The 71,845-nt window shown below is 37.4% G+C and overlaps 1 long non-coding RNA gene across 2 annotated transcripts; it reads right to left on the minus strand.

Annotated features, from left to right (window-relative positions):
- Window positions 1–30,462: 30,462 nt before the first annotated feature.
- On the minus strand, window positions 30,463–53,235 carry LOC144234497 (uncharacterized). 2 transcript variants are annotated; one of them, XR_013335978.1, is made up of 5 exons: window positions 53,177–53,235; window positions 45,945–46,115; window positions 44,456–44,557; window positions 41,452–41,576; window positions 30,463–30,581 (listed from the first exon to the last, which is right to left on the minus strand). It is a non-coding gene; the product is annotated as an uncharacterized LOC144234497 (long non-coding RNA). The 2 variants fall into 2 exon arrangements; XR_013335979.1 differs by lacking the exon at window positions 30,463–30,581 and adding an exon at window positions 32,615–32,816.
- Window positions 53,236–71,845: the final 18,610 nt, after the last annotated feature.

The raw sequence follows: 71,845 nt of genomic DNA on the forward strand, positions 1-71,845 counted from the left end.
GAATTTTAATAGTATAATATTAATAATATTAATAAAATGGTTTCCATTTAGTTTTCTTTTTCCTAGTAATAAATATGCCAAGTATATTTTATTTAGTTAAATCTGGACTCTTATATCCATTCACTTATTTTGCGTTGCTGCGCCCTAATCTCATTATTTCCCAATAAGACTATACTAATCTATACACATGGACAGGAAATGGTAAAAAAATAAAAAGTAAAAAAAAGTAAAAATAAAAAAGAGGGGGGTGCAAATCAGAACGAGAAATTTTTTTCACCACTTTTAGTTAATCTTCATGCATTTCTTACAGTTCACATCATTAAAATTCTTCACAGTGTTTTTGGAACCAACAGTTGTAAGCATACTGTCAGCATTGCAAACAAACTTCCAATGTGAGTTTCTATTTTAATAAAAATCTTAATATGTTCTTTATCGTATACATGCCACACAAAATAAATAGGCTTTGCTGGGGTTATTTTTTTCTTTGTGTTTATAAGGAGCGGGATTACCAATAAATGATGGAGTTCAATATAGTGCTATTTCTCATGGGAGTTTGCAGAAAACATAGAAAGAACATCAAAAATAACTCATGTTTATAGTACTTGGAAAGTTTCTGATGAAATTACAGATTATAAAATTAGTTCATTGACAAAGTTGTTATAACACTGAGTTTGCATTTTATTTTTTAAGGACATACACAAAAGAAACTACATATATGAGGTGGTCATTAGATTCATATTTGCACCTGCTATTTAATATACCTGATTGTGAGATTTTCCTCCACATGTATTATTGTTAATGCTCTATACATCTATGTATCCAAAAGGTATACAGAACCATATAATTAATATTTTAGTTAACTGACAAATATTACACAGGTACTTTATTAATCATTATAATCAATTTGAGGATAGGGCACGTGGCACTGTTGTATGCACACTATTCCTTCACACACATTTGTCGAATGAATAACTGGTTTTCAAATAATTAAACTTAGTACTAAAAATACTCATTACACTAGAAATAAGTAAATTAAGGTTGTTTTATTTTATGATTCAGAAGATTATACTAAATATCAACTTTAAGCAATTGCATGCAATCTGAATAGATTCCTTGATACCATGGAAAAAGCACACCAAAACATTTCTATTGTCAAAACTTGTTTATATGGTACTTGCGTCTTTCCTGAGAATCAAGTCAAAGACGATTCCAGTTTTAATTTTGTTTTGGAATCAAGAGGGAAATGGAAACCATTTTTATTTTGAATTTTGATTTCTAGAAACTCTGCCTTCAACACAAGGTAAAAAATACTCATCGGGGTGTCACCTGGGTTATTTATTAGTGAGGCTCTTAAAGCACAGAGGCCCATCACCCCCACAGCCTTCAGAAAGACAGCAGGCACAGTAGAAAGACCTGGTGCCTTTAAACATAAGTGCGAATGGTTGCCCTGCCACTTAATAGGCATGTGAATTTGTGCATTTGTCCACCACAGAATTACAAAATCAGCCTCATCCCTGACCCATTTAGTTCCAGATGGTTCTACATAATGATAGACGGTGTGCAAATCATGTTTCCATTTAGTGCTAACCCACTGTTGTCAAGCCCAAATCTTATTTATGTTTTCATAAGCCATATTTCTTTCTCAAGGGATGTGTCAATATTAAAAAAAAAAAACCACATGATATGGAATTCACCAATTGTAAAAGGAGATCAATGTAGGAAAATGACAATAAAGCAAGGAGTGTAGATAATATCTAGACAACTTCATGAAGAGCAAACAACCCAGAAAATGGGCTAGTGGTGCCAGTGGTATAGTCCCCCTGGGACAAGTGAATCGCACCCTCATGAGATAGATTTCTCTCTGGAAACATTTTCTGTGGCACACTGAGCTCCATGTTAAGTTTATTCTGCTAAAAAAAAATCCCATATCTAACACACCTAGTTTAATTTTTGAGCCCTGTGGTGAATATTTTGAACAGAAAGACACAAAGTCCTTACACAATTTTTATTATTAAAAAAGACATCTGGAAAGTTACAATAATGGTAGCAGTAGACTTATTTGTTCTTTGCCAGGTAAACACCAATAATATGCTAAAAAACAATCTCCTAAAAGATAGTTCTAATCCATGATGACTTACACGGCAAATATTTCTTTGGATAAAATTGCAGTTCTTGGTACAGAGGCAGAACTAGGAAAAAACAACAACAACACTATAATATGAAGCTATATAGACCTGACATCTCAGAAAGAGTGGCTGACCGTGGCGTGAGTTTGACTCAAGGGTATCGTGTGCATTCTTTTTTCCACAGGCTTCAAACAAGGCAAACAGTTTTTATCAGTAAAATACAACAGAAAACCAGAAGTTTATACTAGGTTTTTCATCTCAGTAGTTGGAAAGTGGAAGGAATAGTCAAACATGATAATTAACCAAAAACGTTCTAGGGTTTGTTCATCATTTTTACATGTGATCTTCATGCAGAGTTAGGTCTAACTAATCACACTTACGTCGGCATAGACTTTCTATCTTGGAAATTAGCTAGCAAACTGAAACCAGTAAAAGTGCACATTGGGTTTGTAGTTGGATTCTGCCTAAGATGGATTTCTAAGAGTTATACACTTAAGCCATTCATAACATGGACTATCAATGAAGAGATTGCTATGTTGAAAGATTGTCATATTTGGCAGAAATCTTTTCTTCAATCTTGAATGTGTTATTTTTCAGATCATTTGGTTCCTTTTGGAAAACTATGATTTATCACCAGCGTGTTTAACAATCAAGTGAATTGTCACATTTCTAAATAATGTATATATTTTAGGAATATTTGAGAAAGTCCTTTCACTTGGGAAGAGAGTTATTATGTTTTATTCTTCACAGTTTGCTTCTGAGGGTCATTTCAATTTCTTTTAATTGTACTTCAGTGTTTCTCCCCCACCCCCCTTCACCCCCTTGGTATTTGTTACTTGTTTTTAATATGATTTCAAAATTATAAATGGCTCAGCATATTGAGAAGTGAGTTTTTGAGGTTTTTCCATATAGATAAGTGAAGTAAACAAGGTGAAGTGGAGAGCGGCATTTCTTCCTAACAGGTTTCATTAAAGGGCGTACTGAGCTAATGCAAATTTTTCCTGAGAGCCTAGTTTACAGAATGTGCATTTCATCAATACTATTAACTTATTTGGGCTTTAACTAATATTTTCCTAAGATTCACGAAGCTTTATCAGCATGATGCTTTTACTACTATTATTTGCACTGCTATTAGGAGCAGGGAATGCTGGCTGAAGATTTTCATAACCATTTTATGGGAGGCGAACTCAAATGTTAACAGGGGCTAGGCAGATAATGTAAGGGGCAAAATGGCTCATCGTCAAAGAATAAGAAATAATGGGAACCGAGAGAGGAATTCTCTTCCAGGGGGATCAGCTGTCACTCAGTCTTGACCCATAATAGTCACCCATCAGGTTGAACAAAATATGTCTCCAGGCCAACTTTAGCCTGCAGGCTATCAGCCTGCAATCTTTGTTTTAGAGATCAATTTGTCGAGGGTTGATTAAGTAACATAAACCAAACTAGACTAGTGTTTGTGGTAGGGTTGAAGGGTAGGAAGATAAACTATCCCATCAAGGGCTGGCTTCATGGATGTAAAGCTGAGTTGCTCCAAGAGTACCCATGCTTAGAAGGGTCCCACGCTTGGCTTAATGGTCTGCTCTTGTTGTCTTGAAATTCTTAATTATTTTTGAACAAGAGGCACCACAGATTCATTGAACACAGTGTGCAGTAAATTACATAGCTGGTCTTGATCCCATTCAAAGTAACATTTGAAGTATTTTTCTCCTGAGTGAGTTAATATACCTCCTTGCAAACTTAATTAGCTACCGGGAAGTGTTAAAAATGGAGGGATTCCTATGTTATCTATTTGTTCAACTTGTTTCTTTTGCAGATTTGAAAATACCCCTTTCCTCTCCCTTCCTCTCTCTGTATTACCTGCCCCCAAAAGAGAAGGCAAATGGCCTGATTCATCACACAAAGAGGCTAAGGGGAAAAGTCAGCAGTTCTGGCTTCAAAATTACCTGCTTGGTTTGCTGAAAGATTTACGAGTTGCCCAAAGACAGACCGGAGACTTCCACTCTTTCTCTGAATTAAATATAGAAATTAAAAAGGACTTACAAAAATAGTTCAATGATCAATGATATTGACAAACATGCATGTTCCCCCTCTCGATGTTACTTATTTGTAGGAGAAATAAATTATCATTTAAATTTGTCATTAGACTTGGCCCTAACAAGTGATTTACACTCCATATCTGGTTTTGGAGTCATCTTTCTGCAATGTTGGAATGAAGTACAGCACAGACTTCTGTGGTGTTCACTAAAAAGCCATCTAACCTTTCTGTAGATCCCTAGACACCTGTAATCCACCAATTTCCAGCTCATAAGAAAAAAAGTATGAGCATTTAACTTCGAATCTTGGGAGCAGAACTCTTAGCTGGATTAATTTATTTTTCTTACCTATCAGCATCCTAGATTTATATCCACTTTCTTGTTATAGTTGATGCCAGTCTGCATTCCTTCGCTGTTGTGCAGGTATGACTAAGTACTGTCTCATTCCATTGAATAGGGCATCATTTGTCTTGAGTTCTACAGGCTGGCTACATACATGACAGCACACAGTGACAGTAATTTGCACTGATCTGCCCCCACTGCTAGTCCTGCTGCTACAAATAGCAATTGATTATTATGCCGTAGTGTTATTGACTGTCACTATGAACACAAGCTTTATTTCATTTTTAAAGTAACACGCTGCAGATTTGTTTAGTATAAGAGCAAAACAGGGAAATATTCATTTCTAAGAATTATTTGCAGTCACAAATGCAACTTTAAATCCTGGTCATAAAACATTTACTTTACTTTAAATCATAGTAAACAAAAACTTTATTGTGGTATTTATTTTAGTGTAACGTAAATAAATAATTTCCAAAAGCCATAAGAAAATCAGTATAAAACTGAAATATTTGTCCTACTCCCAATTTCAGGAGAGATATGCACGGAAAATGACTAGATACCTTTTCATCTTTGTTTCTCCCATTTGTAAATGCTTTCTTTGTTCAAAACAAAGTTGGAATTCTATTTCACACATATGTGTTTATTGGCTTGTCTGGTATACTAAAAATCTCAGTTCTTCTGGGATCCTATAGTGTCTCATACTTTTTACTTTTTTATCCCTACAAACTGACCAGAAAGGGTCCCTGCATTTAAAACTCTAGTTATGCAGGTTTGTAGTGTTAATATTTATTAATATGATGTCACTGGCAGATAGATCTTAATTTATAAATTTGTGATTCCATAAACTACACATTTAAATTTCTAAGTCCTTTAAAGCACAACATTACTAAGTAGCTAAGCTGATTTATTTTATTATGCTATGCCACCATGAATTTTAATACGCTGACCACTCAGTGAGTGTATGCTTTCTGACTCAAACTAAAAATTTCTGTTTAAAGGACAAAAATAAAAACAAAACTACACAAAAGCTTAGAGACCTTAACTACCTGGTGCTTTTTTTTTTTTTCAAAAAATGTTTTAAGTTTATTTTATTTTATCTTTCTGAGAGAGACAGAGAGAGCAAGTGGGGGCGGGCCAAAAAGAGAGGGAGAGAGAGAATCCAAAACAGGCTGTCAGCACAGAGCTGGACGCGGGGCTTGAACCTACAAACTGTGAGATCGTAATTGGAGCCAAAACCAAGAATTGCACACTTAACTGACTGAGCAACCCAGGAACCCCCCACCTACCAGATACTTTTGAACAACTCTCTGCCTTCTGAAGGCGATGTTGGAGCCAGCAGAATCCATGATGGAATAGTGAAAAGGGCCACTGGATTCCTCAACATCACTCCTGAATGGCATAACCAATGGGTAGGTTCCCGTGGTTTAGGAGCATAGAAGAGTCTTAATGATCCCATCTTGCCATTTATTTTGTGTGTCATTGGTACTTTTTTATTCAAGTATTTTGGTTTATTAAGAAATAAGTAGAAATCTGTTATGTAATCAGAGGTAACTAAAACAAAATAATAAACTCAATATATTTTTAGAAGAAAATCTATTCCATTGTCTGAAGTACACTGTTGAAAGGACAGCTCAACTATTTGTGGTTAGAAGGTGAATATCATCTTCTTTCCCTTCAACTTTGAGACCACCTAACATTTAAATAGCTACTAAATGCCATTTATAAAGCATACTTGTATTAAAATTGTTGTTATCTACAGATGATTTAACTTTTCTCAGAGGGAAAGCATGTAGATGAATTACTGAAGCGATGTAGGTGATAGTTAGTCTTATGTTTTGTTTTCAATTTTAGCATATGTCCCTGTTAGATAACACACAAACCTGTTAAGAAGTAGACAAGTGTTTAATATAAATGCGTAATACAAATAGTCATGTATTCTGGGTAAACTGAGGTTGTCAGATGTTAGTAAAAGGGATTCCCACCAATATTTTAAGAACTGGAACTATCAGTGGTCTAAAGAAAGTGGGCAGCATTTCTAAGACAGCCACTGAGACAATACAAAGTCCAGAAAGTTATCGTTCAAAAGGTGTGTGTGTGTGTGTGTGTGTGTGTGTGTGTGTGTGTGTGTGTGTATACATACATATATATATATATATATTTACATGTGAAAAGAAAATAACAGGTATTATTCATTTCACAGCCATGACATAATTCAAGTTAATGCTAAACAGCTATGTATTTATCAGTTAACATTACTTTTCCATCTCTCTCTGACTCCTTGTATTGTTGTAATTCCATCAAATAGTCATTTGCTTTTTTTATGCTAATAATCCCTTCACATTCCTTCCTTTCATCTGTATCCTTGTGTGCTATTTGTTGTTCTGCTAAATCCCTATTATAGAGGCCCATGAGTTCCAAGAGCTTGATGAATAATTGGAAATGTTTTATCCCTGGGCTTCAAAAAAGTGCTAGAAATAATTATAAGCAAACATCTTCTGTAGTGTCCCATATCAATCCAATCCCTGCTTTATGCTGTTTGTACCTTAGATAGAGAAGGAGACAGTGAGATCTTGGCTACCAGCTCTTGCAGCATAAAGGGGACAGATGTTTCGGTTTCTATTGCTTTTTCTTCTGTCTTCTCTGTTCTTTCTGGCAGCTTGGGCTGCTCACTACAATACGTTCCACAGTTAGTCAAGCCTGTAATTTCACAAGGTACAGTTAATTATTGATCAATCAAAATGAACTTCATAATCCTTTTGACAACTTGTGCCGTACTTGAACTTCTCTCTTGCCCATAAAATAGCTTAATGGTCTCCAGTATAATGAACATGAAGGATATGAACTAATGTTCAAAGAAGCAGACAAATCCTACCTTTCTTGCTTGTGCCAATTCAGGATTATTCTTCACATCATACTACACACTCCTTAGTTTTCTTCAGCAAATCAGCTGGAGATTCAAGCTTTCCCCCATCCCATCCTGACCCCAGATGAGCTTTCGTGTCTTCTCCAAGAATTTGATTCAATTTAAGATACTTATTTAACAATTTACTATAAAAAGTTTTATTCTTTAGTTTCTTCTCCATAAATCAATTTAGTCAAATCTTAAAGTAGCTCTCCTGGGTCAGCGGGTTATGTTTTTAGTTAGTACAGCTATGTGCTGTTTTTTCTTTACTTTCCTTTTATTTATTTATTTTTTGAACAGGCAATTATATAAAAAATAGAAGAGTGTCATGGATCAAAGAATACTGACTCCCCTTCTTCTCTTAGTGAAAAACAAACCAAAGGGGAAATAAATCCCCAAACTGGTTTGCTTACAACGTGTATGCATAAGGATCTTATAACTAGCCTCTACACTTACTCAACACTTGTTGAGAGCCTACTATGTGCCAAAGGTCTTACTTGGAGGGAAAGACAGAGATTGGGGAATGGAGACTGGGATATGAAAGTCTGGACAACTAAGCCTTGTCATAGTACATAATGATGAAGCTTTTGATGGAAAGGTTGCAGTTCTGGAGAGTAGAAGAGCTGAGGGGAAAGGTATAATTATAATATGTGGATAACCAAGTTCATTCAGTCTGCTCTCAGAATGGTATCTTCCTCTAAGAAACACATTGACTCTACAACCCTGCTGACTTTTAATCCATCTGTGCACCATGTGGTGACTTCTCCCTGCCCACTCTGGTTGCAGTCTTAGCTTGCTACTATACAAAGACGAGTGAGTCCTGCTTCCTTTCTGTAGAGTTTATATATTAGACTCAACCAGTTAATGGAAACAACTGTCATACCCACAGCTGTATAGGTTCTTACAGCTTGCCAACTTGGCTTCCATCTGAGATGCTCAGTTCTAGGGCCACCCCTGCTTCCCCTGAGATTTCAGGGTGCACTTTTGCTTTTTACAAATACTAATAAGCAAACAGAAACCTACAAGATGTGGCATAACCTGAGGGACTTCCTAGTCCTTTAAGACTAAAGAGGTTAGTCTAGATGTGCACAGAGTGACCACCACCCTGCTATGAGACAATATACAGAGCCATAAAGAGAAGTAAAGACAAAATGCTCCAGAAAAGAAAGACCATTTGTGACTAGGGGAATCAATGAAGGTTTTTAGCTTTTATGGCCAGTTGAGCTGGATCTCATTTTCATCAAATGCAGACAGATTAGGGAACAACAGATGGTGAGCAAAAAGAAAGGAACTCAGAGCAAAGGCTCAGTGACTGGAAATGTAGTGATGTGTATTTAGTGTTTATTTACTTTGACTGTATGTATACCAGGTACCAACAATCTGTTCCTAAAACTTTGATGCATTTGATAAGTACACAGGTTAGAGTGAATGAAAGAGCCAATATGTCCCAACAAAAACCCATTTCCCCTGAAATCTTCCACAGTTATCTTCTTCGAGATCCTCTCTACTCCTCTCTACTCAGGATTAGGTTCCTCATGTACTTTGACTCTGGCCATAGTGTCTTATTCCTGCCCCTATTGCCCATGCGCTTCTGAGGGCACTGCTGCCCCAGAGACCGCCCCTCAGACCCAGGGGGTGGGTGAGCAATGGCTCTCTTTACCTCACATCCCAAGTACAAAGCAGGCTCTCCTTTGGATTCTTCAGAGAAGAGTGGAAGTTAATCTACCACTCATCCCAACATTCCTCAAGGTTGAAGATAATGACAAAGAAGGTCAGCACAGTCACCACTGTATCCTTTGAGCAGCTCTCAAAGCTACGGGCTTAGATTCACCCTTGGGGTTTGTAGGTAGCACTAGCCAGTTTAGATCCCAGTCTTTGTCCAGGTGACAAAACTCAGCCCAGCTCCATGACGAGGAGAGTACTAGCATGTCTGAATCTTGACCTCTGGACCAGCCTCCAGATATCTGAGAGAGAAGGCAGATATCGTCTCTCAAACAGTCTAGGATACAACTTCAGTTTTACTTCTTTCCAGGATGTCTGATATTCAAGCTCCTGGAGATACTGTGCATTTACCTGCTGGGGACTTTGGTCTCAACAGGAAAATTAGGTTACAAAGTAAATGTGCAGCTAGAAGCAAATTTAATATGAAACTAAAGAAACCTAAGATTGAAGGCTTCTTCAAAGACTTGTACCTAATTTTATGTTTTTGGTTGTGTGTGTCTGTGTGTGTGTTCTTATAGGAAGCCTGAAGTATGTGAGTTTCAGGCACCATTAAACCTGGATCTGACTCTCCTTCCAATACCAGGACATGTTAGATTGTTTTCTCTGAAATCAGACCATCACAGTCCCAGGCTAGAGTGAGCTCCCAACTGTAGCCAGCCCCCTTTCTATGTCCCTCCTCCATCCTGTGGTGTGTATCTTTTTTTCATAACCTTTCTGCTATACTCTGTCCTCAGGTTCTCATCACCCATAGGGTCTGATAGACAAAAACTTAGACAAACACACTCACATCCCCCACACATATGCATGATCTTTTTGATATATAGCAAAGACTGTTTAAATGCACAGAGAAAATATTCTCCAGAAAGAAAATAAAAGCTTCAGAGAAGTAATTCTGTCTACCCACCTCCATCATTAATCATACAGGTATTTGTGAAGAGTGAGATAATTTTGATTCAGCCTGAAGAAATGGTCCTTCTAGGAAGATTTAAAACCAACCAAACAATAGAAAACAAAAAACACAACCCACAACCTCTGGTAGTCTTTAGGTGACAACTTCTGTCACCAGACTTCAGAACTCTTGACTTTCAGGCAACATCTCTCCCCTCTTTTAGAAGGAAGACAAGTTGTGAAAGAGGTAACCAAGGAGATGCTTAACCTGAGAGCACCAGGCATCTTACTTTCTTCCTTGTTTTTGGACAATTGATAAGGAGGGAAGTGACCTGGTCAGAACCAAGTTTTAGCAAAATTAGGCACAAGCATAACTTGTGTCAGGAGGACAGATCAAGAATGGATGCCCTGGTTTTTTCAGCCCAAGTCCGTCTGGGCCCTAAAAGAACAAGCTTCCATGACTTGGAGTCACTGAAACTCTACATAATAACAGCAGAAGCAACTTCACTGGTAACTTCAGCCCAGGGCCATAGAAGGGTGAGTGCTCTGAATCTGTGCTCAGATTCTGGAAAACAAAAGCTTCACTTGGAGTCCCTCTTGTCTCTCATGAATTGCAGTGGACACTTAGACCCCAAGCTTCAAAATCCTGATAAACCAGGGCAAAGCAAAATGATATTCCCCCCTCCCCTCAGTTTGTACTAATTAGGTTTTCAACGGAATAATAAAAATGATCAGGGCTCTTCTAAAAGAGTGTTGGTCTCTGTTCTCAAATACCTAGTGAAATTGGCCTCCAAGAGGCATTTACAATCTGCACGCCATGGAGTTCGGCCCTCAGTTAGAAGTACCTGGTTGTGTGGAAGCATTTGGGGCTACAGATTCAACAGACCTGCCTACAATTCTCTGGAAACATAATTTCTAAGACTCTGCCTCCACACATCCAAACTTCCTCACAGAGTTGGCAAGGAAAGTAACTGAAATGCTGTACCTAAAACACCTGACACTTAGTAAGTACTCAATAAATGGTGGTTACTTCTATTAAATTCTTTTGTTTAATTTCTGAGAGAGAGAGAGAGCAGGGGAGGGTCAGAGAGAGAGGGAGACACAGAATCTGAAGCAGGCTCCAGGCTCTGAGTTAGCTGTCAGCACAGAGCCTTACATGGGGCTCGAACCACGAACCATGAGATCATGACCTGAGCTGAAGTAAGACGCTTAAGCGACTGAGCCACCCAGGGGCCCCAATTACTTCCATTAAATTCTAAAACAGCTTGGGGAAGGTCATGCCTGGGAATCATTGCTTTAGTTAAACCAAATTATAACTTTCTTGCCTGGAGTTCCTTGATTCTAAATGTGGAAAGCTTAAATAAATATTTATGTAAAAAATCACTGTGTTACAAACTGATTTTTACATGATATCATATTTTCTTAATGCAGAAAAGTCTATACTTGGGGCGCCTGGGTGGCTTAGTCGGTTAAGCGTCCGACTTTCGCTTAGGTCATGATCTCGCAGTTCGTGGGTTCGAGCCCCGCGTCGGGCTCTGTGCTGACTGCCAGCTCAGAGCCTGGAGCCTGTTTCAGAGTCTGTGACTCCCTCTCTCTCTGCCCCTCCCCTGCTCATACTCTCTCTCTCCTAGAAATAAATAAAACATTAAAAAAAAAAAAGAAGAAAAGAAAAGTCTATACTTATGTATAATATATTGACCAGTACCCGGAATAAAAGCTTTGGAAAAGATTAATTACAAAACAAAATAAAAAACAAAATTCAGAACATTAAAAATAAAGATCTATAAAATATATACCTTCTCTCTTCAGAGGCAACCTCATTTAACAATTAACATTTTATGGGGGCAGGAGAGTCAGGAGGAAATATTATAAACATTAATTCATGATGTTATCAGGGAACATGCGATAAGAAAATGTACAGACCTATATTTTCAGCAATTTGATATTTCCTGACACTGAGAACATTATATGAAAATGTAAGTAGAAATGACAGTCCAATACTTAGAACTCTAGAAATGGGATACAGAAAATACAATTCTTACCAGAGAACAGGATGATATTTTGGGGTAGAACTGAATTTCCCTCCAACTTGTGCCACGTCAAATTGTCCTTTCACAATGGAAACTTATTGATCTAACACAGGAGTTTACAAACTTTTTTGCAAGAGGTCAGATAGCAAATGTTTTAGACTTGGCAGGCCAGACAGTCTCTGTGCATTCTCTATTCTCCTCTGCCATTGCTGTGGGAAGGCAGACACAGACAAGAATTAAATAAATAGGTGTGTCTGTGTTTCAATAAAACTTTATTTACACAACAAGCAGCCGGACTTAGCTCATGGTCCTTAGTTTGCCAAGCACCATTCTAAATTAGCATAAGACAGGGTTAAAAGAACCTACAGGAGGAGATGATAAAGTTACAGAAAGAGAGGGAGACTGCAAGAAAAAAAGAAAGTGGTAATAAAGAATGGGGTTCACATTCTGTACCCACTTCTCTCTTACCACTCTATGGCAGAAAAATTCCATCTCAAGGTGTGACACTGGGTGTACTGATGATGCCAGGTAACTTGTTTCATTGGGGATTTACACTTTACATGACAGACTGTATTATTTCCAAACCCCAGGGTTGGACACTTAAAAATACTATGAAATCATTGAAATTGCCTCATGTAGTTCCAGGAGTTTCAGTTCAGCCCTGACCACCGCAATCCCAGCAACTGACCTCTGAGGAAATTTCATGTTTCTAAGAAGAGATGAATAAGCGTTTTATTGCACCCCCTTCCACAGCCAGCATTAAGGCACCACCACAAACTCCATGAACCTAGTGTAAAGAGACACATTTGCTGCTTAATGCTACTTAGTTTGTGTTCTTTAAATCTGGAGCCTGAGCTCTGTGAATTCGTGCTGGAACAACTTTGGCAAATAGAAAAATAAACTTTGCCTCAGTGGAAGATTAGTCCAGGAGGCCCAGTGGACATTTCACAGCAGTAAAATCCATGCAAAATGAATTTGGACAAGAATAGTCTGTCTAAGATATCAATTTGCCCAAATAATATATTTATAGACTATTATTACATCTAGGGAAAAAAAGCACTAGATTGAAACTGTAAAATTTCACTGATAAAAATGATCCATTCTCAAATGTCAACCAACATTAAAAGGGAGAATTTGACACTTTTAAATAAAAAATGATGCGCAAATTACACAAGAAATCTACGGAGACTCCTTCAGTCCTTTCTTCTCCTCTATCCCTCTCTGAAACATGCTTTAAACCTTTTTCAATTGGAGAGGTTTAATCTACGTGTATAAGGAGAGTTAAAGGCAGTGACTTCTCTTCCTGGAGGCCTGTGTGAGGGCTTTTTTCAGATATTGATTGTGAAAGTGATATCACACCAGAAGGTACATTGATATGGTGTCGGGTAAAAGAAAACGGCAAAGAATCCTTATAGTCTAATCAAAGCTCTGCCCAAGCCCCACACTCTGATGAAATCCAATCAATAGAGACGATTAAATGACACATACAGAGTCATCAATATTAAATAAACTCCATTTCCTGTACAAGAGCTGGGGAACACAAAGTGGACAAGATAAAACTTGACTCTGCAGGTTTATTTACAGGATCTGTGCTATATTTAAATATCAGTACTATAGTTTGACTCGGTTGCTATTTGGCCAAAAAAGTCAGGTGCCATTTGCAAAAGACCTTATGTGGAGCAGACTAGGCAGATGAGCATATGGCAGAGGGTATGGCTTGACAATAATCACTTGGAGGGGGCCAGCATTTACTGTAACATCTGGCATTTGGTTTTATGATGGAAGAAGCACAGGAGACATGGAAATGATAAGAGTAACAATAAAAATAGGTACAGTTTATTGAGAGTTTGCTACAAGCCAGCCAAGGTGCTAATTGCTTTACAATGATCAATCTCATCTACAAATATTATCTCATCATCTTTTTCAAGGTAGAGGACACTAAGATTAAAATGTCTTCCGTAGTGTGGAAATTTGTCTGTTGGAAACTGAACTCAGCACTACCTGATGCCAAAAGTCATGCTCTCCACAAGGAGGGCCCAGATCCATTGCTAATTGACTATGATCTTGGAAAGCCTATCTACGTCTGTTTCAGGGAAGTCTCTTTCTTCTCCTGTAAAGTGAGAGGCTTGAAATAAGTAACCTACACTGCTCTCTTGATCTAAATTTCTAAGAATTTGTGGTAGCACCATGCCTGACTGCTAGGTATTTATAAAGTGTGAATAATATCACTTCATCAAAATTGCTCATTTATTACTAAGACAGGGTATGCTTTCAAAGGTTGGGATTTTTTTTCTCTTTATTTTAATAGGGATGACAGACTAAGAAAATAAGCAAAGGTATTTGGAGGCAAGTCTTAGTTCACTAGATTCGGTAAGGATGTCTGGACTTTCAGCGAGGACTTTTCTTGCTGTTGTGGTTCCCTGTAGTACAGATTACAAAAGAAACTGGCTGGTTTCAGCTACCAACTGCTTCTCCTTGGATTCGGGCAGTGGGTTTCAAAATGGTTCCTCATCACATTTTCTCACTTTTTTAAGATAAAATCATTGTGTTATCAATTTAATCAAACTCTAAAAAGGAGAGTAAATATACACACTCATCTTTTTTCTTCAAAGTTTATTTATTTTGAGAGAGAGAGAAAGAGAAAGAGAGAGAGACAAAATGAGCAGGGGAGGGGCAAAGAGAAAAAGAAGGAGAGAGAGAGAATCCCAAAGCAGGCTCTGCACCATGAGTGTAGAGCCCAACGCAGGTCTCAAACTCATGAAGAACCATGCAGTCATGAACTTAGCCTAAACCAAGAATCCGTCGCTTAACCAACTGAGCCACCTAGGCACCCCCACATTTCAACTTTTAAAATTATTTCACAAAACACACATAATGCTTACTCTGTGTCAGGTACTATTTGAAATACATTGTAACTATTAATAACTAATACAGCAACCCATTGAGGTAGGTACAATTACGTTCTCCCACTTCATGCATGCAGAAACTAAGACAGAGAGAAGTAACCCAACCAAAGTCATCCAGCTGAAGGCATGGATGGAGCCAGTATTTGAACTGAATCATCTGGCTCTAGAGAACTTGTCATAACCATTAATCTCTGCTGCCCCTTTCTGTATAATCTACCAGGTTTAAGAAGTTTTATAAATAAGATAGACATTGTTAAAGATGTTTGGATGGCTCAGTTTAGCATCAAACTTCAGCTCAGGTCATGATTTCATAGTTCATGGGTTCAAGCCCCATGTTGGGCTCTGTCCTGACAGCTCAGAGCCTGGGGCCTGCTTAAATTCTGTGTTTCTCTGCCTCTCCCCCACTGGTGTATGCGTTTCTCTCTTTCTTTCTCTCTCTCTCTCTCTCTCTCGAAAATAAAATGCTTTATAAAAATTAAAGATGTTTACAAATAGCAAAATAAAAAGGCTTTGATGCTATTGAAAGGTGTGACCAGAAGTCAGTTAGATACAGAAAATATTTCCCTTGAAGAAAATCAGGCTGCAGTCACTGCTGAAGTGAGGACAGGAACAGGTACATCCACAGATTCAGTTCACACAAGTCCCCATCCAGCTGACAGGCAATCCTGAATTTTGACTCCTGTTCTCCACTGCTAACATTTCAGACAAACAAACAAGCATCAGGAAAGTATTTGGCAGAATTGAAACTAGCAGACAGAACTTCTGGACTGTGGCTTCCTTTAAGAAAAATCCTATTTGCTGATCATTCTCAAGAGTAATGCATTTTTTTAATGCTTTTTAGAGCTAGACTAAGGATAAAAAGTATCCGCTTGTGTAAGTTAGTATCCTAATTCTATCAATAATCAATTTAAGTATGTCCCTCCCATTTGCTCATAAGGCCACATAGAGACCAGCCTCACCTATTTTTTGGTCTCCCTTTTTTTTCCCTGTCTCTTTTCTTCCTGGTAGGTAATCTCACTGATTTCCTTTGTCTAGTTATGCAAAATAACAAATGTCAAAGCTTGGAAACTAGTAATTTGGCAATTTTAGACAATCGCCTCATAACCACATTTTAGTACACCTTTGAAGCAGCAGAAGTTCAAAGGCTTTGAAAAGACGCCTATTGCCTTGCCTGTTACTATGAGTCATTTGAAGTAATTGGTCTTGTCTGATGTATGTTTTGAACTGAGGAAGTAGAGCTTTATTACCACAATCAGATACAGGTTTTTAGCCGAGGAAGTGGGGTTTTCCTCACAGATGTAGATGCATGCCTGATAAGGCAGAAAACAGACAGATGTGCCTCTATGCACCAGGGAAGAGGTGTGGAGAAGGAACAAATAAAACAGTTGAGAAAATTCCATGAAGCTACAGTGAAGGGCTTTTGGAAGCAGTCCCAGTTAGGAAATTTCTCACAAGCAAGCAACTCAGAATTTTGATGTAGACACCAGCTTTAATTTTGACACCAACCCAAACCTCCCTATTATCCTTCTCATGTTCAAAGTGGGCCAGTGATTTGCACACAAGTAAACTGGATAAAAGAAAATCATCTTCTTAAGAGAATAATAGCTAGTTACTTTTATAAAATATGGTTCCTGAGGTAAAGCTAGTTTTGACTTCAATGAGGATGGCTCATTTTTTCACACTCTCTCTCATGAAAAAAAAAAAAAGCCAAAATGTTCAATTTTAGAGAAATGCCCATATACTTTACTTCTTTTGACATTTTCCCTCAAAAACATGTGTTAATAGTTTTCCATGTGTGTATATGTTTGTAAATAAAGGAATAAGACCAAAAATAAAACAAAATGAAGCAAACACACAGCCACACATATACACACAGCACATTTCAGACAAGGTTTGGTTACTTTGTAAGTATTCCTCATGAAACAATCAGAAAACAAATATTTATTGAAGGCTTAAAATGGGCCAGGTGCTGGGCTAGCGATTAGAGTACAGAGATCATTGTAATCACTTTCTTAAGGAGTTTAAAATCTAGAAGGTAAAAGGACAAAATGACATGTGTGATAATAAGGAAAACCCATTGAAGGGAAGCATGCACAGAACAGAGTAAATTGAGTTTTCCCAAAAGATGTTAGTTAACTATTTGGATTTTGATGGAGTCAGTGCATATGATGGGACTTCCAGAAAAAGGAAATAGTCTATCCTAAGGTACAGAGATATGAAAGGATATAATTCATTTTCAAACCACCCACAGTGAATGTGGCTAGAGCCTACAAGAGAATCAATGATAGGTTAATTTTATTCCATGTGTTTTATGTTACTAATATAAATCTTGTTTTACTTAGCAAATACTCATTACAATTGTTTCATTTATATTTATTGTAAAATATAACCGATTTATTTCAGTGACCTTGTATTCTTGGCTGCTAAAATTACTTATTATTTTAAGTAGTATTCTATATACTATTTAGGATTTTCTACAACACAATCATATAATCTGAAAAGAATTTTACTCTTTCCTTGCATTCATTAAACTTTCTATTTTTTCTTGCCATACTATACTTAGCATCTCTAATAAAACACTAAGTAGAAATAAAGTAAATTGTTCTCTCATTTCTAATCTTGGCAGTAAAGCATTCAATATTCTATCAATAAAAAGATGTTGAGTTTTATGTAGATGATTTTTATTAGATCACAGTTTTTTTTTCTTTCTATTACTAATTTGCTATATTTTTTCCTTGATGAATGAATATTCAATTTGGTGACATGCTTTGTCTGCATCTACTGAGAGGGTCATGCATTTTTATTTTTGTTTTTTCTGTCTGTTAATATGGTAGAATGACTTGATTGATTCTTAGCTATTAAACCAACCTTGCATTTTTGAGAGATAAAGTTCACTTGGTCTTAATGGATATAGGTATATATCCATGTATAATATATACATCCACATAATATATATGGATATATTATATATGCATCCAATAATATATACATGGATATATATATATATATATATATATATATATATATATATCCTGATGAGAATACAAAATGGTGAAAGCCCTGTGGAAAACATTATAACAGATCTTCAAAACATTAAAAATAGAACTACCATATGATCCAACAATTCCATTTCTAGGTATAAATCCAAAATAATTGAATGCAGGACCTAGAACCTACATTTGTATACCAAAATTCATAGCAACATTATTTACAATAACTGAAAGTTGGAAACAACTTATATGTCTATTGACAGAGGTGAAAACAAACAAACAACATGCGAGACATACATACAATGAAAAATTGTTCAGCATCCAAAAAGAATAACATTCTGGCATATGGTAAAACATGGATAAATCTTTAATACATTCTAAGTTAAATAAGACAGATATAAAAGGGGGAAAAAAAAACATGTCTGAATCCATTTATATGAGGTACCTAGAAGAATCAAATTAATAAAGACAGGAAAGGGAATAGTGGCTACCAGGGGCTGGGAACAGGGGGTAATATACATATCTTATAAATTAAGAATATATTGAGATGAATGTGTTTCCTAAAGAAAGATGTAATAGATTCTGAGTAATAGGAAGGTAGTTATGAGCATCCTGCCTGGGTCTTTTCTATTTTCTATTACATTATATTCACACATGACAGCTGTGTTCTCATTCTCACAATTCCACCTCCTTCCAAAGCTATCACTTCCCTTCTCTCCTTCCTTTTTTCCATCAGAAGAGTTGTCCATAATTCTTCACCTTATATTTAGGTTTTACCTTCCGGCTACGAATCAGCTTCTTGTTACAAGTTTATCCAAGGCCAGTTGATCAAAGGTCAATATTGTCCTAATGGTACAATCAGTGGAGATCTATTTTCAACCTTCATCATACTGATCTCTTTACCAATGTTGGCTTGTGATCCTTTGTTTCTCTATCACCACTTTCACCTATCCCTTTATCTGTTTAGAACATTCTTTTTGGTGGTCTATTTTATTACCCCTTCTTCCTTTTTCTTGAACATTGATGTTTCTCAAAGTCTTGTTTTATTTTTCTTCTCTTTCTTCCACGTTGCTGTCCCAATATTCTCAAACTCACTGACCTATAAATGTTTCACTGATGCATACATCTTGGAAGAGGATGATTTAACTTCTTGCTCACTTGCAAAGGGATAAATAATACAAGTCTTGGTAAACTACCTCTAAGAGTGAGCCTTATACCTGCTCTATTTTGATAATATTAGATCCAGTGAGCCCTTATTAATTCATTACTATGTTCCAGACACTGTTCTAAGTGCTATGCTACTCATAATAATCACATGAGGTAGATACTATTATTTTTAAATTTATTATTCACGTATAGCAGACATATAATATTATATGATGTTTAGCTGTATGGCATAGTGAGTCCAAAATTCTGTACATTATGCTATGCTCACCACACTAAATATAGTCACTGTCTGTCACCATACAGCGTTATTATTGACTATAGCCATTATGGTGTACTTTTTATCTGTATAACATTTATTTTAAAACTTTAAGCTTGTACCTCTTAATCCCCTCTACATTTTGCTCACTCCTACCCTACCTCCTCTCTAGCAACCATCAGTTTGTTCTCTGTATTTAATAGTGTGTTTCTTCATTTTTTTAGATTCCATATATAAACGAAATCATATACTATTTGTCTTTCTCTGTCAGACTTATTTTGCTTAGCATGATACCCTCTAGGTCCACTTATGCTTTTGCAAATGGCAAGATCTTAGTCTTTGTTAAGCTGTGTAATATTCCTTTGTATGTATATGTGTGTATATACATTTTCACTTTCATTTCCCATATATAAATGTGTATATATATACACACACACACACACATATATATATGTGGCTCTGTGTTTGTACCTTGGCTCTGTGAATTAATGCTGCAATAACCATAGGAGTGCATATAACTTTTTCAATTAGTGTTTTTGTTTTTTCCAGGTAAATACCCAAGTGTGGAATTACTGAATCATGGTATTTCTATTTTTTGTGTTTTAAAGAATCTCAATGCTGTTTTCCATAGTGGTTGCACCAATATACATTACCACCAACAGTGCTGAAAGTTTTCCTTTTCTCCATATCCTCGCCAACACTTATTATTTCTTGCCTTTTTGAACTACCTGTTCTGAATGAGGATATCACATTGTGGTTTTGATTTGCATTTTTCTCATGATCTGTGATGTTGAGCATATTTTCCTATGTCTATTGGCCTGTATATCTTCTTTGGAAAAAAAATGTCTACTTAAGTTCTCTGTTCACATTTTTTTGTTGTTGTTCTCTGTTCTAATTTTTTTTTTTGTTTTTTTTTTTTTTTTTTTTTTTTTTTTTTTGTTTTTTTGGTGTTGAGTAGTATAAGTTCTTTATATGTTTTGGACATTAGCCCCTTATCAGATATATCATTTGCAAATATCTTCTCCCATTCATTACATTATTCTCTTCATTTTGTTAATGGTCTCCTTTCTTGTGCAAAAGATTTTAATTTTGGTGTAGTCCTAACAGTTCATTTTTGCTTTTGTTTCCATTGCCTGAGGAGTCTTGTCCATAAGTATATTGCTAAGGGCAATGCCCAATAAATTAATACCCACACTTTCTTCTAGAAGTTTTATGGCTTCAAGTCTTACATTTAGGTTTCAATTAGTTTTGAGTTTATTTTTGTGTAAGAAAGTGTCCCAGTTTCATTCTTTTGCATGTAGGTGTCCAGTTTTCCCTCACCAATTGTTGAAAAGACTGTCTTCCCCAATGTATATTCTTGCCTCCTTTGTTGTCAACTATTTGATCACATGTGTGTGGGTTTATATCTGGGCTCTCTATTCTAATCCATTAATCTGTATGTTTATATTTGTGTCAATACCATACTGTTTTTATTATTATGGCTTTGAAGTACATCTTGAAATCTGGGATTGTGATACTTCTAGCGTTGTTCTTCTTTCTCAAGATTGCTCTGGCTGTTCAAGGTCTTTTGTGGTTCTATATCGATTTTAGGGGTATTTGTTCTAGTATTGTGAAAAATATTTTTGGTGTTTTGATAGAAATTTCATTGAATCTGTAGATTTATTTGGGTGGGATAGGCATTTTAACGACATTAATCCTTCTAATTTGTGAGCATGATATGTTTTTTCCATTTGTTATGTCATCTTTTGTTACTTCTGCCAGTTTTTTATGGTTTCCAAGTACAAGTCTTTCACTGCATTGGTTAAATTTGTTCCTGAGTATTTTATTCTTTTTGGTACAGTTGTAAATGGAATTGTTTTCTTCATTTCTCTTTCTGTTTTCATTATTAGTATATAAAAATGCAACAGATTTCTGTATGTAAATTTTGTATCCTACAGCTTTATGGAACTTATCAATGCTAGTAATTTTGGGGTGGAATCTTTAGTGTTTTCTATATAGAGTATTATGTCATCTGCAAATAGGGACAGTTTTACTTCTTCCTTACTAATTTGGATGTCTTTTATTTCTTTTTCTTTTCTTATTACTGGAGTTAGGGCTTCCAGTACTATATTGAATAAAAATGACAAGAATCCGTATCTTTGTCTTCTTTCTTTCTTTTTTGTTTTTTAATTTGAGAGAGAAAGAGAGAGAGAGAATCTTTTTTTAAAATTTTTTTTAATGTTTTATTTATTTTTGAGAGAGACAGCGTGAGCAGGGGAGTGTCAGTGAGAGAGGGAGTCACAGCATCTGAAACAGGATCCAGGTTTTGAGCTTGCTGTTAGCGCAGAGCCCGACGTGGGGCTCGAACCCACGAGCTGTGAGATCATGACCTGAGCTGAAGTCGGATGCTTAACCGACTGAGCCACCCAGGCGCCCCAGAGAGAGAGAGAGAATCTTAAGCAGTGTCCACATTCAGCAGGGAGACTGACATGGACCTCTATCTATCCCATGATCCTGGGATCATGACCTGAGCCAAAATCAAGAGTCGGACAACCAACTGAGCCAAACAGGAGCCCATATCCTTGTTTAATTTCTGATATTAGAGAAAAGTTTTCAATTTTTCACCATTGAATATGATGTTATCTGTAGGTTTTAAATACATGGCCTTTATTATGTTGAGGTATGTTTTCTATAAGTCCATTTTGTTGAGAGTTTTTATCACTAATGGATGTTGTATTTTGTCAAATGCTTTCTTTGCATCTATTGATATGATCATTTTTGTCATTGTTGCTGTTGTTGTTATCGAAGTAGGCTCCACACCCAAAGTGGGGCTTGAATTAATGACCCAGAGATCAAGAGTCCCATGCTCCACTGACTAAACCAGACAGGTGCCCACACAGAGTTTTTACTAGATAGTATTTTTATCTCCATGTGAGAGGTGGAGAAACCTGAGACAGAAAAGTTAACTACCTTGCCCAGGGGGCCCCAGCAAGTAATTGGTAGAGCCAGAATTCAAACTAAAGCAATGTGGTTCCAGGATCATTCTCTTACCAACTATGCTACATCATGTTTTAATCAATAAATAATGTTATTGGCAGGACTGTGGCACTAAACAACTGTAGTGGTTCTTTCTCGTAAATTATGCAGAGGCCCTGACCAACAGAAAGGTGATCACTGTTGTTTATCTACTCAAACACAGACAAGAGAGAGACAATGGTATTTTGAACTAAATTTTGTAATCTCACATATCACAAAATTGTCACTTTTTCACTATTCCATGGATGGCATTAAAATTAAGTAATGGATCTGAAATAAGGAAAGAAGGTAACACTCATACTCTGCCTCCATCCTCTCAGATGTCTTATAACATGGAGTTTTTAGATATATTTTACTTCCTAAAGGGCTAGAGAGATGCATTCAAGAGCCAGATAGATTTCTTTTTAATGCAAATCAGATCATATCACTACTCTGTATCCAATCTTTCAACCGCTTTCCATTACACCTAGAATAAATACTAAACGTATTAAGGTGCACATACATGTCAATATCATCAGACTCCTGACATTTTTTCCAGTCTCATAACGTACACCTCTCTCCCTTGTTTGCTTTGTTCCTCCCACCTTGATCTTCTCTTCTCCCCACTTGGGACACTCATCTTCTAACTCTTGGCAAGGCTGGCTCCTTTTTATCCTTCAGGGTCTCAGCATAAATGTTATCTCCTTAGAAAGATCTTTTGTGGCCCCTTGATATAAATAGGTGACCCTCCTCTTCCAATTACTATCTAACATCTCACCTTGTTTACTTCTTGGCATGATCCAGAAGTAATTAATAATGAAATTATTAATTGTTGAATTATTCATCCTTTGTCTACCCTACTAGAAGTAAGTAAACTTCTTTGTTCAACATCACACTGATGATGTTAACACAGAGCCTAGCAAGTAGCAGAAGTTAACATATTTATGATACTGAGAAATAAGTAGTATCTTTCATGGAGTTTCCCAATATTCCTTTGTCTGCAAACTCATACAAACCTCACCTTCCTGTGTATATTTACCTGAAAGAACATGCAATTTGGAGTTGAACAGACTTAGATTCCTATCCACCTCTGCTACTTACAAACTCCAAGATCTTGGGTGTGTTTGTAATTTAATTTTTTTTCACTTGTTAAAAAAAGGTGATATTTACATCATGTATTCAGTATGAACATTAAGTATAATAGTATCTGCAGAAATGATTCACTCTATTCCTGGTGCTCAGCCACAAGTTAATAAATGTCTTCTTTATGTCTTTTGCACTTGTAAGTGCCACTCTCTTACAAGTTCATGGGTCATACCAACAAGTTAGAAAATAAAAGCTAGCAAAAAGAAATGTTCTCTAAGTTTCATATCTCTAAGCAGGAAGCCTTGCTTTTTACATCACAAAATTTAAGAAAGAGGGGAAAAATTAACACAAAGGAAATAGAAGAGAGGCAGTAAGNGGAAGGGAGGGAGGAAGGGAGGAAGAAAAGGATTTGTGTCTTGCATTGATACTGACAGACCATTTCAGTTCGGGTCTGGTGTTCACTGAACACACACACAGAACATACAGGTAGTTCTTTCTTGTTGGCTGATTGCTTTGAGTTCCTGTTGCCGGGCCCTACGTGCTAGTTCAACTTGTCCTTTTTCAGAAATCAGCATCTCTTTCTCATGTGTGTTGGCCAATGTGAACATTTCACAGATGTTATATGTTGAAGGAACATCTAATTTCTTACCTTTTTTTTGAAGAGATGGGAAATGTGGATATTTAAAAGCAAAACAACCCAATATTTAGCATCTTAGAACTTGGTTATATTCCAGCATTTGTTTACTTAATTAAAATAATTTAATGATGCAGTGGGAGAAAGAATTTTCTTAAAGAAAAAGCCTCTGAGGCATTTCTGGAGGCACATTTCAGATTCTCAAGGAGGGCTTAGTAGGAAATTTTTTCTGCTACAATGTTTGACAGGAGTCCAGACGATTTCTGGAACTCTCTTTATACAGAAGCAACATATATAGATAACTTTAGAGGTTACTAGCAGGTTTGAAATGAGTCTTAAATGCTGTCATTTCAAAGGGGCAGGACTTCTAGTATTAGGTGAGTGCACCAGCTATTTTATTTCTTCTCAGTATCCCTTTTCTGTCCCTATTGGTATATTTATAACAGGAGAAATAGTCTTGTGTGTCCTCATAGAGAAGTCTCTTGGGTAACATTTTCTAGGCCATGGGGTGGAACCAGGATAGATGGCATTGAAGGTAAATATAAGGTTATGACCTAACAATCTCAAAACTTTAAATGAGCTTTAGCTGGTCTATTTACATAATGGTTTGGAAAATAAGTAACTACTGTCACCAAGTTGATTAGCGAGGTTATCTTAAAATCTCTCTAGAAGGGGTTGTTTTGAACTGGAAGAATTTTTGACAATCATCCTGCGAGTTCAAGTCAGATTTGGTGAGAAGCTATGAATTAAAGTCCCGAATCTTCAGAAATGTACATCAGTTTGGAGTGCAACTGCATGGGATAGATGGAGAAGCAATTAGAGGGATTTCAGTCTGTCCCTTGAAAAGCGGTGACACCAGTGGGGAATCACCTTATCCAGCAAGGCTTTTAGCATAGATTCTTCCTATAGGCCTTCGGGCATCCTCTGTGCCTACCAGGACCCTCTTGCTTCTGTCTGCTTTGCTTCTTTTGGGATCTGATTTCTATCTGTGTGGCTTCCTCTGATGCCATCTTGCTTCTCCTCAAATTTGCTTTGACTTTAAGGAGACTGGCCGTGGTCCATTTTTAGAACTGATAGGAACACCCAAATCATGGAAAGATGGGATTATTTTCTCCATCTTATTAAAAAAGTAGGCAATCTATCATTTTTTCTTTCCTTCTGTGGAAAAGTTTGTAATGAAAATGTTCACACATTAGTGCTTTAATAGGGAGCCCAATGGATGTCCTTTACTACTAAGTGTTCATAGGCTTGTGATAATTCTTTTAGCTGAGGACTCTAGAATCCTGTGACTTGGGTATCCAAATGTGGAGAAACAAGGAAAGCCCTAGTAAGAAAGCCAAAATCCTGTTCACACAGGAATTTGGTGGAGAATTCATGGCCTATTTCATTTCTACCCACCCATGGCTCTCATGAATCCTGCTGTTGCCTGACCAGATCAGGTCTGTTTATGAGGCCCTCCCTTTTAACTTGAACCCCTACTGGTTTTCCTACTTTATTTATTTATTTTTCTGGAGGGGATCCTCATTTTTTTTTTCCCACACACTTAGCTGAACTCAAGCTTGAGTCCAAACAGTTCTGTCTTGAGTAGATTCCACAGTTCCTTCCCTCAGCTGGCTAGGTCCCCGTGTGATGGCATTCCCAAGGACCTATTGGCTGGGATCCATAGCATTCCGCTATCAGGACTGCTGACAAAGGTTTATTTTTTTTTTAATACACTTTAATCTAATGCTTAAGGAAGGGAGAGATGTTTACTTGCATAAACCTTAGTTTGTGGTGGGTTTTTGTAAGATTCCCAGGGCATTCTGAAAGCATGGGATTCAATGCTCTGCATTCTCTGAAGGTAAAACCAAACCAAACAATAAACTTATTTCCCTTTCGTATCTTTCCTTCCAACTTTTTTTTCATCCCTTTGGGAAAACATCACTCTTTCCAAACTGAAGACTCTCTTCAGAAAAGGAGAAATCAAGTGCCTAACATTCTTTCTTTTGCAAGAGAAATAAAAATAACACACACACAAAGAGAGAACATTAAGTGATTTCCTTTCCAGTGATCTTTGACATGTTTTTATGAACATATCTCCAGACTTCCCTTCTCCCAAGATACAGTTCCTCACAGCAGAGTTGGATTAAAAAATAATAAAATTAATTAATTTGTTAATAAAAATAAGTGAGAAAACGTATGCTGTTAAGCTTTCTTTAAAAAGTAGAACCATTTACACTTTTCCAAAAAAGAATGACTTTCAGTTTTACCTAATGCAAGATAGTATTTACAATGGGAGAAAGACATGACCCCAAAAAAAAAGAGACTTGACCAACTGGTGGGCCTGTTAAGAATATTAATATCATTTTCTTATGAATATTACTAAAAACAAGAACAGCTGACATTTACTGAGCACTTTCCATACACCAGTATCTTGGCAAGCTCTTTGTGTTATCTCATTTAATCTTTAAGCTAATTCCAGGATATAATTTAGGGGTTAGAAAACCTATCTATAAAGGGCCAAATAGCAAATATTTTAGCCTTTGTGATCACATAGGGTCTCTGTTACATGGTCTTCATTGCTTTTGTTGTTGTTTTCTTTTGTTTTCATAACCCACTGCAAATATGAATACCATTCTTAGCACTTGGTCGGCCCCCAGATAGGTTGCTAATTGAATTTGGCCCGTGGGCTATCGTTTGCTGACCCTCTTTGAACAGAGTAGAACTTCTATTATTTCCATTTATGGAAGAGGAAGTTAAGACTTAGAAGAATTAGGTAAATCTGCCAAAGTTATATACCTAATAAGTGGCACAGGACTTCAGTTAACCATGTAGACCCCAGCAAGAGTAAATAAACTGCAGTTAAATCTTAGAAGTCATGTAAAGAGGAAATAAACATTGAGCATTTCTAATAAACCCTATATAGTTAACTATGATTTGAAATGTCACTGGAGTATCAGCTAGTTTATAAATGCCTTATTGGATATACCAGTAGATATATGCTATTTGCACTTATACTACTGGCACATACAATATCAAATGAAGACTATTTCACCACCACAAATAGAATGATTTTACTTTATTTCCCTTTTAAAACACTGTAATATTTTCCAGACTTAACTAATATAGCTCTGATTTTCATTTTTTCCTTTTCTTTACCATTTCCTTTCCTTAAATTACAGACAACTAAAGTAAATACACATCAAAATTTCAAAAACACAACTTAGCTGAAACTGAAAAGGAACACACACACACACACACACAAACACACACACACAATGGGCCTAAGATTATTTCTCTATTATATTCCTGAATCCAGAATTTGAATGCCAATCATTCTACATTTTTATTTATTATCTGAAGTGCCAAAAAAGGGGGAAAAAAGTGAAGTTTTCACGAAATACAAGATTTTTTCAATAAAATTTGATGGATCAATTCTGTGGTTTGAGTAGACAGTAAATTTGAATCCATTGACATCAATGTTTTTGAGGCTCAAAATCACTAATAAGTAACATGTATGTGTGGTACTTATAGGCACTATGCTGCTTTTCTCTCAGAAGTAAATTATGTTGACTATGAAAGACCTGACTCAAAGTATCTTCTGCAACTTAAAAATCCTCATTGTTCATTATTATTTTATTGCATATGTTTTGTTCTAGATACTAATGCTAACTCCAAACCAAACAGCAGGAATCAAATCAACTCACATTTGGGGAATTTGTAAATGATAAGCATGTGTAAAATTAGGAAAAGAAAACAAATCCAATAGATAAAAATCCTTCTTACCTATATTCTTTTTAACATGTCTATTTAAAGCATCTAAATCAAGACTCCATTGACCAGTAAAACTGATGGAGTAACATGTTTTGAAAATTTCCCCAAACATATAATTTTTCCCACTAGATCGAAACAACTCTTTTTATTGTCTTGGCAGTTTTTAAAAGCTGTCTGCCTTTATTTTTATCTAATATCCAGAGTCCTATCAATAAATAATACACATTAAATAACCATCCTGGCTGATTTTTAAGAAGTTTTTTTTTTCCCCTTCGGAATAAAACTAAGCAAAAGGAAACTTAGAAGTGTACATATATATACAAACTGGCCACAACCAACAAAACACAGGAAATTGGACACACTATAGATGGAGAAAGAATTTCTGATTTCTATCACAGCTCATTCTGCGAGTAACACTGCAGTGCATTGTCAAGTGCAGGAGGGCCTGGGGTGCTTAGGAGAACAGATGGCAGCTGGGTGAGGCCAGACAGGAGACAGTGGGAAGGTGTGGCCACCCAGGAAGTGATTGTAAATTATGCAGCTTGCTCTTCTCACCTTCAGATGAAAGGAGGGGGGCAGTATTTAGGAAGGTGTGTGCCAATGGTCAGCGCTGCGGCAGCCTGGAGGCAGTTCCAACCCAAGTTCAAAGCAAGGTATAGACCTAAGAGCAATCGGGGCATTTTCAGGTTAAGTTAGGAGATGGTGAGGCAGCAGCGCCACGACCACGCTGACTCAAGCAGCGTTCTTGAAATAAAAACAAAATCAGGTGAAGTTTGCACACTGTTTTTCCTGCATGAATCTAATACTATTTGAAAGGTAGGTGCGATACAGGACTCTTCAGTGAGATGAACAGTCGCAGCCTAGGCGCACAGCTGTTCTTGCTTCTCACCGTGGAGTGATCAAGAAAAAATAAATAGACTTCCAGAGAAGCAGAAGGAAATAAAGCTGAGATTCATAAACAGAGGACCCGGGAAACTTTGGGAAATGGTAACGAGGAAGATTATGGAGTCACCTGAAGGATTATCTTTAAAGACTCAAATCTTTATATCAGCATTATTAAAAACCTGGCTATTTTCTTTCTGGGGAAAAAAAGTGAGGTAATGGCAAATCAAAATATAATAAGATGTCAAACAAATGTTGTCTTAATTCTTGGCTCCAAACAGCAAAATAATTTGTTTCCTGTACATCTTTCCTGTGTCATTTCTGTTTTGTATATGAGCACCCTCTGCTTGTATCAGATTTTCCCAAGTGCATCATCACTATTTTAAAACTGGTCTCACAGTGCCTAAGTCAGTGTCATGCACACATTAAATGGGTATCCACCACCACTACAAACATGGAAAAGTTGTGAAGTTTGAGTTCATAATGCCTGCACCCACTGACTTCCCACGTGTTATAGAACTCCGCCTATCCCCTTCCGCTATTGCCCAGAAACATAAAGGTTGGGGGGCTGGCAGAGAAGGGAAAGAAGGAGAAAGTGTTGCAGGTTCAAGGAGTAATGCGTAAGGAAAAGCTCAAAGGTGGGAAGGAGGGAGAGGAGAGTGAAGAACACGGGAAGAGTTTCAACAAGTGAAGGTAATCCAGCAATGGCTGGAGGTAGTGGTGGCAGGTGGGGAGAGGCAGAGAAAAGCGGAAAGAGGGGAGGCTGCCGGCACCTCACAAAGACTATTCCAGAATCTCTTCTACACCAGGTGAGAGTTTGGGTTTGGGCTCTCTCATGAGGGCAATGGTGAGCCATTGGAGTGTTTTAAGCAAGGAGATCCATTACCAGAAAGTTCTGAAACGTTCTTTCTGGGAGCAGTGAGAGCAGTAGTTGGAGGGATCATCTTGAGGCTTAGAGGTCAGTTTGGAAGCTTCGGCTGAATGCAGAAAAGAAATGATGGCAAATTGCAATAAGATAGTAGAATGGAGTGAAGTGAACTGGGACTCAGATCAGAGTGGATTTGGGGAAAAGTGAGGGAAAAAAAAAAAGAGAGAGGGGGAGAAAGGGTGGAAGCCACATTTGTGGTTTCAAATAGAGACCACAGCAATTAGTGTAGGTTTGGTGGAAAGAAATTGTGTGTCTTCCGAACTGTAGTTTCTGCTTTGGTTCTGTCTGAAGATACGGCTTCCGGGATCCTCCACCTCCTGTCAGCCCTTCCATTAATTATTAGAGGATTCTGCACAGAGATTGGTTATTTGTATTAAAATTGAAGTGTGCAAAATACAAAATGCCCTAAATTATCACAATCAGTAACTCTAATTGGTATCAATTAAGACCCTGAATTCTTCCCTACCTAAAATTAATCTTTTTCTGTCAGAAAATATTTCTGAAGCAATGTGCAAACCATTACCATCTTGTGAGCTTGTAAAATATTGAAGTGTTTGCTAAAGTATTTTCTTTTCTGTATCCTATCTTCTACTAAGTGAATTCTTTATCTGCTATTTTGCGCTAACAAAATACATATATGGAGACTATGTACATGTGCATGTACAACATGCATACACAGATATAGGTAAAATTCGTAGCTTTCCTAAACTGCAAATTCAATATTTTTGTCCCATTTCCAAACTTCCTATTCACTATTTAGACCCCTTTCTGCAAGACACAAAATCCATTGTGCAATATATATATATATTTTTTTACCAGACTGCAGGAGTGCAAAAGTATACACTGTTTCCTTCAAAAATGGAATCATCACTCACAGATGTAGATGTGTACTTCTTATGCCAAGATGAGACAGATGTGGTTCTATTCACTCAGGGACAGGTGCTACGGAAAAAGAGATAAAACATTTGCAGAAAGTGTAAGCAACTGCATCGCTGTTGCTAAATAAATAAACTCTCTGCCAAAAAAACTTTATTTGCTTATTTCTTCTTATTTCTCCTGCATGTTTATTTTAAGATCTGGTAGAGCTAAGCTCTATTCCATTTTATTTTCCTGCATTAGTCACGAACGTACAGGGCATACATATGTGTTTGAATATGTTCTGTAAGAACGAATGGCACACACAGCCCCTCCCCCCATGCCATGCTATACTATTATTAATTAATATAAATCAAGCTTACCCCCTGACATACCACACCCACAATTTGACACACTTCACTTCTGGCAAGATCATGTTCACTGCCCTTATAAAAGAAAACAGGTTAAAATGAATGCCGTGAAAGCTAGGCTTTCTGGCAGCAAAAGCCAACTTCGTATTATTTTTCTGAGAAACATTTCAGGGAGCCACAGACTGAGAGCAGTACCGGGGGCAGAAATGTGCAGCTGCTAGGCTGGGGCAAGGAAACAGAAGATGATTTTGATTTTAAATATTCTTATTAATTCCGACTCCAAAAGAAGGATCGGGTGGGAATCGAGCAGCTGGGAGAGGGAAGGCGAGTGGAAAAGATGATTTTGATTTTAAATGTATTTAATCATAATGCAAAGTGGAGAGCGAAGGGATCTGCAGCTGGGCCAAGGAAGGCAGAGGACTGAGCTGGAAGGTTGTCTTTCTTTCCAATACGCAGCTTTGGCTTTCCTGGAGCCCATGGGGACCAGGCAACTTGTGAATACGTAGAAAGATTTTACAGCTCGAGGGGGCTGCAAATAAAAAACTCCTCCCGCCCGTGTTGACATTAAGGGAAAAGAAAAAAATAATAATAAGGATAGTTAGTAAATATAATGAGATTAATCCCAAGATTGAAAAGGCAGCAGAAAACTCAAGAAAGTGTTGGCTGTGGAGTGCTCTAATAAAAACAAACATGCTGATTATCTGATCGTTATCTCTCGTATAAAAGAGTTTATTATCATTCTTTAAGAATTAGGAAACTAAAAATACAGTGATCATTGAAATTATAGCGAATATAATGTACTCTTTCGGTTGATGATTTTAAAGGCAGCTTAGGGGCTCTCAGCACATTATGTCAGTACAGTTGGGGCGTGGTAGATGTTTATGGAATGAAAATAAAAATCAATAAATAATCATTAACCTATACTTCAGGTATAGTAGAACAAAACATCCGCTGAGCCTACAATACTCTCTGAAAGCTGTTTTGCATATTGGCTCCTTATTCTGTTAATTGTCTCACAAAATAAAGAATACGGTGTCAAGAAAAATCCAATTGAATTTTTTTTTTTTGGTATTCTGAATAATGTAAGTTTAGAGTGTGAAATTTCCACGGCACATTGTTGATATTTAAGAAACCCAAAAGATATACGTGAGTGTGCTGAGAGTGCCCATAAAGGGGAAAGATGTTCAAGGGAATCATCTCAACCAAGGAACCATTTGCTTTTAATATGAAAATGTAAGTAAAACATACGTTTCATACTGTCAGGTTGAGAGAATCTTTGTTTTACTTAGGGTTATTCACTGTCTTGAGAGTCTTTATTTCATTTTAGTGAGAAGTGATTTATTTTTAAGCCCAGCTTCTGTTTCCGTCATGATAATCCCTTGGATACAATAGGTAGCTTGTCAATAACAGGTCATGTCGGATTTCCTGACAAATACAAAATTCCACTTAGGACCACGTTAAGAGCCTGTTGAAACATCCATCCACGGAATTATCCACTTTCTAAAATAGGTGGCGGTGGTGGTGGTGCTTGGGTTGCAGGGTGGGGGGGAGCCTTGCACAAGAATCTGTCTTTAATTTTTTTTAAGTCAATTTTACTCACCAGGTGGGGGCTTTATCCATGCTTTTCAAAGCTTGACCAATGAATCCAGCTTAATACAAATATTTCCCTTTGTAGGCAGAATAGTCAAAGCCTTAACTGGTTTCAGTCCAAGTAAGAGATTTTACTTTGTCTGAATGCCAGAAAGCATACAAAAAACAATTACCAAGGGCATAAAATTCATCTTTATATCCATCACGAAGCACTGAGTTGCAGTGGATCTCCGTTGTTCAATGTCATTCTGCATATTCTTAGCAGCTTTCTAATTCTAAATATGCTATTTGATTTTATTTTTTGACAATTCCTGTCAGTGTACGTCCTGAAAGTAGGTTGTATTTTTCCCTTTCAGTGAAGCTGGAAGAAGCAAGTATATAAAAAATACCGTTACTTCCTTACATTTATATTTTGTACAACCCAGCATTGATTTGCTCCTTATTTAAGCAACATTTTCTTGATAAATTAAAAAAGCAGCAATAGCCATTACTGCAGGCTATATACAGCCTCTAATATCACTTAAGCATATTACAGAATATAATATCTGGTACTTAACGACTAACTTGCATATGAAAGCTCACATAATGTCTCATAAAACCCTTAAAATGGCTTCAGTTTAAGAGTCTCTTTAAAAAAAAAACACCTTCAGGGAATATTGTAAATGAAGTAGCACTCCAGCCTTGGAAAAAAAATTCACACACTTGCAGAAATTTTTAATATAAATTGAACACATTAAAAATTAATTTTGCATGACCATTTCGCATTGCGGTGCCAATGCATAGTTAAGATAAGGCCTTAACTCTTCTTTGTTTAAAGTAACATGGAAGCTCTTTGCTTTCTCTCTTTGCTTTCATCTGTACATAATTATTATTTTCATTAATCAGAGAATGGACCCCCATTTTCCTATTCTGACAGCCTCAGCTGGAGTTGACGGAAACCCTACCTGAGTCACCAGGGTAACCTAACCATAAACTTCTAGGAAACTCATTAAAGAAAGGTGTGAGCTGACAATTAACCAGGCAGTTTCCATCATCCTTCCTTTTTTTAAACTGAGAGGCTTGGGAGAAAAGCTTACTCATCAGAAAAGTAGCTTTGCCCTGAGAAGTCAACCTGCCCTGGCTTTGCCATCGCTCTCCTCTTCTCACACCCCCAATTTGTCTCTTCTTCCTCGGCGTCAACTGGATCGGGTCTCTTTTTGAAGATATGTGTGGCTTTTAACAGGAGCGTTAAAGAAGTAACACGATGCACATCTTCTGTTAGGATATTTATTTTTTGATGGGAATAAAAGCGGGCAAAAGTAATAACCAATTGTACTTTTTTGTAGATGTGCAGACTTTTATTTCATTATTATTATTAGTCTCATGGCCATAGTCTTACAACAAAAAATTCCCAAAGAGGGCATCAGTTGCAATAAGACATTGACGAATGTCTTTCTCCGCGGAGAGCTGGCGTTGCATAGATGTGACATGCTGTGGTTTTCTGTGGTTCTGACATGAGCAGCCAGTGCATGATGCCAGTGGTAGCTCAGAGGGAGTCGCTGGGGTGATTCACAGATTACATCTCGAGTGATCAATTTTAAAAAGGTGGGGAAGGAGCTGACCTAAGAAAGTGTCCTAGACCTTGGGTCAAAGGTGCTATATAAATCTAGCAAACAAAGAAATAAACCAGAGCGCATATTTCTTAAAGAAGCTTGCATTCTATCCTTTCGTTGTTCACATCAAAGATTTAACTATGCAAATCTTAAAAGCTGCAAATAAAGCGGGAAACCTCAGGCTTAGTTCAGAATCTATGGTTTAACTTAGTGGGATGGGGATTGGAAGTTTTGGGTCAGGGGACAAGCTTTACAAGAGTATTTTCTTAGCTTTCTTAAGCTTTCAGAAGACCTTGTGAAATATGACAAGATGTATTCCCTAGTTCTTAGTTCTTATACTCCATGTTAATACCATTTATGAGATACAACAATAACACAGACTCCAAAGCTACTGAGGAGACCTTCATTGCTCAGTGCCTGAGAAGGTATTAGGCTGGTGGTATCCTATCTTGAAAAAAAAAAATCATTCAAACTGTAAAAACGTAGTGTAGCCAATCTGTCTGGAGGAATTGGAAAAGAACTATCCAACTGCTTGCAGACACACACACACACACTTTCTGAGATCCTCACCTAACACAATCATTATGTTTCCTGCCAAGCACTGGGTACTGTGGAATTGTTTTCAGAAACCTGCAGCCTTATTTTCCATTGAAATGTTTCCAGTCAGACAGATTTCAACTGTTGGTTTATTGCAATGCAAGAAACAATCCCTTATACTGTAACTCCCTTCATGTGAGTCCATGCTCCCCCTCCTTTTTAATGTGAAGGTTATGAACAGGACAAAGAATGTAAGAGCTAGATATTTTTTTTAGTCCTGGGTGGACACAGAGTCATGCAAAATCCCCAAATATACCGAATTTAGATATGTACACAAGAAAGCAAAAAAAGTCTATAGAGAAATATCCTTCTTTGGGGCTTCAATAATTCTCAGTAAATGATACGTAAACTTAATTTCTCTCTCATTTTCTCTCTCTCTCCCTATCTTTCTCATTCTCTCTCACACACACACATACATGTGCATGTGCACACACACATAAACACACAAGCAATCAGTGACAATCCACGAAGTCTAACCTAGAAAACAGTTATGTAAAATTATTTTAACATTTCTGCAGGATATCTCTTCCTAATCACTGGACACTCACATGCTCAGCCGCTACTGGAGGCAGTGGAGATACAAGTATCTATAAGGTTGAAATAAAGGTAAATTTTTACTGAATTCTTATTTTATAGTGTTAAATCCACAAGGAAGTCAATGAAGTCAAATACCCAAAATCTAATGGGATGCCAACACCCAGAATAATCTAGTTTACACATAAAGTTGGACAAAACAAGTAACAATCCTTTAGAATTATTTTGGATGCCTCAATAAGCAACTCCGAAGAGCTATGAAGGTACTAAGGCAGAGAAGTAACTATACATTCTGAAATCCCCTCCTCACCCTACACCTTCTAGGATCATACTAATAGGCAAAAATAATAACATAAGAAACATGGCAAGTGCCTACTACTACCACATTTAGGCAAGCTTATATATGTAACCATGAGTGTATACTTTTATTATACAAACAGTAAAAATTCTATGCAACAGAAATCTTCACTAAAGCCTGTAAGATCAAAAGTGACACATCGAGGGGTTCCTGGGTGGCTCAGTCAGTTAAGTGTCTGACTTCAGCTCAGGTCATGATCTCACGGTTAGTGGGTTCAAGCCCCATGTCGGGCCTTGTGCTGACAGCTAGCTCAGAGCCTGGAGCCTGTTTCAGATTCTGTGTCTCCCTCTCTCTCTGATCCTCCCCTGCTCACGCTGTCTCTCTCTCTCTCTCTCTCAGAAAAACAAAAAACAAAAAAACAAAAAAACAATTAAAAAAGTGGCACATCTATATAGACATTAGCATGTGTCCCGAACTGTCTTTGTTGTCTTTGAACAAAACACAATCTCTAGTCACCTTCTTTCCTAATGGAGTGTACCCTTTTGCTTCTCTTCAAAATTATAAGAAAATGTAAGCCTGGACCACACTCAGCAGGTATACAAGAAGATGGGGAAGGGGACATGAAGAACAAACACACACGGGTCATTTTGTAAATGTATCCCTCGTCCAATTTTCTACAATTCACAATAGATAGGGAGGTGTGATAGGCTGAACTGCGTGCCCCTCAAAGTTCATATTTTGAAGTTTTAATCCCAGTGTCTCAGAAAGTAGCCTTATCTGGAAATAGGGTCATTGCAGATGCAACTGGTTATAATTAGACCATACTGGAGTCATGTGGGCCCTTAGCCTGATGTGACTAGTGTCTTTATAAAAAGGGGAAGTTTGGGCACGGACACCTATACACACGTGCACACACGCGCACGTGCGCACACAGAACATAATGTGAACATGACAGCACAGGTAGAGGTGATGTGTCCTTAAGCCAAGGAATGTCCGAGATTGCCAGCAAACCACCAGAAGCTAGGGGAAGAGCATGCAGCAGATTTTTCCCGACAACTCTCAAAAGAAACAAACCCTGACAATGCCTTGATCTTGGACTTCCAGCCTTCAGAACTGTGACATAATAAATTTCTGTTGATTAAGCCCCCCTCCCCCTCCCCATCTGTGGTACTCTGTTTCAGCAGCCCCAGGAGACGAGTGCAGGAGGTTTCCATCATTATGAGTTTCTGAGTCTACTATCCAAAGAGGCTTAATCATAATAGCAGACTATAGTAGCAACCGAAGGCTTTATGAAGGACCTCCTACTCCATGAACATCTGAGAGGTGTGTGTTAACAGTGTAATAGACATCCAATGAGTCAATGTAAAAGCAACCCAAGTTTCCATTGATAGATGAGTGACTAAAGAAGAGGTGGTATATACAGACAATGGAATATTACTCTGCCATAAAAAGGAATGAAATCTTGCCATTTGCAACAACATGGACTTATGCTAAGTGAAATAAGACAGATAAAGAAAGACAAATACCATATGATTTTACTTACATGTGAAATCTAAGAACCAAAACAAATCAAAAGCAGAATCAGACCTGTGAATACAGAGAAGCTGACAGTTGACAGAGGAAGGAGTGGGGGATGGGCAAATAGGTGAAGGGGAGTGGGAGGTATAGGCTTTCAGTTATGGAATGAAGAATTCATGTGATTAAAGGCACAGCATAGAGAATATAGTCAATGGTATTGTAATAGTGTTATATGGTGAGAGATGGTAGCTACACTTACGGTAAATATAGCATAATATATAGACTTTTGGAATCATTACGTTATACACCTGAAAGTAATGTAATATTGTCTGTCATCTATACTTCAACAAAAAATATAGATATTCAAAATAAATAAAAAACAAAAAAGCAATTTAACAAAATTAATGTGGGTTAGGGAAAGACAGCAATAGTACAATAATAGTATAAAATTCAACAAATGGAATGTTGGAGCTATTGTTTGTTTGTTTATCTATTTGCTTGCTTTCTGCAGAGCTTTTGTTCATAGAAGATGCAAGAGTGACTGTATACATCAGGAGTAGAAGTTCAAGTTTTCTACTGGGAAAGGACAGACTTCATGTGTGAGTATTTAATATGTACATGTTATATGAATAAGGGAATGAATAACTAACATCTAGCAAAGCTTTAGAGAGGAGTTAAACATTAAGGCACTGATTGTCCTGAGTAGGTAACAGCTCATTTTACACAAAGCCAAATCAAAGCAAAAATACCATTTTACCCAAACATGATATAGTGGTAAATTTTTAAGGAAGGAAAAGAAAAACATTTAGAAGAATTTCACAACTTTTGGAGCCAAGTGGTATTACACAAAGTATAAAACTTGTTATCAATATTCACAGTATACTGTGAATTTATTTTTAAATTTTGTAAAATATAAAAATAATATATAAAGTACTCAATGAAAAGGAATCTTGGAAGGATTCTCAATGCTAGAATACTATGAGACAGTTAGAGTGTATGCATTTATGTGTTCTTTGAAAGGAAGCATATTGATCATACCAGACAGAGTAGCATTATCTGATTCTCCCTGCAAGGTTTACCTGATATTTGGTTTCTCTATAAAGGCAAATTCTGTGCATGTGACACACACACACGCACTTGCAAACGTATACATGGGCAATATGTCAGAGCAATCTGGCACCTGCTGAGAACAAAGGGATGCTTTTTAGGTCCAACCTGGAGTGCTCTCCCCACCCCAAGGGGCCTGCTAAGGAAGAAGACTATTGAGCTCTCTCTTCTTGCTCCAGCAAACCATCGTTAAAGACTGCATGCAGTTATTAACAGGATCAACATTCTGTTTCCCTTCTCGCCTTCCTCTCTTAAGGTCATTATAGATACAGGAAAGCAAAATAAATCAACCCTTCTCTTTAATTATTTAATGGGATATGAGGGAGTTCCATGAGGAGAAATAATATAATAAGTGGGTTGAGGTGGGATAATAGTCATGAATTGATAACTGTTTCTACTCATTTGAGTTGTGTCACACTCCATACTCTACAATACTATGCAGGAAATTTCATCATAGAGATGAACCAGGAAGCAGCTATAGTATCTTCACACAACATAAAACATTCATATATTATAAATAAGTGATATATGGTATAAATATAATTGCTTAATAACTAATGGCCTACGCTTAGGTTTAGTCTATGACCTATATAAAGGATTTTTGGCATTTAATGCAAAATATACACAAGAGTATTTCCTTGCTTTAAAACTTAAAAAGTGTGTGCTCATTAAGCAGAAACCTCAAAATCAAGTTCAGACAAAAGCCAAAAAAAAATGTCATTCTCCCTCAGATTTTAGTTGGATTAAAATAGTGCTATTGCACTGATAGACATTCAAGTTACCCAAAACAGAGTAAGATAAGGAGAAAAGAATGCTTAGAGGGCAGACAAAATACCTTGCATAAATAAATAATTGATAATTCACACACACACACACACACACACGCACGCACACACCAGTGGCTCTCTTAACTTTAAAGCTCCTTCAGCTGCCATGGATAAACTGGTGGCAAATTTTCTCCAAAAATAGGACAAAAGAATTATAACAATTCGATGAGAGATGAATAGCAGAATATTTACATTAACTAATCTTCAATATATTATTCACATTGGAAATATTCCCACAACCCCCCATGCCATAAATATTCAAACATAAACTTATTCTATTGCTTGTATCTACTTTGAATTTATTTATCTAATTCTCTAGAATTACAGAAGACATACCTTTCTGAAAATAACTTCACATTTTTGTTTCATAGTAGCATTTGAACCACAAACTTAATTCAAAATTTGTCTTAACAGTCTTACCTACAATATCTAATTTCTTTTCAATCCAAGGCTTCAAGGATTTCTATGTGCTAAACAACAAACATTGAACCATGAACACCCACACTGAAGGAAAGTGTTGGAACATTCATCTTCCATGAGAACAGTCTAAATGAGGACTCATGGAGGGCACACCTCATTTGAAAGTCTGCCCTTAATGGTTGCATATAGGTAGTTAAAATAGAAAGGCCTAACATGAGTGAATTATGATCCCTTTCAAAATATGCTGTCCTCTTGAGTTTCAAACTTGCAAAAACTTGCTTTCAGTTTTCAATAATTACTTGATTTCTTAATCACCCTAGCTGTCTTTCCTTTTCTTTTGAAATTACTTTGAATTAATTTGACATATTACGTTCAAAGAAAGAATTCTCAGGATGCCTGGGTGGCTCACTTGGTTGAGCATCTGACTCTTGGTTTTAGCTCAGCTCATGATCCCAAGGTCTTTGGATCAAGTCCTGTATCAGGCTCCGTGCTGAGTAGAGCCTGCTTTGGATTCTGTCTCTCACCCTCTGCCCCTCTCTTCTGCTCATGCTCTCTCTCTCTTCTCTCTCTCTCTCTCTCTCAAATGAAAAAGAAAGAAGGAAGGAGGGAAGGAAGGAAGGAAGGAAGGAAGGAAGGAATTCTGAAACTTTAGGATATTTTTCCCAAAACATGTTTTTGAACATTAAACATTCATTAATTAGGATTGCCCACACACTATTATTTACAGGGTAAAAGAACTTTGTAAACTGTACTATTTCTTATCAAAGAACAGAGACTATATTTCCTTTCAGCCTGGGATACTATGAAGAATGTGTCCTCATTTCTTCTCACTGCAAGCTACAAGCACTGCTGAATTGCTCGGTGGAAACTAGCATCAGAATTAATATCTACCTTCCCCTATGTCTTTACAAGATTTGGGAGTTGAGAAGAGAGTAAGACAATAATAACAAAAGCAGATTCAAAGTACTTGTAATTCATAATAAAAACCTCCATAACAGTGCTTGTTAAGTGTAACTTTTTTTTTTAACTCCCTCCATCTCCCTGCCCACCAGCTTTTTGTTAAATGCAGTACACCCAAATGCTTCGACTGGTGGTCCTCAGCTTTGGCTGCACACTACAATTACCTGGAGAACTCACAAAATGAAATACGGATGACTAGGGCAGGGCTTAGGTTTGGATAGTTTTTAAAATGCCTCAGGTGATTCCCGTGTTCAGTCAGTGAGGAGAACAGCTGTATTAAACTAATGGTTTCCAGTCCTTTCCAATAACCAGAAACACCTGAGAGACTTTTAAAAACATAGACCCCTTTGCTACTCTCCCCCACCCTCTTTTCTATCTGTGAAATGGAATCAGAACTTCCAAAGTATCTAGTGTTTGAGTTTACTAGCAGCTCTTCTATTATTTTTATGAATCATCAGCTTTGAGAACCACTAAATACACACTATAATTCAACTGGAAAGGAGAAAAAAAGGAGTCCTGATCAAATATATTTATATCTCATCTGAATGAGGTCTCATGTTATCTGAATTTCATGGTGAAATCGTCTGTGTTCTTATGCATCCATTCAATAAATGTGAGGATTGGTCCATGTACTGAACTCCCACATAGGATTTAAGGGTCCCATCTTCTGAGAAACTCTCTGTAGCCTCTCCACACTGAGGTGGTTACTCTCTTCACTGTTCCATTGCTCTCAGACCTAATTCTGTTATAGAACTTATCACTGTGGACTGTTTAAATGTCCAATCTGTATACATTCCTGAAGAGGTACTATAGCAGCTTCTTATGGGCCAGACCCTACAGTGAGAGCTTTACATGCATTATCTTGGATTTTTCTCACAGCCCTAATTTCCTCATACATAACATGGTTGGTGGGACATCATTTTCTGCTAGTTTATTAAGCTAGTTGCCGACTGACGAGAGACTTCTCTGTTAACGTTAAAGTGTTATCAATAAACTGAAACCTTAAGATCTCCAAGGTTGAGGGAGGTGAGGACAAGCAAACATTGGGTTAAGTCACTCAAAGTTCTCCTTTCTGTATCTTTGGCAAAGATCTGATCCTGCACATCAGACAAAAAGAGTAAGGGAAGAATTTTACCCACTTACAGCAGAAGGAGTCTCACTTTTTCTCAAACCCAATGGGAAAGTATACTATGGACATGTCTTGGAGCTTCAGACCTCTTTTGAGTAGTTTATAAGTTCTTGAGTAGTTCATTCAGGAGACAGTTGATCTAAGAGAAAAATAGTTCATTTAAAGAATCGTTTTTCTCTTCGTGATTTCTAATTTGTTTATAATTTTATTTTTCATGCATATTTAATAAAATCACCTTTTTAAATCAAATGTCCATTTAGAAATATGGTTTTTATCCCATGCTCACAAGTCATGAAACAATTATACTCAGATTCTCTGTATTATATCCTGATTGTAGTGTCTTCCTCACAACTAGAACCATTTTTCAGAAAACTTAGAGCTCTCTAAAGTACCCATCTGCTGTGGGTACTCATCTATCCATATCCCATCTACCTTGCCTGAGACGTAGCACTTTTGAATCTATGTGTAGTACTGCTGCTGGATATATTATGCCGAGCCACAAGGCCCCAGTGGGAAGATAGTAGGCCAGTCATATACTTCATTTTCACTGAGTGTTAGGTCTTGTAAAAATATAAAAACCCAGGCCCCATTCTCTGAAAGTCTGTTGTTTTTCGGGAGAGGAGGTATGTTGCCTGGAGACACGTCAGGGAAAGGGTGGAGCTCAGAGAGAGAAAAATCTGGGGGGAAATCCACAAGTTAGATTTCTCTAGAAGTAAGATTTCTAGTCTCCTAAAACTTGAAGAAAAATTGTGAAAACTCTTCTAAATGGCCCCAATTTGATAAAACATATTCTTAAAAAATACTATGCATAGAGGCTTACAATGAATTCATTAAGTATAGGGAACTACTTGGGCACTTGCATTTCAGAATCACCTAGTTTTAAAAGAATCCCCAAAGTCTGTCGGTTTTTTTGTTTTGTTGTTTTTGTTTTTTGCCACAACAAGGCAATGTTGAAGCTAATAATTTTCAAAATGGGATGCCTGAAGCAGCTTCAGAATTACTTGGAAACTTTTTAAATTTAGTTTAATTTTTTTTAAAGAGAGAGTGTGCACATGTCATACATGCCAGAGACAGAGAATCCCAAGCAGACTCCATACACAGTGCGGAAGCCCAACATTGGGCTCCATCCCATGACCTTGGGATCATGACCTGAGCCAAAATCAAGAGTTGAACGCTCAACTGACTGAGCCACCCAGGAGCCCCTAGAAATTTTTAGAAGTAAAAATTCCCAATTCTGTCCTAGACTGACTGACTCAGAATCTGCCAATGGGGCCTAGCCCTTCATGTTTTATTAAGCCTTTTAAGTGATTCCAATTCCTGAATCATGAAAACATTCTGGTACCAACCAATCTGGGCAGATAACATCTTTCGCAGCTTAATAGAAATGTAGTAGAAGAGAAAGGCATAACTTCCTTCCCCTGGTGATTGCATGTTAGCACCCAGCTCAGAACTTTTTTACTTCCTTAATCAGAAGCGATCAGAGAAGAGTGTGGTGTCTGAAGCCATCATTATGTTATTGCAGTAGGCCAAGCATGACTCCTTGTCACAGCTACCTGAGGGTCTGCTCTTGCTACAGATGCATTCAGTGTGCATGGAAACATCAGACTCCTTGTGCCTAATCTAAATCCTTTTTCTGGAAACTTAGCTTTCCTCTTTGTTTAGTTTGCAGTGGAAAGGAACAGCTGGTGAGTAAAATTAGTATGAAAAATCTTCATGTACTTAATGGCCATGATTTAAGTCATTCCTGTATTTTTTCCTCAAACTAAAAAGCACCTTTTACTCTTACTTCAGTTTCTCTCATGAACTAGTATTCTACTATTTAAGTTAGAAAAATATAAATTAATTACCCATTTTTAAAATCCATAAATCATGTTAAAGGAGTAAAACCAATATATCTTGCTCTACATAAAAATCGCTCATGTTCAGGAGATAAATACAGACAGGAGCTTTCTAAGGGAACTCAGATGATGTCCAAAATATGACTGCTTTTCACAGATTCCTACTGTATAGTTAACATTATATCAAGGTTAAAGTTTAACACACTCACACCTTTATTTTTATTTTTCTATATTTTGCTTGTGTTTTGGAAAAAAGAAGAAAACACATATTCTTGGAATATTCTGCTAGCACTCACTTCCCTCAGTTGTTAAGCACCCTAATTGTTGTGCTTTTCTCAGTCTTGTGCCTTACGTGGTTCTGACCGCTCCTTTATTCCAGGTGTGGGTGCCTAAGTCATACTAGCCAATCAGATTCTGCTTCCTCCTACCCACGCTGTTAGATCAGAGATAAGTGCTATCTCCAATTCAGTCTGAAGAGAGACCCTGAGAATACATTCTCTGACATTTTTGACTGAACCTTTGAAGAAGGGACACTTTTTTTTAGCTGGAATTGTTAAGGGGATGGGCTGAGTGTAGAGCTGTTAGCAGCCATCTGGCCCCTCTAATTTGGGGAGCCTACCAGCAATGGAAACAATACAGAGAGAAGCAAAGCTCAGAGATGGAAAGACTACTAAGAAGGCCCAAGAATTCCACCATAAAGCTGTTTAAGACTCAACTTTCCAGGTAAATGAGCCAACGATCTTTTGTTCTTTTTATTTTTTAAACAGATTTATATTGTATTCTTAGTCACTTGTAACCTAATGGGCAAGATGTTGTGACTAATTGGTTTTTGAAAAAGAAGGGATAAATCAACAATGTCTGTAGGTTTTTGGCTTGGGTAATGGGATAGATGGTGATTCTTCTCCCTGAGATTCTGACAGAACTAAATAGAAGGGCAGGTTTGGTAAATGTTGTATAGAAGTGGGTGGTCTGTTGGTTTTAAACATTTTTATTTGACTATATCTGTGAAACATTTATTTTAAAAATGTCTTGTAGGTCATTGACTATGTAGGTCTATACTTCCTACAAGAGGTCAAACCTAAATGTAGCTATTGGGGAGTCATTAAGATATATGTGGTAGCTGGGCAAGAAAATGCCAGAGTTAAGAGAGTTTTCAACATTTATTAAGCCGCATTTTTACCTCTATGACACGGAATGGCTCAGGTAAAGTAAGATCATGACAGGAAATTTAGTTTGAGTTGACAGCTGGCACTCAATGGAATGTTCTGGAAAAGCAAGGTTGCTGTGGGTAGCAAAGTGACAGATTAAGACACGAGGATGAATACAGATCATTCTTTTAAGAATCTTGGTTGTAATGGGAAAAAATAGAAAAAGATCGTACTCTTTACCTAAATGTGTTTGGATAATTATGTATAGCACTGCTGTTTGATTCCCAATTCTTTATATGAGTTCAAGGGTGCTATCACCACTTTTACTTTTGCAGCCAAAATTGTCTGTTGCCATTTTAATTTAACGTTACTTATTAAAATGTGGGAGTAGTGTCCAAGCAGATGGTTGTCAGTAAACTGATGACTACAGTTATGGATTAGTGTCCAAATACAATACTCAAAACTTGGTACACTACATAGTTTCCTGAATGTGACTGCCAAAATAAATCTGGCCTGGAAAATAATTTTGAGGATTTTCCCCTTTTGCTTAAATTTGCTTCAGTATTTGAAACTAAAGAGCTCCTTAAAAAACTGAGGATGTGCACATATAGATGAACCACACTATTCCTTGAAGGCAGCTGTAGACTTTCTTGATAAGTTTATTTAGGAAAAAATTAGTCCAATGCAAGGCTCATGTAAACTCCAGCTCCCTCCAACATGTTTGTTTTCTTCCAGGAAAAAAAAAAATTGAAACAATTGTAATGTAAAGTACTGACTCACTGTATCTTCATTAGTCAAGTCTTAAAGTGAATTCATACTTGCATTCACTTTACCTTATTTGACGGTTTTTTTGCTCAATGACCAAAATAGGCTCTAGAATCTCTTCCAGTCTGTCTCTTTTCCTCTAACCATAGCTATCCTTTGGTTTATCTCTTAGCAGAAGGCAAGTTGTCTTTTATTTGGGAAAAGCTGTCACTAGGTCCTCAGTTCCTCCACAGACCTACTCCCTACTCTTGCTGCCTGGAAAAACAACTGGAATTACAATAAATTGGCTGTGCCCTCAGTATTTTCCAGCAAGTACAATCTCTAATACACTGCTGTTGTAAATCTATCAAATGCTTGATATTTATGAAGGCTTACCTGAGAGATAAGCAGTCCCTCTAAATCCTCTAAAATTTACTCAGGATTAAGTTAAACCAGCAGAGAGTTAGATCCTTCAATAATAGTCCTCCACCCACGCCTGTACCTAGTGGTATTTTCCTGGCATGATGTCACTGAACAGTGTTGAGGGGCGCTATAGGAAATAGCCCGATGTAGCTGAGGGCTCTGCCTGAGATAAAGGTGTCAGTGAGGATGATTTTCATCCTGTTACACAGTGTTCTTTTTATAAGGACTCCAGGGAGAAATTTTTTTCTGGCTTTAACAGCGGCAAAAGTCATTCTCTTAAACATTTGGCTTGTTTTTATCTTATGGACCATCCCATTTTGGCTTGAAGCAGAACTGATATGTTGTTTAAGATACCTGGCGGCAAAGAGGTCGGAAGGAGGTCAGCCTGTCTCCTCTGTGGTGAATTAGCGACGTTCATTCATTATCTTTCCAAGTCCTCATTAAAACAGCTTTAATGTGGTGGCCATTTGATGGTAGACATACGCTTTAATCTTATGAATATCAAACCCACCTGGGTTACACTTCCTGTTATGGACAGTTAGCAAAAGCAGGTTAATACAATATTTTATCTCCTTCATCTGCAACACTTGTGTAAGAATCAAGCTTACTGGTCACGTGAATTTGGCTCAAATGGTCTTCATAAAATCCTAATTTATTAGGTTCTGTCTTCAAACCTCTGCTTGCTTAAGATACTTTTAATCATCTGTTTAATTTTGCACCTTTATCTTTTTCTTTTCTTTTTTTTTTTTTTTTTGCTCTGATCTATTATTTTTCAGGTTACTCTTTAGGCCTAGATATGCCCTATTTTTCCTCCTCATCTGACCTAGATTCAAATTTACACACTGTGAAATAGCTAATAAATTCCCATTAAGGTTGTAAAAGGTGAAGGTTCAACCAGTGTCTAAGTCATCAAATTCTCATGTAAAACTGAATGATCCTTGATATTAACAGCTTGGCAAGAGCACGCTACAGGTCCTGAGGATTTTAGGAAAAAAAGATTTTAAGTCATTTGGTTGAGGGCAACCCACCTCCTCTAAAATGACTTGAGCATTTCTACAATTTCCAGGTCACCTAGGGCAAATCTCCCCTCTCCTAATTAATCTTAAAATATGATCTTTTTCCTGGATATCTGCCCGTAGTTCTATCTTTACCTGTACTCATTGTATGATTTTGCGTGTATTTGTCTTTGAGGCTGGACATTAAACGGGAAAGTTTCTGTTCATATTTGGGCGGTCGGAGTCCAGGGAAAGTGGGACAAGAAGCCCCATTGGGAGCTTTTCTCCCCCCCCCTCCACAGGCAATAGAGAGTATTACAATGATTTACAGAGACACGTTGAAAGTAAATTATGTTGTAAACGCCTGTCCCTTGGGCCAGCTAAGAATCACAGGAAAAAAATGTAAAAAGTTTGAAATTCCCAACAGCAAAGGTTGACAGGAAAATATGGTTTTGTTTTTCTATGAGTAAAAGTAACTTTTATGTTGTGTTTTCCCATGAGAAATTATAAACTTTCAAAGGAATTTTAGCCTCTTGCATGCACATATAAGAGCAATTTATCTGGTACTGCCCCAGTGAAAACACTCTTAAGACTTTAAAGCTGTTAGAAGTGGGGCTGAATCTCTTCAAGACCGCTACTTCTTATTTGCCCTTACTGTCTCCTCTTGTCAAAACATTTACTCAGACTTCGAAGAGTTGCAAGTTGGCAACATGTTAATAATATGAAAATGCGTTTGTGCAGCCCATGTGGCTGCAATTTTTGTATATATTCATCACTTATTTAATGAATAATGAATCCTTTACAGTAGCTAGGCGACACAGAAGGATATGCAGCAAATTAAATGAGAACTTGTCAATAGAAGATCCTGCACGTGTTGCCAAGGTAGCTTCGCCCCTTTGTAACCTTCCTTGAGGCTCAAACAGAGCCCTCTTAGACCTCCACGTTCCTATTCCTTCCTCTCCATGAGGAACAGCTACAGAAATTCTACAGCCAGGTGGGTAGCTTAAATCACTCAAGCCGATTCTGTGGTTATGAACATTTTTTACTCCCAAGATATAAAGTTCTACCTTTAAGTCTTTCTTCTTCAATGTCTCAACTTAATTAGAAATTATTCCGAATGATTGTTATTAGAACTTTGCTTTTTTCAATGCCATGATAACAAGAACAAGTAAAAGATGGCCCTAACCTGCTACTCTGCTTTCTCTGCAGCTAAAACTCCTATCATTAGACTTGTCTGCACTGTGGCTTAGCAGTGACTTCTTTTCACCCGGATATTCTTGGTTCGACTCTGTCCTCCCCGCCTCTCATAATCCCTCCTTTGCCAAAGGTCCAAGTTTTCTCGAGTGTTTATAAACTCTTCCTTGTCAAAATACCAGAGAGTCTGTTTTTCCCCAGCAGCAGCGGGGGCGGGGGGAAGATATGTCATTTCAAGGACAAGGAGCAGACAGCGGTAATCCTCCCCTCCCTGCCTGCCATTCCAGCATCTGCATCAACACCTGAGTGTGCCTTTAGTCTCCAGCCCATCTAACAGGATTTGCAGGACTTCGTTCCCTTTAGGCCTCAGAATTATTCCAAAGTTCGTATAAACGTAACCACAAAATCGTGGTAAACCACGATACAAGTGCACGCACATTGTATTGACTTAAGGAACCACAACATGCGGAATATTATTCTCACGACTTCAGTGATGAATAGAGTGAAAGCTAAACCAGCATCATCCTCATTTTCTCATGCTCTGCTAGACACACACTAAAACCCTGCTGCTCTGCATTGTTTCTTTCCCCGCCCCTTCATTTTCTCTGCCTGTGATAGACATATCCTTATTTATGGATTAACAAGTACGAAGATCATGTCACTTCCTGACATAAATAATAATGTACTTTTTGTCCTAGAGATATATTTAGATCAAAAAAAAAAAAAGAATCCTCTTGAAAAGCATCAGATTGAGTTGTTGGTTAAACAGAGGTACTTAATTAAAATATCATATTAAAATGGTTTATGGTAAAGAGAAAGCTTAAAGCCAGTGCTTCATTTGCAATAAAGTTGGGAAAGAAATTCCAAATTCCCTCCATGCAACTTAGATTTACTCCAATGTGGGCATTAGTCCTTAACCTAGGATAACAACTTCTAAGGGATGCAAGGCATGGGGAGTCCTCAGAATCACCCTGGCCATGCCTAAGCAAAAAAAGCTAGCCCTTAATTTCTTGGTTAATGATCAGCAAAGGGACAACGTTTTTTTAAACTGGAATTTTCCTGTGTTTAAAAATAACTGAGCTGTGGGGCACCTGGGTGCCTCAGTGGGTTGAGTGTCTGACTTAGGCTCAGGTCCTGACTTCATAGTTCATGGGTCCACGCCCTGTGTCCGTCAGGCTCTGTACTGACCACTCAGAGACTAGAGCCTGCTTCCAATTCTGTATCTCACACTCTCTCTTTGCCCCTCCCCTGCTCATGCTCTGTCTGTCTGTCTGTCTGTCTCTCTTTCTCTCTCTCTCTCAAAACTAAATGAAGATTAAAACAAATTAAATAACTGATTTAAATCTATTAAATATTTCCTTGAAGTTTAAATATGGTTGTATAAAAAGGCTCTTCCATTTTTATAGTAAACAACATTAAACTGCTTAAATTATAGACCACTGGATGGATAGGCAGATGGATAGATAAATAACAAAGTACAGAATATATCTTGTTTTTGTTCCTGGTTCCTGGAACAAAGCTTCAGAAATCCTTGGAATTTCCTGAGTGATAGAGTGTCTCTGTTACGCCAATGTGGTGACTCATGGGAGCCTCAAGATAGTTTCAGGATAGGAGGAGCCTTTCACCAAAAAGACCAGTCTTGTGATTAGAGGGTTAGAACTTTGAACCAGCCTTGCTTTCAGATGGAGAGAGGAGGAAGACTGGAGATTGAGTTCAATTACATGGTCAGTGATTTAATCATGCCTAAGTGATGGAACCCCAATAAAAACTCTGGACCATGAACATGCTGGCGCCTCCTGGTTGGTAAGCACATTGTTGTGCTGGGAAGGTGATATGTCTGGATTCCGAATTCCCCCACCTAAGACCTTGCCCTATGCAGCTCTCTGGTTGGTTGTTCCAAATCTATAGCTTTAATAATGAAACTGTAATCTTCTGTATAATGCTTTTGGTGAGTTCTCTGAATTCTTGAGAATGATCTAACCAGAGGGGATCATAGGAACACAATTTATAGTTGGTCAGTCAGAAGTGGCACCTAAGACTTGTGGCATCTTACATGGTATCTAAGTTGAGTGCAGTCTTTGGGAGAACTTGGCCTCTAACTTGTGGAATCGGGGCATGTAGTTAGTGCCAGAATTGAATTCAATTGTCGTTGGTGTCAGAATTGGTGTCAGGGCAGTTAGAAAATCTTATTTGAAATTTATTTTTGTTTACCTAATCATTCAATTTTTCTAAAGTAATCAAAAGTTGGAAAAAATGGGAACAGTAATAGCTGAGAAAGGATTCACGTATTCAAGTAATGAAACAAAAAGATACTTTATGAAGGTGCTGAAATATAAATTTTCAAAATTTCATGACCTAAATTGTTAGGTTAACTGAGAACACAACTTAAATTTATAGTTATCTACATTTTATAAAATATATGTATTATATATTATGTATTTATATTAATATCTCTATTAATGTTTATGCTAACTAAGGTAAATAAACTTCTTTACCTCCAGTTGAATTTTGAGACCCAAGAGCACAGAGAATAATAAGAAAACATCAAGGCAAGTAAATATAGCACCTAGGTGATTTTAGGATTTCTCTAGCATAATTGCATACTTTTTCAAGTGCATCCTTAAATTCTGTCATGGCAAAAGAACTGTTTTCTACACTGACTATTGAAATGGTCACTTTTCAGTCTCCTCATCTGCAAAATAGGAATAAGTCTAGTTCCTACTATTCAAGAGTGTTAGGAGGATTAAAGAGAATGCTAATTTGGGGACCCTCAGAACTCTACATGTGGTCTGAGGCCATGCCCTTAGTTGCCTCACCCAAGAGACCCATCTGTTCCCTGACTTGGCCTCACTACTTAGTCACCTCCCCTGGACTTCTACTTGCCAATATTTCTCTTCAATGACCTACAACATAGTGAACTAAAAACTCTGATTTGTTTCAACCAATGCAGAAAACACAAAGTTGTCACTCTCATTCCCCAGAATGAAGTATTTCTCCTAAATTCTGAATGATTCTATTACACTGTTGATCCACAGCAAGCTTGTGACAGGGAAATTCCCTCGATTCCCAGTACAGTGTCTTCTTTTAAGTCTATATGTGACTTTTACATTTATATGTATTGCAATGCAATTCCTTTCCTTTGTTTCTAACTTGAGTTTAGCACTTTTAAGATAATCATTAATTTATCCAACTTTTTTTAGTATTTGTTACATATGCATTTGGTAACCAGGTGTTCTCTCATAGGGGTAATGTGGTTAGAAAGAACACTGCATTTGCAATTAGAAGCAAATAAAAAAAACAGATAAACATTTGTGTTTAGATATGCTAGTTATGCCATTTCAAGATAATTTTGTAATTAAAATCTTAGGTTTTTATCCATAAACTTGAGATTATAACGTCACCCTCACTATATAATAGAGTTTCTGTAGGGATCAAACCAAATTAGGAAAATGTAACTAATCATCTTTTTTTTTTTTTTTAAGAAATAAATCGGGATGAAAGAACGAGTTCTTTAGCCACTCACTAGAGACCTCATTACAAGTCCATTACCCTCTTCTCTTTGGTTTGCTTGTTCTCCAAACCCCCTGATCTATATTTCCTTTCCTCCATAAGAACAATACGAGACTGTTAGGTTAATTGAACCTAAGGTTCCATTCTCATTTGGTAATAATTATTTTATCCACTTTCTACCAGCTACTTCTTGCTGAGTTCTCCAGCTTCAGCCTTTGGAAATTGTGAGGTAAAATGTTAAGGATATTGGTTAAGAAATGAAATCATTGTTGTTGGAATCTTCAGTCACTCCCTGCCTAAGAGACCTTGGACAAGTTACTTTACACCTGTACCTCTGAGGTTCTTCATCAATGAAATATTTTTCCCCTCTAAGGACAGTAAATGTCCTTATTAGTACAAAGTTTGTCAGAGATAATATATCTAAAGTATTTAGACCAGTGCCAGCTACTTATTAACTTAAAAAAAAATTTGTGGTGAAAGTAGATTAAAAAAAGGGAAGGAGGGGAGGGATAGGGAAATGACTGCACTTTAATTCAGACCTTACTCACTTCAAATATTTTCCATATAAGTGTTATATGGAAACAGAATAAGTTATATACAGAAACCATATATAAGTATATATATGTGTAGATATATATATATATAAAAATCATATGGAAACATGATTCTATATGATATATATAACGTCATATAGAAATTATATGATGTTAATTTCAATTCTTTGAGATAGTATGTAATGTCAGATAGAAAGCAAGGAAACTGTGGCATTTTCCTAACAGTATGTCAAAATGCAAATGAGGTGAATGGATCATGAAACTTTGTTAGTAAACATACAAGAGTGAATCTGATCTTGCAGCCCTCTTCTTGGAGACCTACACTCAAGAGAACAGGCCCCACATAAAAGTCTGAGGAAACATCTCAACCCTGTACAAATTCTTCCTCATGAACATAAATCCCATGCTTTGGCTGTTTGGAATTTTTGCCACTTTTAATCATCATTTTCTTTGGTATGTTTGCATGGGTTACCTCGTCATGACCTCGTAATCCCACACTTTGCTCTATTGGATCATCATGCCTTGGATCTCTATGTCCAACTGTGATGGTTAATTTTACTGTCAACTTGTCTGGGCCATGGGATGCCCAGATAATGGTTAAACACTTCTGTGTCTGTGAAGGGGTTTCCATAAGAGATTAACACTTGAATTGGTAGACTGAGTAAAGCAGATGGTTCTCCCCAAGAAGGTGGGTATCCTGCAACCTGTTAAGTGCCTGAATAGAATAGAAAGGCAGATGAAGTTTGAATGAACTGTGCCTGAATAATGAGCTGGGACATTGATCTTCTCCTGCTCTTGGTGCTCTTGGTCTTAGGCTTTCAGACCTGGATTGAAATCTGTCATTGGCTCTCTTGCTCTCAGGCCTTTGAACTATACCAGCAGCTTTCCTGCTCCAGTTTGCAGACAGCAGGCCATGGGATTTTTCGGCCTCCATAATTATTTGTCCCTTTGCCTTANTTTTCTTCTCTAGAGTCCCCTGACCAATACACCAACATAGGCCAGAAAACTTAGCTGTATGGCCTTCCCATCCTCCAGCTACCCATTCAAGAATGAGTGGATGGTTTTATATCAATCATCACTATTTTTCCTAATAGTGTATAAGCCATATATTTAATAGGCTTGACAATTAACTTGAACTTGACAATTCTGATTCTGTAATTTTAAGAATCACTCCTTTCTTCCTCTCTCAACCAGAAAGATATTTTGTATTCTGTAGTCATAGTTAGAATCTATGAATAGGACACAATTGTTCCCTGAGGAAAAACCCACCCCGGACCTACAGATTTGAAATTAAACAAACAAACAGATATTAAACTTTTCTCTCCTCATGTACCCTAGAAGTTTTCGTTAGCCCTGTGGTGTTGATGATGCTCTCTTCTACTAGAATTCTCCATGATCCCCTTGATGACCTTAGGAAAAGGAAGAGACGTTAATAGTCATTTAGGATGGCTAATTTTGTGTTTAATAGGCAAAGAATGCACCACAGATAGGTAGTAAAACATTATTCATGGTTATGTCTGTGTGGGTGTTTCTGGAAGAGCTTGGCATTGGATACAATAGACAGAGTAAAACAATCTGCCCTCACCCATGTGGGCTGTCATCTAATCCAGTAGGACTCAAGTAGAACAAGAATATGAAAGGTAAATTGTCTCTGTCTTCTTCAGCCAAGATGCCCATCATTTCCTGACCTTGGACATCAGAGCTTCTGATTCTCAGGCCTTTGGGTTTGGATTAAATTACGCCAATATCATCGTTCTGAGATTTTTTAAATAAAATCATATACTTTTTAAAAAATTTTTAATGTTTTATTTATTTCTAGGAGAGAGAGAGAGAGACAGCGTGAGCAGGGAGGGTCAGAGAGAGAGGGAGATACAGACTCTGAAATAGGCTCCAGGCTCTGAGCTGGCAGTCAGCACAGAGCCGGACACGGGGCTCGAACCCACGAACCGCGAGATCATGACCTAAGCGAAAGTCGGACGCTTAACCGACTAAGCCACCCAGGTGCCCCTAAAATCATATTCTTTACGGAAAGAATGAACTATATCTAAAACAGAATCTCATTATAAGTAATATTTTATATCACCTTGTAATTCATTCATTCACATTTATCATGTCCTTAGATACACAATGTTTTGGAGATTCAGAGTCATTAAATTGCTCAAAGTCACCAGCTGGTTGGGGATAGGTCAAACTCTTATGATTTTATTACGTTTTCTCGAATAGAAACTCAGACCAGGATGTCATCTCCATGTTGGTTTTATCTTTTTTCTCAAGCCCCTCATTTCACAAATCAGAAAACCGGCATGCTGGCAACTATGACAGAAACCCTGATTTGTTAGCCTTTCCTACCTTATCACTGTACATTTAGATTTAATGATATGTGTAGATATGTAGATACTTTTAAGCAATAAGGACAAGGTCTGTGCTATACAAAAACCATACCTCTCAAAAATGTAACACCAGGCATGAAAATATAAGTAATCTGCTTCCCAAATCAACAACCATGAGCGTTTTGAAGTTCCTTGAGAAACCTGTAGGCTAATAAATATTTCTGCCCAAATGCCAGTTGTGCAAAGCCTTACCTGCTCCAGCTGATCTTCAATAGCAGTTCTCTCAATCTTTCACTTAGGTGCATAAAAGCTGTAGCATTGTCACAATGTGAATATAATCTCCCTAGCAATCTTTGAAGATTCATGTCTGATACAGAAGTATTCTAGATGGTTCCATAGTTCCATGTCATTGTTACATTTAGAACTCTTAAATAGTATGATTACTTCTTTTCATAAACTGAGACATTTTCTTCCTTTCATAGTGCCACATACTGCCAGAAAGCACATTTGCATAGTATCTTTAAACAATGTGCTCTCAGTTTGGGGCACTCCATGTAATTAACTGATAACACCATCTCCTCGATCTTTTGCTGCTTCCTCATACCTAGGGTGGCATCTAGCCATTACTCTTATGTGATTTATAATCTGTGCTCTATCAGTTCCACAAAAATAAAACATAAATGCCAGGCCAGAATGACACAAATGGAAAAACAGCCCATTCCCCACCTTCAGCATGATTTGTGATATTTACTGACTAACCAAACACTAGCATGGGATCAGACCCAAATAGCCTTTCAAGACTGGAGTGGTGACAATTGGCAATGGTTAGTGTGGTACCAAAGTATGTGCAATATTTGCAGTGTCATAGAACAAGGCTGTTTCCAAAGGGGAAAAGCAGTGTTACTCCACAAAGGAGACTGGGAGATGATGTGGGCACAATCCATCCTCCTGGGCATAGGAGGGAACCCAGAAATGTCATAAAATCCCTCTTTGATCTGTTGTCGCTACTGTTGGTTGTATGGGAAATTAACATATTTAATTAACTGTCTGACCAAAGCAGCTGTTACCTTATATAAAACCTTGAACATTGGTGCCTGGCTCATCCCACTAGGTGTTTGAATGTGCCAGTGGCATAAGACTGATGATATTTTTATACTGCATGGCACAGCATGGTTCCTCTTGCAATAGGCTCAAGTCAAGATCTTCTTTAAATTCTTCATGGAGAATAATGATGTTCCAGCCCAAATGGCTTAATAACACCCTATGTCAGGCCAGCCAACAGGAAGCTCCATGCACAACAAAATGAACTCTGGCCAATCCAATCGTCTCCAACTTCCAAAAAGGCCCCTGCTGGCTAGGCCCTGGCAAAGTCAGGCACGCATCTTTCCTCTTCGTCATCAGGATGCTATTTTAATTACAATTCACTTCTCTTATGACATTATTTGCCTTCTATATATATATTTTTAAATTCCTTGGCTGCAATATTTCCAAATGGAAAGAAGTGCTTCAGCGTCAGAAGTTACTTTCATTAGTTTGCTACGTTGTTTGGTCCAAAGCTATTATGGAGACCGTATGAAATAAATTTAATGCATCTCATTTCATACAGTACATGGATTGGTTTGAAGGATTTCTATGAGGAGGGGGTGAGGGACGGTAGAAGGTGGCTTTTCTGGCCATTGAAAAAGCTTTCCTTTACTTGGTTTGTTATTTCACCCATTTGTGAGAGAGTAAGAATCAAGCATTTTCTATTTTGGAAGGCTTGAGCTGTGAAGTGATGAGTTTATCTCTAGCAAAGATGGAGGCCAGAATTTTCAATACCTTTCTCGGGGTAATGTGGTGACACTGGTTATCTTGATTGCCTGTGCTGCTCTTTTTCTGAACAAATTTACTCTGCCATTGAATGTGTCTTCCTCATCATACCTTTACTACCGGATACACTTAATATTTTCTTTTGTGCCATTTCTGAAATTCTTGGAAAGTCTTGCAAAGTCTGCAGTTTCGGCTAGAACCATATGTAACTTACAAACAGTTTGCTAGTTCAGCAACTGAAGGGCTCAAAATCCTGATTAGAGAGTGAGGCCCCCATAAAAACCATGGGGGGAAAAGTTAGCTATCTAGGACTTTACTGGTGGCATTATTATAGTTTAAACTTCTAATAACAAAATATGTGATAGATATATGAAGTACGTATATGTGATTCTAAATAGTCAATATTTTAAAAAGTATAAAATTTAAAAATTGAATAAATTTTAGCAGAGACTATCTCATTCTGAATGAGCATATCCTGTATTGTATTGCATTTATTCACACAAAGACCCATTCTAGTTATTTGTTGGATGTATCACATGAGAATCACCTAAGATTTAAGGAAAGCAAGATGGTGAATGGTTGGCTTATTTTTTATGGACCCATTGTGAGACTTCTGTATATACAAACACACACACACTCAGACATATATCTACATATGTGTATATATGTATATGTCTGTTTATAAACCTACACATACAATTATATATTTCTATCAATATAAGATACAAGAAAAAATTATTCTTTAAAAACATATTAGTAAAACATATGAGGTGACATCAAATCTGGACATAGGAAGAGCAGCTTCAAGCTTCTAGAATGATACATGTTAGAGAGATAGTGGCCTTGTGTTGTTAAATTTAATCGGGAATAGACTGCTCAGGTAACTAGGTGATAGTCTCCCTGCTATTCTATAACTGATCTTTTGATGCTGACCACAGGAATCCTTATTGCTATATTCAGATGAAATTCACCCAAAGCATTTTTGCTATTCAACAAATGTATGCCACATACTTTCCTTGGGTGTTGGAGAGAAAGTGAGGAATGAGTAAGTAGGTATTCTGTCTGTCCTAATGTTGCTTATAGAATAAATATCTAGCAATGACTATAACTGGAGAGTTTCTTTATTTGATAAAATATATATTATATATGGTATATGTTACTGTTATAGAGAGAGATTATAGATTACATACGTTACTATATAGCTAATATAAACATAATTAGAATTAACAAACTGTAGGTGATATAGAGTAAAGTTCTGATAATAACCTTTAACCTATTCCTAGCTCTCATTGAATAAAGTATTCTGTTAAGGGATTTAAGCACATTCTGTCATGCATTCCTAATAATATACATACGATACCTACTAATAGTATCAGCATTAAATAGATCAGAACATGAGGAGAGAACTTCTAGGTCAATTGTCACCCATAAGGGACAGAAGTTTGTCAGTGCCAGTTTCCCTAATACAGATGTTATGTGCAGACCTATAACAAAATTCTTCCTGTTAAATGAACTGGTAAAATCTCCTAGAGGTCTGTTCTAGTCTGCTACAGATAATGCTTCTTATCAGCATGACTTCAGATCCTGAACTGACGTACGCTTATGCTGTGCTATTCTGCTTTCTTTGTAGGAAGGTTGGTTGGTCGGTTTTACTATTTGCAGAAAGTGCTTAAACTTTTGGTTTGCAATTGCTCACCCCTCTGTAATGATATTTAACAGGGCTTGCTTTACTCCAGTCGTCTTTGCTAAGTGCCTGCTTCCAGGTATCATCACCCCTGCAGTGTTGCCTCTTTACTTTCCCTCCACTTTCTACCAGTGTGTGCTGGCTCCTGCTGCAGGGTAGTCTTGTGGATTTGGCAGGACCTGACACTTACAGGTTAAGAACCCATATGAGTCTTCAAATTACCTCTTTAATGTACATTCCCCCACAATACCACTTCCTGAGAAGGATGGTTGTCTGCCTTTCCACCAGCGTATCTTCAAGCCCCGGTATACTGCTTGCCCTGGATGGAGTAGGCAATCCATAAATATTGAATGTGAATTGGAATAAATATATTTACTTAAAGGAAAACATATTTAGTTTTAGAAATTCATTCTTTTCATAATATACCAAAATTTTTTTGAAAAAATTATCTCTCTCCAATGGACATTGAGTTGAGTCTTCAAAGTAGCCTGCCCTCTCCTTGGCAAATGACACAAGTCAGGAAAATAAGTGTCCAACTCTGTCTCTGTGTGTGTCTATATCTGTTTATGTGTCTCTTTTTCTGTGTGTCTCCTGTAGGTCTCTGTGTGCATGTCTCTGTGTGTTTCTTTCTCTGTATCTCTGTGTTTATGTCTCCTCCTCCGTGTAGCTCCCATTCTGTATCCCTTATTCTTGGTGTGCCTCTGCATCTCCCTCTGTCTTAGTGTGTGTCCCTGCATCTCTCTATTTCTCTGTGGCTGCATCCCTGTGTCACCTTCTCCTCCCCGGTCTTTCTCTGAAGTCCCTCCCTCTGTCTCTCTACCCCCTGCTCTGTCCCTCTGTCTCTCTGTCCCCCCATTCTGCCTCTTGCCTCTGTGAGTGTGTCTCTCTCTGTGGCCCTGACTCTGGTGTCTGTCCATGTCTATCTGTCTCCCTCTGTGTGCTTGTGCTGGTCTCTATGTGCCTCTCTTTCTGTGTGTGTGTGTGTACATGTGTCTTTGTGCATACAGTTCCGTGTGCACGTGTGTGTCTATCTCTGTGTCTGTCTCTTACAACTGGAGTCTGAAGACAAAGGTGGGAGGAATGGCTGAAAGTCATCCATTCTAGTGTCAACTCCAAAGTATGTGTGTCTTAAGTAAGTATTCTGCTTCCTGTCATTTCCTGAGCTTTATTAGTTCTATTTCTTTTTTTAACAGCATTATTAAGATCTAATTTATGTATAATAAAGTACACATATGTATAAATGCATAATCTTAAATTTTTGACATATATGTATATATATGTATATGTATATATATCCCCCCGTGAAATCATCATTAGAATCAACGTAATGAATACATTCTGATACCCAAAACATTTTCATTTACTCCTTCATAATCCCTCTCTCTTATTCTGCAGTACCCTATTTACTACCAAATTTAACAAATACTAGTCTGCTTCCAGTCAGTATACATAAGTTTGCACTTCCTAAACTTTTTTAAATATATGGTATCGGGGCACCTGGGTGGCTCAGTCGGTTAAGGGTCTGACTTGGGCTCAGGTCATGATCTCACGGTTCGTGGGTTCAAGCCCCGCATTCGGGCTCTGTGCTGACAGCTCAGAGCCTGGAGCCTGGTCCGATTCTGTGTCTGCCTCACTCTCTGACCCTCTCCTGCTCATGATCTGTCTCTGTCTCTCAAAAATAAATAAATGTTTAAAATAAATAAATACATGGTATCATGAATTAGGTGCTCTTTCTTTTGTCTGGGTTATTTCACACCCCTTAATTATTTTGAGATCCATCCATGTTTTTGCATATTTCAGTGGTTCATTTTGCTGGTGCTGAATAATTTTTTTAAAGTTTATATATTTTTGAGAGAGAGAATGTGTGTGAGCGAGCAGGGAAAGGACAGAGTGACAGAGACAGAGGGTCTGAAGCAGGCTCTGCTCTGACAGCAGAGAGCCTGATGTGGGGCTTGAACTCACAAACCATGAGATCTGGTTGTAAGATGAAGTCCCATGCTTAACTCATTAAGCCACCGAGGCACCCTGAATAGTTTTATATTATTCAGCCACCTGGTGATGGATTTGGGAGTTGTTTTCAGGTTTTGGTTACTAGAAACAAAGCAGATGTAAAACTTTTTGTGTAAACATATGGTTTCTTTCTCTTGGGTGAATATTTGAGGTAGATGTGTGTTTAACTGTTTAAGGAACTGCCAAACTATTTTCCAAAGCAGTTGTATCATTTCAGTATTAAAGTGTTTACTTCATTTTGAGTTAATTTATTGTACAGAGTGAAAGGTGTGCGTGGAAGTTGATTTTTTTTAGGTTTTTAGGCCTCATTTTTCATAAAATAATTTTTATGTTAATTTACCTTTGTTTCATTGAAAATCAGTTGCCTGCATATGTATGTTTTATTTTGAGGTTTTGTATTCTTTCCATGAATGTTTTTTTTTTCTAATATTATGCCAATATCACAACTCTCTTAGTGTAGCTTTACAATGTTTTAAAATCCAGTGGTCTTAGTCCTCCAAATTTGTCCTGACTTTTAAAGGTTATTTTTCCTATTCTAAGTCCTTTGTTATTTTCATATGAATTTTAGAATCAGCTTGTCATTTTTTGCCAAAAAGGTCTACTAGGATGTTGTGGGCTTTTTAATTGTATTGAATCTGTACATTAATTCTCTCATAATTTATTAAACAATATTTTGTAGGATTCAATATGTAGGTCTTTCACACCATTTGTCAAATTTATCCCATGTATTTCACATATTCCATTAATGAAGGTGTTTTTCAACTTCACTTTTAATTGTTCATTGCTAACATATAGAAATAGAATTGATTTTTGTGTACTTACCTTGTGTCCTTTAGTTTTGTTAAACTGTTTTATTAACTTTAAGAGTTCTTATAGATTTTACCGGATAATATTTATAGAGGATGATGTCCTATGTGAAGAAGTCAGTTTTACTTTCTTCTTTCTAACCTGTGTATTGTTTTTCCACCTGTCTTACTAGGCTAGATAGAACCTTCAGTACAATGGAAAATGGAAGTGATAAGAATGGACATCTTTGTCTTGTTTTCTGATCTCATGGTGGAAAGCATTTCACAATTAACTATGATGTTAACTGTGGGTTTTCTATAGATTTCCTTAGGGTGAGGAAGTTTCCTTTATTCCTTGTTTGCTTACAATTTTTCTCAGAAATAGATGTCATATTGTGTGAAATTGTTTTTTGTTTTTTGGTTTTTTTGGCAACATTTGAAATGATGGTACATTTTCCTTAGTTTGTTAATATGATGAATAACATTGATTCACATTTTCAATATTAAACCAGCCTTTCAGGCTGAGAAAAAATCAAAGGTACTTTGCATTCTGCTCTTTATATATTGTTGAATTCTATTTGGTAAAATGGTTACAGCTTTTGCATCTACTTTCATAAGGGATCATTGTTTCTAGGCTGTTTATTTTAATTCTTGATGCATTCATTTAGTTTCAGGATAATGTTGACCTCAGATGAGTTGAATTATTTTTTCCTTTTCAATTATTTGGAAAAATTTATGTATAATTGGTGATTTTATTTTGTAAATGTATGAAGAATTTCCCAGTGAAGCCATCCGGGCCAGAAATGTTTTTTGTGGAGAGTTACTTAATTAAAAATTCTATTTCTTTAATAGATATGATATAATTGGTCCATTTCTTCTTGAGTAGGGTTCAGTAGTTTTTGTCATTTAAAGAATTCTTTATTTCATGTAGCTTGAATTTATTGGCATAAATAACATTAAATTATAACATTAGATTAATACATTAGATTACATGTCACTTTTCTCATTTCTGATATTAGTAACTTGTGTCTTCTTTGTTTCTTGTCCATTTGGCTAAAGTTTTATCAATTTAGTGATTTTCTTTTTAATACAAGAACTAGCTTTTCATTTAACTGATTTCTGTGTCTAGCCTTTATTATTTCCTTTCTTTTATTTATGTTAAGTTTAATCTGGTTTCTTAATGTGAAAAGTGAGGTCATTTAAGAACTTTGCTTTTTCTAGTGCTGTAAATTTTCCCATTACTGCTTTTGCAGTGTCACACAAATTTAAATTGATTGCATATTTTTGTTTAGATCAAATACTTTGTAATTTCTCTTTTGATTTCCTATTGAATCTGTGTATTTTGTTTATAAATATTGAGGATTTTGAGACCTCTTTCTGTTAATAATTTCTTAATTTCACTCAGATGAGAGAGCATATTTTGAATGTCACAAATTCTTTAAGTTATTGAAATTTGGGTCACCTGGCTGGCAGTTGGGTGAGTGTCTGACTTCGGCTCAGGTTATTATTTCATGGCCCATGAGGTGAAGCCCTGCAATGGGCTCTGTGCTGACAGATTAGAGCCTGGAGCCTGCTTCAGATTCTCTGTCTGTCTCTGTCCCTCCGCTGCTCATGCTCTTTCTCTCTCTCAAATATAAATAAACATTAAAAACTTTAAAAGTTATTAAAACTTGATTGATGGTGCAGAAAATGGTCTACCTTTGTAAATGTTCTGTATTCACTTGGAAAAAGTATGTACTTTGCTGCTGTTGGGTGGAGTGTTCTCTAAATGGCAGTGAGGCCCAGTTCATTCATAGTGTTGTTCAAATCTTTTCTTTGCATCCTGATTTTCTATGTATATGTTATTTGATTAAAGGAAGGCTGTTGAAATGTATGACTATAGTTATGGAGTTATTAATTGTTCTTTACAGTTATATAAGTTTTTTGCTTCATATATTTTGAAAATTTTTATTAGATGCATAAATACTTAGGTTTATTTTATCTGTTAATAAGTTGGCCCATTTATTAAATGATATTCTTTATCTCTACTTTTAAATCTACTTTTTATGACACTTAATGAGTACTCCATCTCCAAAGAGGACATCCAGATGGCCAACAGACACATGAAACGATGCTCAGCATNAGTACTCCAGCTGTCTTACTAGCATATCATAACTTTTTTCATCATTTTACTTTTATCCTGTATTTTCCTGTATATTTGAAGTGTGTCTCTTATAGGCAATAAGTAGTTGGGTCTTATTTCTCACCTCCATCAGACCATTTGTACCTCTCAATTTGGAATTGTACCATTTACATTTAATGTGATTATTGATATAAACCTCTGTTTTCTACCTCCTATCTGATATGGAAAAAGGCCCATAGATTTTAAAAAAGTGATTAAAAGATATCTACTCAATACAAACTTTCAGCTGAAATTCCAGAACCTGGGCTGCCCATCCTTACTCCCTTTGTTGTTTTTTATTTATTTATTTATGTATTTATGTATTTATGTTTTGGTGTTTCTACTGGATCATGTTTTCTCTCGATTTCTGTATGAGACTCTATATCTTAACCTGTGGTGTCCTTTTTTTTTTTTCTTCCTGTCTTAGTTTCCAGTTGAGCTCTTGTGATATATTTTTAAATGTTGGGTTTAACAAAAGTGATTTTTATATATTAAATAGTTTTATGGTTTTGTTTTTATTTTCTTAGTTGGATTAATTGTTATAACTATACTATCTCAATGATTGTTTTAGAGGTTATAATATACATATTTTCTAAGTTGCCATTCTTGGTACTCTTTAGTCTTTTTTGAAGATACAGATTTCATCTCTTCTCACTTCTGTCAAATAAATGTGGTTTAACATTATTGTCAGTCTTTTAGTGATAAACTTTTATGTCTTGAAATGTCTTTGCCTTTGTTCTTGAAATATATTTTTGCTGGATGTAGAATTCTACGTTGACTTTCCCTTTAAATACTATAAACAAATTGCTCCACTCTTTTCTCACTGCCTTGTTTCTAGCAAGAAATCTCCCATCCTTAATCTGCTTCACGTTTTTTCTTTTTTTTTTAAGTTTTTTTTTCTTTGAGCCATTGGTTATGATGTTGTAGTTTTATTTTCTGTGGGTGGGTGGGTGTTTGGTTGGGGTGTGTATTGAGTTCATTAGTTTCTTGGAGATGTAGATTATCATCTTATCACATTTAGAAAATATTTGGCCAATTTTTGTTCAAATATATTTTCTCCCATACTGTCTTTCAGGGACTCCAATTAAATCTATATTAGCCTCCTTGAAATGCTACAGATACCTGATATTCTGTGAATGTTTAAAATTATTATCTTTCTCTGTATTTTATTTTGTATTGTTTCTCTGTATTTTATTTTGTATTGTTTCTATTATATCTTCAAGTTCACTGCTTTTTCTTCAATATCTAGTATGTCATTAATCCTGTCTATCTCCCTGTATAGTATCCTCTATCTATATTGTAGTTGTTATGTGAGAATCCTAATTTGGATTATCTCTATATTTTCCAGTCTTTTATGTCTCCATTCAAATTTTTAAACATAAAACAACAGTTTTAATGTCCTTGTCTGATAATTTATCATCTGTGTCACTTTTGAATCACTTTCAACTCATTGGTTTATCATCATATTCCTGATTCTTCGCATGTCTGGTCATTTTTATTGAATGGCATACATTGCGAATCTTCACTTGATGAATGCTGGATATTTTTGTATTCACATAAGTATTATCATGCTATTTTCTGAAACAGTCAAATTTCTTAGACATGGTTTGCTAGTGTTGGCTCTTACTTTCAAGGTTTATTAAGCAGGACTAAAGCAGTACCTAGTCTAGGGCTAATTATTTTCCGCTACTGAGAAAAACTGCTCTCAAAAATCTACCAGTATCCTATGAAAGACTAACCTCTCTTTGAATAAAATAGATTTATGACATTGGTTATAAAGCTTAAAGCAGCAAAAGAGTCACAGATGACTAAGTTTTCAAGTCTGGCAGAATATAAATGTATCACTGATAAAATAGAAAAGTCACTTGTTGGAGTCAGAGTAAAGTGTTGGGCAGGGGGAATCTAAAAAAATACAACTCTATGTGCATGGGTTTTTAAACCTCACACACAAAGAGAACTGCAAATATATGTTGTCTTCATCCATCACATTGAGAAATACTTTTTCTTCTTCTTTTTTTAATTGTAAAACTTTTTTGTCAAACATTTATTTAGCATGCATCCTTCTGCCAAATACTGCTTCCACAGCCATGTTAATGTGTGTATACCCTTTCAAATTTAGTAGTTCACACATTTAATCATGGAAGAAACAAGAGAGACTTCAATGAATTTCCCCAAATCCAGAGGCAAACGCTCAAAATGTGAAAAGTATACTGGATTCTTAAACTAATAAAAATATGCAAGCCAAATGTTAACGTATGTTTCCTATTGTAAATTAAATTTTACCTAAGAGCTATTTAGCATAAGAAAAGTTTTGAAGAAAAACATCTAGCAAAATGTTTCTGCCTAATTCCCATAAAATATGGAGCACTGTGCATGGTTACAAGTTGTGTTTTTGACACAAGCCGATATACTTTCCTTAATTTGCTTGACTAAGACCTAGTAATTTAGTGATAATATAACATATTCAAATGGATAGGGAAAGAACACTCTTCACCATTCACCACTGCTGTGCAATAAACTTCCAATTTTTTTAAGGAGAAAAAAATATATCCTCAAACATAAAAACCTGGGATAAAACCCACCATATGAAAGTAACTGCCTTAATGAAATATTAAAATTGCATCAGGAATACTCTTCTGGCATTAAAAATAAACAACATTTTTTCTAGTTATGGTTCACTTCAATTCTTTAAAAATTAAATTACCTCTTTAAATATTTGATTAAATTAGGTTTCAGTGGGCTATCACTACCCACAAAACACATGCTATGATGTATAAATTCTCATATCTCAATTTCTGATGTACTTTGTCATGTTATTTAGTTCTGTGATGACTTACTCTACTTTTTAAAAAAAATGGTAGTTTTAGAAAATGGACACAACTAAAGCTCTCTTATTTTGAGTATAAATATAGTATATTATTGAGCTCCATAAAAAGTGAAAAAAAAGTGTGACAATAATATTTGATACTGTTGTATCCTATATTGTCTAACTTTATCACAAGGTCCATTGCAATTGCACTTATGAATCTTATCCTTTAAATGCCATATAATTATAAGGCAAGAGTCCTACAGCCCAGATTTAATAGTATGTACAATTTGGCTGTCAAGTCAAATATTTTTCACACCTATCTATAACTAGCAGTTAAAAATGCTTTTTAAGGAAAATAAGCATTTTGAACTGTGGTTCAATTTTGAGCTGTGGTTCAATTTCTCTAGTTTCATAGTAAATTTTTGAGCCCACTGTAAGTTTAAAGATGTGGCACATAGATGTAATCTTGCCATTAGTATGTTTACTGAAATACTGTTTTTCAGAGAATGGTCTTAACCTTTATATTGTGCTGAAATTTGCACCATTCTGTTTGTTGTTTAATTTCAAATGTCAGTCAATCAGCTTTGGAAATGATGCCTCTGGACAGCCAGAGGAAACTGTTTATCAGGGTATCTACGTTAATTGTGGAGAAAAGAAAAAGAGCTTGCAGGTTAGATTGAAGAATGAAGATATCGAAGAAATGAGGGGACTTTTATTTAGACAAAGCTTTAACTGGGTTAATTCCTCACATTTTAAGAAAAAACTTTATGACCCAGTGATAAATGACTCCATTTTCTCCAAACTAAACTCACAATATCTGACGAACTAGTTCTGCTTTCCACACTAGTTCTTACATTTAATTTCCTAGCTCTGCCACCAGAATTGTAATTTTGCTAATCACTCAACCTATAAATGTTAGACTCCATGCCCTCCTCCCACCTCAACTCTAGGCAGCCATATTGCTGATTTTAGCCCTATGGTAATATTGGATCCAGTATAGACATCTTACTTAAACCATAACAATAATCTTTTCTCAAGAATGTGAACCAACAGCTGTAGAAATACAAGTCACTGTAGTTCATTGGAAAATGAGATTTTATGTTCCAATATCCAAAAGGAACTTGAATCAGGGAAAGTCAGTCTTGTTAAAAATTAGAATAAAATAGAAGTACAGAGACAAAAAAAGACTTCTGAAATGATGTAGACCCAGAAAAATAGAGAGGTTAGTCTCATTTTCTTATCTTCCAGTCCTTATTTTGTCCCCACTGAAGCCCAGGTATGCTTCTTGGTTTTGAATTCCAAGAGCTGCTATTGTACATTTGTATTTAGTTCCCCCCTAACCTTGTTGAGGTATGTCTTGAACTACTATTTCTCACAATTAAGGTCTTGACTAAACATGTTATGAGAAAATCTCTCCTCACATTTTTTGTGACTATACTCGTCCATGTTTACTAGTGCCTTCACACTTTGAATGATCACTTCTGTTACAACAAATACTCAGTGCCCAGGAGGAGACAAGTGACATGCACTCAGGGAATCAGGACAGGCTGTTTATTTTGCACCAGTGCCACCCTAGTGGTGTCACCTCCAGAGGATGAGCCCTGAGCCTTGGTGTCAGCCTCTTTTTATGGGTGGGATTGCAGGGGCTCAAGATAAAAACAAAAGACAAAGGGGAGGGGTCATGTATCAGTTGTGCTACATGGGTAGTTGGCAGATGCAGAAAGCAAGCAAGATTATAGAAGCCAAAAGCATGCAAAGGGAGTACCTGGCCCAGACATCTAGCTGGCCCCATTTTTACTGCTCTTCCCAGCTTTCCTTCTCATTCTCCCATCTTGATTCTCAAGCTGCCATAGTAGACTTAGAGAAAATCAGTTTGGGGGGCAGGGGCAGGAAACCCTCTGCTGCCACAGGAGGAGGGACAAAGACTGTTCTGGCTTCTTCCTTCTGGACACAGACATTGAAGGGAGCAGTGAGACAGCTAGGGCCCTTCATCATCCAAAGGAGAGTAGCAACAGATAGAATGGTCCAACTGGAGCATCATCTGGAGTTTTATAGCTTCTAGCTGAGAGGAAACAAACCTGGTTAGCATATTAAGAATACAAGGACCAAAAAGGAGAGCTATGAAAAGCATTAGGAGAGGACCAGCTAAAGGTATGGTGCCCGATACCATGTGCTGCTCCGAGAGTTCCATGAGCCTGATAATTCTTGTCTTCATTTGTTGATTCACTCCCTTAACTGCTGGACCGTATCTCAGACTATCCCCAATTTGTTGACATAGATGCAACATTCTTCACTTAGGAAGAGACCTAATCCTCCCCTTTCAGCAGTTATCAGGTCTGATCCTCTTCTTTTTTGTAAGACTACTGCTGCTGGGGAGTCTACTTGATCTTGTAAAACCACCAGATATTTAGTAACCTGTTCTATGTCATCTGTTATGTCCCTGGATAATTTATGCTAATCGGTGGTTGAGGAGACCATTCCTCCTATTCCCATGCTCACCCCTGTCATTATTCCTAAGGCAATCGGCAGGGATATGACTTTGAATGCCTCTTCTTGATTGAATATATGATGCCAAGTGTACTATAAGGACTGATTGTTGGGTACAATGTTTATCTGAGGAGTGGGGAAGGCCAGGGAGCAGATGCCTGTCCAGTTGGCCAGTAGACATAGGTAGGCGTCCAACCCACACACAAAGAGAAGGCCTGAAAGGAGCTTGACACCAGTGTTGGGTTGGAGGAAGATGAGTGAATTTCTGACTATCAAGGGTCTTGTTGCACTAGCCAATGGTCAGATTGCCAGCTGGCTCCATTCCCGTTTTGTTTGTCAGGCACCTGGGAGCTGTTTGGGACAGTTTGACCCTAGTTAGCACAGGTCTCACATGTGGGAGTCTGGTCTTTAGCTAACAGGATAACATTTACAGTTACCTGTGTTATCAGAGTAGCTGCATAACAGGAGGGTCCTGTGGACAAGCAGAGCCAGCAGGTTCTGGCCAGGCTGGGGTTGGTATCATTGAGGAGGTGATGTTTTGCATCTAACATTTGGTCTAGACAGGGATATAAGACAAGAGGCCTATCTGATTTATGTTCCAATGGAGGTTGAAGGGTTAGGTCAGAAGTGACCCTACTGGGGCATAAGGAACATCAGGTGAGGTTGGATCAGGCAGCCCCACTAGCGTTTTATTTTTATTTTTCCCATCCAATAAGTTTTCCTGTTTCTGGTATAGGGAGTGACTCTCCTGGTATCATAACATCTATTCAGCATGTGGGGGTACATGGCAGCGCAGGGGCATGGGGATAGTGTCGGATTTCCTCTGGACTGGATGAACAGGAATTTGTATGGGTGGGGGGAGGCGGGAGGGTGTTGGAGCAAGAGTTGGGAAGGGGACAGAGGAAGGAATGGCCTCTTTAGGAGGCTAAGTGGGGTAGCAGGCAGTGCAACCCCATGTGGCTATAACATAAGTTTGTCCCTCATGAGGGCACCAGATGGGGTTCAGCGGTTGGGAGCATAGAGTGGCCCTTTGGGCTTTGGAGGACAAGGGAGAATGATAAGTCACGCATTTGCATGCTGCCAGTAAGAAGACTCCTTTTGGACAGGTTAGGAACAGGAATATGTGCAATAAGGACAGGAGAGAGGGTGATCCCATCCTGGAGTAGGAGACAGTTATAAAGATAGAGAACAACATACAGAGGAAGATATCAATCATAACTCAGATCTTTTTTTTTTTTTTTAAATTTGTTAATGTTTTATTTCTGAGAGAGAGAGAGAGAGCGAGAGTGAGAGAGAGCAGGGGAGGGTCAGAGAGAAAGGGAGACACAGAATCTGAAGCAGGCTCTAGGCTCTGAGTCAGCTGTCAGCACAGAGCCTGCGAGGCTCGAACCCACGAACAGTGAGATCATGACCTGAGCCAAAGTCGGGTGCTTAACCAACTGAGCCACCCAGGTGCCCTTCATAACTCAAATCTTATATGTCTAAGGAGAGTAAGACATCCTGTCACTAGTATTTAGAGAAAGGCTAACAAGAGTTTGTGACTAAGGTGCCAATCTATGGGAGTAACTTGGGTCAGCTCTGTAGCAAAGTGTATAGCAACACGTATGGAAAGAAATAGGTAGGGGATGACAACGAAATCGGAGAGAGAATGATTTTCTATAGTTCATTTAAGTTGCTTGGTGATTTCCGCAAGCTTCTGGTTACAGAGAGTTCTCAGGTGTTGACTGCGGGCCACTTATCATTTGCTGTCTTAACGGTGATCTGTAAAGGATTATTCTGGTTGGCAGTTACTTTCCATTTCAAGTGGTTTTCAGGTGACAGGTGGGCTGTCTTTACTTGAGAATGGTGGATCCAGGCAGTTAGTCCTGCAACCTTGAGAGCTATGGACATGACTAGCACAACTAAATAGGGTCCTTTCCAGGTAGGTTTGAGTGGTTCCCTTTTCTAATCTTTTATGCAAACCTGATCCCCATGTTTGTGGGGGTGGGTGCACAGTTATTCCTAGGGAAATGGGTGTCCTGTCTGTCACCATCTATGTATCTCAAATACAGTCTTTCCTAATCCTTGTAGTTGTTTTGCATTTCTAAATGCCCTACCTCTGTCAGGTCTCCCCTGAATTTGACTAGTGGAAGGGGTCTTCCATATAGGATCTCGAATGGGGAGAATCCTATTTTTGCCTGAGGTGTACAGTGGAGGAGAGCTAGGGGTAGTATATCTGGCCAGGGCAAGTTAGTTTCCTGACATAGTTTTGCCATTGCTGATTTAAGGGTCTGATATATATGTTCCACTTTCCCTGGATTCTGGGGCCAGTAGGCTGCGTAGAAGTTCCACTAGATACCTAGGGTTTTGGCTACTTATTGCTCCACCTCGACCACAAAAGCTGGGCCATTGTCTGAGCATATGGTTAATGACATTCCGTGTCTGGGAATGATATCCCTTAGCCAGGCCTTGGTTATTTCTCTTGCCTTTTTGGTGCATGTGAGATAGGCTTCAACCCAGCCTGAAAGCGTGCAGATGAATACCAAAAGATATTTGTATCTACTGGGCCTGATTGAGGTAAAAAAACTACCTTAAATCTTCAAAGGGTGCCTGACCCCAATGTTGGATTCCCATGGGCCCAGTGAGGCCGTTTGGCATTATTTTGAGTGCAGAGGAGGCAGTGTGGAGAGACCAAGGCACAGAGGGATGGGAGTCAAGAAATTACATAGTAACAGCTCACTAAGGTTTCAAAGGTGATTTTTTCCTTGGTGGATGAGTTCATACTGTTGGAGAACCACCTGGTTCTCCAGGTGCTAGCTGCTCCCTTATGTAGATTCTTTGGTCTGGAAATACCCACCATTCTTCTTTCGTCAGGCCTTCTTTTTCCTGTGGTGCTCATTTTGTTTCTTCGATTGTATACCTCGGAGAAGTGGGCAGTTCCAGAGTCAGCATGATTTTTGAGGCTGTTGTTTGTTTTCTTGCTGCTGTTTTAGCTGCATCATCCTGTCAGTTACTTTCTGACACTGAGTCCTTTCCTGTTTGGTGTCGCTTGCAGTGGATGACTGCTCCCTTCCTCAATTTCTAGAGTGCCCTTATTAGTTTCAGGATTTATTCCTGATTTTTTCTTTACTTTCCTCCTGTGGTCAAAAGTTTTCTCTCCCTGTATAGAGCCCCATGTATGTGTGCTAGGCCTTTGCCACTCTACAAGTCAGTGTGTATGTTACGCCATTTGTCTTTACTGAGTTCTAGTACTCTTATTAGGGCCCACAGTTCTGCTCTCTGGGCTGACCATTGTGATCCTATGAAAGGGCCTTTTCTTCTATGACCTCAGAATCAGAGATTACTGCATAACCAGTGTATCTTTTGTCTTCGTTCAACGAAGTTCATGATACTTCGTTCACTTCGTTCAGTGTATCCTCTGCCTGTGTGATAGGTCAGATTGGCTAGAATAAACTTCAGTCAAGTACCTCTAGACAATCATGCTCTCAGGGCCCCACCACTGTGGGAAGAAAGTGGCAGGGTTTAGGGTTTTTATGGCTTCCGGTAATATTCGTGGGTTCTCACATAGTAGTTCCTGATCCTGTATCATCCAAGCCTGAGTTAGCCAGTGTTGCCCTCTGGCATCCTTCAAGGTAATAACAGAATGGGGAAACTTAACATTTAAGTTTTGCTCCAATGTGAGTTTGTCTGGTTCCTTGATTAAAAGTATGGTGGCTGCCAGGGCCCTCAGACAAAGTGGCCATCTTGCTGCAACTGAGTCAGTCTGCTCTGAAAGCTATGCCACTGATCTTTGCCAAGGTCAAAATTCCTGGGTGAGAACTCCCAGGGCCACCCCATTCTTTTCATGTACAAACAGGTTGAAATCTCGTGATAGATCTGGGAGTCCTAAGGCCGGTGCCTATGTGAGTTTTGTTTTTATGGTTTCAAATGCCTTTTCTTGATTAGATT

The sequence above is a fragment of the Crocuta crocuta genome, unplaced genomic scaffold (genome assembly GCF_008692635.1).
Source record: "Crocuta crocuta isolate KB4526 unplaced genomic scaffold, BGI_CrCroc_1.0 scaffold154, whole genome shotgun sequence".
NCBI classification, from domain to species: Eukaryota; Metazoa; Chordata; class Mammalia; order Carnivora; family Hyaenidae; genus Crocuta; species Crocuta crocuta.